Raw genomic sequence first — 60,948 nt, 5'->3', positions numbered from 1 at the left:
TAATTTAATTATCAAATAATTCGAATATAAATAATTAAATAAGAAAATTACTGTGATTTCTGGAAGGAAACTGATGATTGATTCAGATAGAAGATTTCGAGGGCTTCGTTTTGATATGCTGCACGCCCGAATCGGAGTTCGATAACACCTTCGTTCGTGTGTTTGATTCTCAGAACAGTTTATGAATATAAGATTTTTCTCTGTAAAATTATATAATTATCTGTCTGCAAATGATTTTTATACGAAATAAAATACGGTAAAAGGCTATTTATAATTACGGAAAATTAGTATCCTGTTGGATCATTCCGGATATAAAATGGTACGTTTATTTATAAAAGCTGATCCAAACGGTATCGGTTTTCGGGATAATTATCCACATCAGTACAATTTGTACTGCGGTCTTGGTCTCAGCGCCTGGTTACACGTATTACGAAGTGATAATTGGAATAGTTTAATAAAAAGCTCCCGTTTATCGAAAATACGGGTTTTATTGATTTTTTTTGAAACGAATATTGTATCGAAAATGTTGCGCCGGGACCCACGCAGGACAAACCGTACGCCGGATCGAAAAAGTCGAAACATGGAATATGCTCGGAATATTACAATTAGGTTAGGAAGGAATTTTCGGAAGAGTTTCGGGTTCCAAAAATGTAACAACGACTGACGTCGGTTGGTTCCCGTTTTATAAAAATAGATTTTTAAATTCCCGAAAAAAGATTTTATAAATTTCATATGATCCGTATAAATCCATAAATCAACATAAAAATAATTAGGAAGATATGACAATTATCCATATTTTATTTTGGACATATAAAAATTAAAATACTCAAATAATATCACATCTAAACACCCAAACATCAATTCCACTTATCAGATAATTCACCAAAAATTCAGATAAAATCACATAAATAATTCCAAATAATAATAATAATAATATTTGAAAATATGGGATATTACAATCTACCCCCTTATAAGGATTCCGTCCTCGGAATCAGCAGAAGAAAGCACTAAGGGTTTTCTAACCAACTTTCCATCACACCGCCTTACTTTGACTTGACCAGGATACTCAACTTAACTTAATTGGCATACCTTCGAATATTTGGAATGATAAAATCATAGAAAAGAAAAGAATTTCATATCATAACAGGATAGAATCTGAATTGGAGAAAAAGTATTGTTGAAATGAAATAATAACTGAGAGATCAATATGATCAAACGAACTTGGTATTGCGTGTCCAAATTAAGACACTACTAAAGGTTGTTAACCTTCATGTATTCACAACACACACAAGTGATGGCGTCCCATCCAACTCCTATCACACAGACAGGTATACCTTGTGTCCCCTATAGTTAGGGTTGTTCATCTCAGTCAACATGAAAGAATATAAAAGGAATCCAAAATCAAATGAATAAAACTGAAAAGATTTCAAAGATGATAATTCTGAAGGAAATGAAATCCAGAGAACAAAATTCTGGCACGAAATGAATAAAATGGTGTTAGGGAATATATCCTCTAACAGATACCTCTTTTGAGAGAGGTCAAAAGAAATTATAGAAAGCGAAGGTATTGCCAAAGTCTTAATACTTATCTTCTATCTGAACTCTTCTGTTGACTTGCCCTCTGATTCTAGACGCTCCTTAACGTTCCAAAGATATCGATAATCTCCATCATCGTCGAATTGTAGTAGCCTCAGAAGATTCCACCATAGAAGTTTGCAGCTTCCCGGAGTTCCATTCAGCTCAAAACAACCATCTCGAACGAATGCGCCTATCTTAACTTACTCGTTGGCACTATATCCGATAGTCCAACAAGAACTCGATATAAGCTCAAACGTCCTCACATAGCTATACACACTCCTACACACTCTCGTTTCTAGTTTACTATAACCTCAGCTCTGATACCAACCTGTAACGGCCCTAAATCCGGGGTTAGAGGATTTGGTCGTCACTATGAAACCTCGATCTAAATCAACCTGTTTAATCAAGAATTAAATGCCAGCGGAAGATATTTATCATTTATGACCCCAAACTAATCCAAGATCTTTTAAGGTTACAGTTCTAGAAACAAGATATCCAAATTCCATAAATAATTTTTTCACTTTCTTTTAAAACTCTTTTCAATAAATTCCAACTCACAATTAAACCCACTAGTATAACTTCGAAATGAAGTATACTAGGCCCAAATAAAATACACAACTATAATATAATATAATATAATATAAACAACTTTACACAATAAAACTTACACTAGCCCGTAAACCCTGGATCAACCATCTTCCAAAAGCTTTTTCTTTGCTTCCTCGAATTACGCAGCTAAACAGCGCAAGCTAATCCTCACTGGAGGTTAAATTTAAAAACAGGCAAGTATGAGCGGAAGAAATGCTCAGCAAGATCATTATAGTAAATATAGGATCGTTTGATATAAAACCGACATCTGCATCAGCGCAGAACATTTAAAAATCATAATTGCTGAATCATAAAATTCTAGTGGAGGAGCCTCAGAATTGATTCCTTAATTGTATTCAAGACCATTTTGATATTCTTGAGCGACATGCTTCAGCAATACTTTGAATCTTGATGAGAATAAAACTCGTAAAAACAGTGTTTACGGAAATATCGTAAACCACAATAACATGAAACAATGATCATGGAATGAATCATAAACTTTACCCAAAACTCAACTCTTGAGATTAATACTTATTTTGTTGTCATATCAAATTAGATATCAATACGAACTTTGATGCTCACAACATTCCATATTGAAGTCAACATCAATCATCTATACTAATACCACCTTTAATATTAACAACAACGTAAGTATCAGCATAAATCATAAACTGAATCAAAGCCACAATTCACTTTTATCCAAAACAGAATCAGTACTTTTAATCCAAAACAGAATCGGTTGATAAATCATTTATTCTATGAATATCAAAACAATTAAGAATTTTAGATATCTATTTAGATTGGAACCAATTATGCACTATGCTGTTCCTGATGATCAGTCACGAAACAACACCGGTATCCCGCAGCCATACCGTAAATATAGGTACTACCCGTATCCCGCAGCCATACGGTACCTATAGGGCGCCAAGAAAAGGCATAACAAGCCTTGTAAGATATTACACTTCCGTATTACACTTCTGTATAATAACTCACGCTGGACCGGTGCCTCGGCCTCTTACGCAACCAGTAACCATCCAATCTTAAAACATTTTATTGAAAAAGGGGTCATAATATTCGACACCCGAAATAATTTTATTCCCCCAATTCTTGGGTAGGAATATTCGCAACCAAATCACTTTTCTCAAAATCCAAAACATTTATAAATCCGATAATTGGATAAGTAAAATCACTTAGTTATTCTAATCATAGAATAGCAGAAGAATACTTGCATAAACAGAATCATTTAATTCAGCGAGATGTAAAACATTTATCTATTACGAACTGAATAGGGAAAGCAATACTTGCATGATAAGATTTAAAATAAATATCACTTGAACAATATGTGATGATAGGAATACTTGCATAAAATGATTCGAAATAAACATCACTTGAACGATAAGTGAAGTCAGGGGTACTTGCCTTTGGGTTTTAGCAGTTAGTCACACTCGCAAACACGCATATATTATGACATTCTGTCTTAAAGTATCACCGTCTTTCTTTTCAACACTTCACCGATATGCTGCTCCTGCGATTGCTAGAAGCCAGATACCAAATACCATTCCATCTCATTCTTTATCCAACGTCTTGTCCCGCTCAACTCGAGAGATCCGCATCTATAATTAAAATATAGAACTTTAATCGTCTAAATGATAACCACTCGACGAACTACGCGTCAAAAGCCTATCGTCTACCCATACGATAACCCGCACATAAAAGAAACAGTCCAACACAAGATTCTTATGACCCTCACATAAATATAACAGACAAACATAGGACTCTTAATCCACACACACCTAATTCACATAACACATAAGCACATAACTCATATATCACATAATTCATATCACATAAGACTCGGTTCGTCAAAAGGTTCGACTCGATACGTTTAAAACTGAAATCGGGTCAAAATATGATTTATCGATCAATAATCGACTTGGAATGATTCGTAAAACAAACGACCTTTCAAAACAAAAGGATTTGGGTCTCGAAAGTATTTTTAATGAAAGCGGAATATTTTTCTAAGTCTGTACGCGTTCGTTTCGTATTAAACGGACGAACGGTTGATTTATTATGAATTTTTGAATATTTTTCAGAATTAAAACAATCTCCGAATCATTTAATAATAAAATAATAGGGTTCAAACATCCTAAAATAATTTTATAAGAATTATCGAACTTGGAAAATAATTTAAAATAATATTTTAAAACTCAAAACTATTTTTCAGAAATTTTTAAATCAAAAATAAATAATTAAATCTAATTAAATAATCAATTAAAATTAAATAATAACTAATTAAATTAATTAATTAATTAAATTTTAAATTAATTGATTAATTAAATAATTAATTATCAACTAAAATTATTTAATTAAATAATTTGGATTTATTTTTGAATTAAAATAAAATTTCAGAATTAAAATAATGATTTTTAAAATAAAATAAAAAATGAATTTTGGAATAAACATAAAAGAAAACAGTAAGAACATGTTTGTGGAACAGGGGAAAGATTGTTTAGATTAAACGATGGGGAAGGATGGCGGACAGACGAAGAACGTGACCGGAAAACGTGATGAACACCGCCAGAAATCTGGAAAATTGCAAAATCCGGCCGGCGGACTCCGTTTCCGGTAGCACGTCCGACAGCCATTAAAACAAACCAAAACACACGTTTTTGAGTACCAATCAACTCTAAATCTGCCCAGGAACTCAATTCGCAATATACTCATAATAATCAGTCACTAAAACGCAAAAACCGATCAAAACTCAATCATCCTCGAGCATTATCCGGCCAAAAACCGGCGAACTTCGAACTTACTGAAACCTCAACCAAAAACATCGACTTATATCTTAAATTAAAGCTCCTGCCATCTATAATTAATACTCATGATCAAAATCAATCAGGCTATCACGATAAATTCACAAATCGAAAAAAATAAAAACTCAAAAACCACGAACTCGGTTTAACACTACCGGAACTAAAACGATTCAAATAAGTGCATAAATCGATCCCCCTAATCATGGAAAAGCTGTTAACATCATTAAAAACATTCAAAACAATCCATAAATCAAACCCCCAATTCGACTTATAAACCCTAGAAATTCAAATTTAAAAATTACCAATTGTTAGATGATTTTGATAAGGGATTATGAAAGAACAGATCAAGGGCTTCGTTTTGGTTACTAGAACATCGAAATCTGAAGTCGGCATCACCTTCAAATTCGAGTTTGATTCACAGAACTCTTCAAGAACACCAAGAACACATATTCAAATAATTTCCAGAAAATTCAAACCTTAATTTCTATATGATATTGAACTCTATTTTCGAAGTATAATATATGAAATCGACCAGAAAAACATACTCTACAACATGGAAGCATCAAATCACATCAACAACATCAAGAACAAAAATTCGTAATTTAATTATCAAATAATTCGAATATAAATAATTAAATAAGAAAATTACTGTGATTTCTGGAAGGAAACTGATGATTGATTCAGATAGAAAATTTCGAGGGCTTCGTTTTGATATGCTGCACGCCCGAATCGGAGTTCGATAACACCTTCGTTCGTGTGTTTGATTCTCAGAACAGTTTATGAATATAAGATTTTTCTCTGTAAAATAATATAATTATCTGTCTGCAAATGATTTTTATACGAAATAAAATACGGTAAAAGGCTATTTATAATTACGGAAAATTAGTATCCTGTTGGATCATTCCGGATATAAAATGGTACGTTTATTTATAAAAACTGATCCAAACGGTATCGGTTTTCGGGATAATTATCCATATCAGTACAATTGGTACTGCGGTCTTGGTCTCAGCGCCTGATTACACGTATTACGAAGTGATAATTGGAATAGTTTAATAAAAAGCTCCCGTTTATCGAAAATACGGGTTTTATTGATTTTTTTTGAAACGAATATTGTATCGAAAATGTTGCGCCGGGACCCGCGCAGGACAAACCGTACGCCGGATCGAAAAAGTCGAAACATGGAATATGCTCGGAATATTACAATTAGGTTAGGAAGGAATTTTCGGAAGAGTTTCGGGTTCCAAAAACGTAACAACGACTGACGTCGGTTGGTTCCCGTTTTATAAAAATAGATTTTTAAATTCCCGAAAAAAGATTTTATAAATTTCATATGATCCGTATAAATCCATAAATCAACATAAAAATAATTAGGAAGATATGACAATTATCCATATTTTATTTTGGACATATAAAAATTAAAATACTCAAATAATATCACATCTAAACACCCAAACATCAATTCCACTTATCAGATAATTCACCAAAAATTCAGATAAAATCACATAAATAATTCCAAATAATAATAATAATAATATTTGAAAATATGGGATATTACAAACACTCTCCTCCACATTATTAACATTCACTTTGTATAGGAAAATCATCTAAAAAATGATTAACATATGATGAATAAAATTGTCTGGAGGCAGTAGAAAAAAAATAAACTCAAATTTCTATACATATGTAGTTAGTAAAATTGTGTAAAGCAAATACTTAATTAATACCTTCAAAAAATCAGTTGTAGTTTTCTCACTAAGTTCTTTTAGCGTGATAGTATGAATAGTATGATAAATTGACCCTTCGAATTGAGTTGATGATGATATAGCTTTTCTCAAAGGAACACAACCTTCTTTACGGAGTCTAATTCGAGAAATGAAGTACATGTAATAATTTTGGTATTGAGAATAAATACATACAAAAGAGCCATAATTACTCAAGTGTGAACCTTTGTCTCATCTCAAAACGACATCATGGTCCAGGTTTATATAAATTTTGGAAGCATGTGTAGTGCTAATCTAAACAGAGGCTGCAACCAAGAAAATTTGAAAATTAATCTTCATTGCTGCAATATTTTTGATAATTTTATTAATAAAGAGGTTAGTTAATTATAAATTAACTAACTATGAAAATTTTTAAGTTTGGTAATGGTAAATATGACAATCACTCGCTCTTCTTTTGAAATCTCTTTATAACGTGCATCAATTGCAATTGCAAGATTACCCTACACGGTAACTTTGGAGGAATGCCTAGAATAAAATAATAGATGAAGTAATAGTAAACATACAATATGGAAAGTAATATTAAATATATGTACACAAACAATAATCAGAAAGAACCAAGAAAATTAATACCTTCCATCAGTAATCTGAAAATGGACAATGTCCCTTTGACCAAACTTAATATAAATCTTGGAAAGCTCCTCAAAACTCTCTAATACTCCCATAACATCTACAATCAATCTTGACGTTAGACACTTTGCGTGAAAAAAATTACTTGAAAATTTTAAAAAAGGATTGTGTCCTCAAAACCTGTTGCAAATTCTGGAAATTCTGTACCACCATTTGCTTGTGCAACAATAAATAATTCACTCAGATCCACAAATTCAAATTTGTGGGTAGATATCATAACATCATCATCAACAATATCTACAGTTGTCGTATGTGAGAAATTAATTATTAACCTAGATGAAACATGTTTTAGTGTTCCAAGAGCTTTATTGGTGTAAAAATTAGAAAACACGTATATGCCACCCTCTACTATCTTATCATAATGCATTTTTCCAGTAATCTGGATATATCTAAGCATGTACATGACAATCCTACATAAACAAACAATGGTGAAAAAGTGGTTAAACATAGCAAACATTTTATAAACAGATTGATATTTAAATTTAATTATTATAAGTAAAAAAATATAGATTTTACACTATCATCCAACAGAATGAGGTTATATCTCTTGATGACATCGATTGCGGTTGAAGAGTTTGGAACCGAAGGCCACATTCGAGTTACTCTTGCTTTAATTTTTCAGGTGGTTCTAGAGAGGTCGAGAGAATATAGTTGATCAAACATTGTTGCTAAAAATCTGGAAAATAGTATATTCAGTGAATTTGTTCGAATCAATTCAACTTTTAACTACATGATAGATACATAAGAAACCATGAGAAAATAGAAAATCAGAAATAGTTGAGTATTATTACGTTTGTGTAGTGGTTGTTAACTGTTAGTAGGAAGACGTGATTTTGTGTGAAAGGATGAACATGATTTATATATGTGATTGAGACATAATTAGTGGGAGGAATTGATGTATGTATAGAAAAATCAGCACTTAATAATTGTTTCCATGATTCAAATAATAAATTAGTGATTTTCTAATCATAAAAGAATCAATTATAGCATGAATTATGGACATGTATGATATTATTTGGATTATTGATTTTGTAAATCATAAAAAGAATCAATTAGAACTATATCTATATTTTTCCAGGGTGTAATTTGCTAATAAACAATCTATATGACTATTTACTCTTATTAAGGAGAGGAAAATAGAGAAGGACATTTTAAGTAAATTGTAAAAGCTAGTGCTAGTAAATATTAAGAATATATTGAAAATTCAGTATGATACATACTATAGATTGTATGTATGATGTGGTGTGCAACAAATTGTGCGATGAAAAATTATGTTTATAAAGAAGAATCAAAGAAGAATTGGCAGAATCATGTAGCTCTACAATCAAGGAAATTGAAATACATTTGATGATAACTGTGATGATAATTGTGATCAGACATTCCTTTTATTCTTTGCAGAATAACTGTGATTGCTGTCATATTGGTAGTTACCATGTTGAATTAATTCAAATATGTTGGATAGTGAATATGGAGTATCCGGAACCCATAGATAGTGAATACGGAGTATCCGCTAAATATAGTATTGTTTGTATTGATAAATTGAAATCAGATAAATCCATGGGTTGTAACTTGGTTGGATTATTAAAATGGATCATGTATTTGAATTTTGTATGACCAAAAAGGGTAAACAAATGATTAAGCAGAGGAAAATAGAGAAGGACATTTTAAGTAAATTGTAAAAGGTAGTGTTAGTAAACATTAAGAATATATTGATACAAAATTCTTAAAATGATACAATTCGACCACGTGAAAAATCAATTATAAAAAATTTATATGTAGGACGAGTATGCATATGCGATTTAGGTATCATTAATTAAGGGTAATTTTTTTCTTTAAATTAAAATTCGTTATTTTTTTACATTCTATTCTATCAAAGATTCCTCCACCGGAAACTATATACTACTAGACCACTATTATTATTAATAGAAAAAATAAAATAAAATAAAATGGGCGATTAGACGGGTCGAATAAAAAGCAGTTGGATAAAATTAGGTGTTGAAATACCTAGAAATGTTAGTGGAATAATTGATAAATCGGAGCAGATGGATCAATTCAATTTCAGTCAATCAATTGAAGACCCGACTCAATCTTTACCTGAATTTAATCCACGCCCAATCTCCACTCGATTTCATCCTGATTCAAGGTTTCCCCCAATTCATCTTTCATCTTTCAAATCTATGTGTGTGTAATTGTATATGCTTAACTATATCTGAAGTTATGAACTTTATTGTTGTTTTGAGCTGGCTTTATATTTTTGTGTTTCTTTTTGATATTATTATAGTTGTCTATGCATGATAATTGGGTTTTTAGGGCCTTTTAGCTTATACGTATTCATTGTGAGCTCATTTGTTGTAGTAATTGTTAAGAAAATGTTTCCTGATAGTGTGTTTTGATTTATATTTGGTACTTGAATTGAAAGGTATGAGAAGCTAATTAACAAAAAAAAAACTAGAAGCAGCTGGATGCTTGTAAGAGTATTGAAGGGTTCCTGTTCTTTTAGATTAATTAGTTTATTGTTAGTTCTACGTGATTCTGAATGTGACTTATAATAGCGTGACAAGCAGTTAGGCAGGGCACAAGAAGTAGGAGAACAAATGACTCTTAGTGAATTTCTCTCAAGTAGATAAGTACTTTACTTGAGAATGAGTGAGTGCGATATGTCGTACTCGTAGCTGTAATTTGATTTTCCCCATTGACCAAAAGAGCACATGTGTGTGATCAAGTTGTACATAGAGCCATAGCAATTATATTGGTAAACTGCATTCTTTTTTATCTAACGCCCTTTAGTTAAATGGAAATTGTACGAGTTACTCTATTAAAAGTTTTAGCCTAAATTTTTACAAGTGATGTATATATGATCACAGGGTAGAAGCAGAACCCAGTGAATGCAATGTTGCAAGAAAAGTTCAGAAGGCCGATCGCGAGAAATTGAGGAGGGATCGTCTTAATGAGCAGTTCACTGAGTTGGGAAATACACTTGGTAAAATTACTATATATATAAAGGTTTATTTGTCTAAGAAATAGAAGGGGCCTAGCCAATACTGTAAGTAAGTATAGCTCTGTACTTGAGGAGCAAATGAGAGTGCAAATTTTGACTTTATTATCTCAGTACTACTATCTGCAATTACAACTCTTTAAATTTGCTCATATGACTTCCAAATGAAGGGAATTTTTTTAAAGGTTTTGTAATTATATCTTCTATTAGTTATCTGATATAGTTATGAACTGGCGATATTACTAATAGACATTATTTAGATCCCGTTACAGTTATAATACGGTCTTCTTTAGCCTTATGTATTGCAGTTTTCTAATATCTTTGAACTCTGTGGAATACTTGAAGTTATTCGGAAAAATTCGTTCTTACAAATAAGATGTTTAAATATTTACTCGAAGTTATTTTGGCCGTTCTTATAAAAAAGATGTTCTCTTCTCCTTTTGGACTCGTGGAATATTGAGTGATGACGTAAAATTGTAGTGCAGATCCTGATAGGCCTAAGAATGACAAAGCATCCATTCTTGGTGATACGATTCAAGTTCTGAGAGATTTGACTACACAAGTTGACAAATTAAAAGCAGAGTATGCTACGTTAACTGAGGAATCCCGTGAGGTGAATGATTTATTTTAGTAGATTCAACATATTATTAGTAAAACCGGTTCAAACCATTTTTGATGGTTTTTCTGTTTCAGTTAACTCAAGAGAAGAATGATCTTAAAGAAGAGAAGGCATCCTTAAAATCTGACATCGATAACTTAAATCTACAGTATCAGCAAAGAATCAGGGCTATGTATCCATGGGGCGGCATGGATCCTTCAGTTGTTATGCACCCTCCTTCTTACCCCTACCCAGTCCCAATGCCAATGGCTCCTGGTCCGATTCCTATGCACCCGTCTATACAGCCGTACCATTACTTTGGAAATCAAAACCACCCTGCACTGGTTCCTAACCCTTGTTCAACTTTCATACCATACTTAGCTCCTAATACAGTCTTAGAACAACAATCTCGTACTATAAATCCCGTAGTACAAGCAACTAGCAGGTCCCGTGTTTCAAGCAAGCAAGATTCCAGACAGAGATCTTCAGATCACGGGGAAAGCAAGGCTGTTGAAGATTCTTATGATGTTGCAACAGAGCTTGAGCTAAAGACACCTGGGTCTACTGCTGATCAGGTCAGTGATGATAAGCTCGTTTGTCGAATTGTTTAAACGGCGTTAAAAGCTTTTGAAGGACTATGACATTAGTAGAACTATCATCACTTGATTGCAGGATTCTTCATCAAGGCAGCAGAAGCCTAAGAAATCTGCGAGGAAGGACAGAACCCTATCAGAGGGGAATTCTTCTAGCAGGTGTTCATCATCTCATTCTGTGCTGGTGAGCTCATCAGATAGCGTCTTTGGTGCTGGCATAGGAGCTGATAATACAGAGAAGGAACAACAAAAATAGAGCATCATATTCTAACTCGGTATCTATAATTTTATATGCATATGCTGTTCTTTTAGTGTGTAATATCTTGTGAATACATTTGTTATGTTAGCAGCACATCTTTCTTCTTAGTTGAAGCAGTGAGAATTTGTTAGCATATTACAGGTGCTACTACTACTTAAAAATGGCGGCCATGTGCCAGGTTCCCGCGAAGAACCTTCTTGCAAATGAATCTATAGTACATCATCACCTTCATCTACATGCTGGACGTGCTGTGCATCTTGATCAGGCTGCGCCTTAGTTTACTGGTTGTAAGAAATAGGGTAATTGTAAAATCCCTATGTATATGACACTACTTAATGTCACTATGAGTAATCTACTATAAATAATTGATTGATTACGCCGTTGTTTAGTTAAGATGCAATGTAATATTTCTTTTTAAATCTTTCGATCCTCTTCTCAGTTGTTCTGTATAGCACACCACCTTACTCCTCGGACATGGCCTGAGAAAACTGGCCCTATATATATTACCGTCACCATCAAAAAAAATATCTTGCTCAAACTCAGGCCATGTCTGTGGACTTGTGGATACTGTACAAGGGTCAGTGTGATACACAAGATAAGTATACCCTTATCTAATTGTTATGGATACCAGGTCATCCTTTGGATTGTGAACATTGTTGTTTTGTAGGAAAAGGATAAAATGGGAAGGCCTCTATATCAACTGTATTAGGCTATCAGCCATTAAGCCTTGTGAGTTGTGACTTCACTAATCCAACCTTGTCAGCTGTTTTTTGCTTAAAAATAACTTGGGCCTGAATAGACATTTCACCATAAACAAACTGAACATTTGATTTTCAATCACTGATTATAGTATGATGAGGGAAGGTGGGGTGATGGTGAAGTCTCAACTCTCAACCAATACTTGAATATCCCACACTCTTTTGTAAATGCAAGTATATTAGTGGTCATGTTGATCATCCTATCCTTGTGGAACACATCTTGTGAACTTAATAAATCACTTGCAACAACCACAACTGTGAAATGGGCAGGTAATGGTCCTATGACCCATATAAACTTTTAAGAAAATGGGCAAAATCCCCCTCATCCTTCACTCTCGCGTGTAGCAAGATATTTTCTTTTGTGTTCTATAAATTTATCGAGAAAATTAGTTCGTGCTCAATCAAAGAACATGACTCGATTATCATTTCACTAAATTAAACATGAAGTCATTCGATTAAAATCCGAGTTCAAACCTGACTTGATTTAACAAAATAAAAAAATCGAGTTTGAACAAGATATTTTATCGAGCTTGACTCGATTCAATAAAAATTATTTAAAACTCGATTCGACTCGGCTTATTTGTCCATCGTAAGTAAAATTAAAGGGTAATACGTTAGCCAACTGCAGTAGTTCGATGCATCCAAGATATCCACAAAATACAAACGCCACATATTCTTCTGCTTTTTCAGTCTTATTTGTACTTTTATTATTCTCATCCCACTCCAAACTTTTTACAGACAACAGAGAAGAAGACTTGAAGACTAGTACTAATAACAACAGCATCAATGGCATTTGTGTCTACATCTTCTGCTCTCACTGGTCCCATTTCACCACCACCTTCTCTCTCCCCTCCATCAAAACTCAACTCTCTTTCTCTCTCTACAACCCAGTCTTTTTTTCACAATGTTAACTCTCATCTCAATCGCCTCTCCTCTTCTTCTACTCCCTCTAGAGGTGTTGTAGCTATGGCTGGCTCTGGAAAGGTAAGCACATATTGGGTTTTGTGTTAATTTTAGTTTTCTTGATGAAATGTTTAATGTGCTTGTGTGTTTCTTTAGTTTTCGTGATGAATATTAATGGGGTTGTGCTAGAATTTTTGTTTTCTTGATGAATTTTAAAGGGTTTGGTTGTTGGACTGATTCACTATTTAAAAATATGAGTGATTGGATCATTGGACATCCTCAAGTTTAACTATTTCAACTAATGTAAACATATATATTATATGCCCTTGATTAACTTTGTTCTTCGTCCTCAACTATAGCTTAGATTGTGTTCTTTACAACATTTATAAGTCGAAAGTCGAAACAATATGTTTTCACTGCCCAAATTTAGTAAGGGTCAATGTTACCGAAATGTTTAAACTTTATGCAACTTATCTCAGTCAAATTTTAAACTAAACGAAAGCCTTGATTCCACAACCGATTTATAACTAATGGATATGAGAACATGACTGTTCTTTATTTTTGATGAAGAAAAATGGGATTCTAGCAAATGAAACATGGAAAATATTCTGAATATGGCTGTGTTATGATTTGGTGAGTTACACCAAATTAATTTGAGCATTTTACCGTAACTCAGATACCAAATCTTAATACTTTTCATGCTTTTTATTCCAGGGTTTAGTTTTTTAATCGACTTTTAAACAAGTCAATCTATTCAGGGGTGTTATTCAGATCTTTATAGCTTTCTAACCAGTTGTAGAATTAGGGCTTTTATTTTGTTTAAGATTGTTGACCTGAAAGATTGAAGCTTTCGATGATATTGATGTGAATGTGGATTGTGTTAGTGAGTAAAAGATTGTTGTTGTCAGTACAAAGCGAATTGTAGTTGGAGCTGGAGCTCGGCTGGTGGTACGAAATTAATTAGGTCATTTTGTGATTACTTTATCTACAATCTGCAATTACATATGTACAAATGCAATATATTATATTTACCAGTTTTAAACTAAATTATTGGTTTTATTGTGCTTTAATGTTACTGCTCTAGCAGATAAATATTAGCACAAAAGATTCTATGGTTCTGCCACTATAAAATTTGGTAAATTTAAAGCAAGCAAATGATACAGCTCAAATTCTGCAATGAACTTCTACTTGTTAAAACTTGGTAATAATAAATCCCGTACCAGGACATGCACTTGTACAATGAACTTCTATTTGGGTGTTCCATATTATCTTCCCAATTTATAGGATCCTTTCTGTCTCATACACTTGAGATTAATAGTTGTCGTTATCTCTTTTATTGCAGTTCTTTGTCGGTGGCAATTGGAAGTGTGTAAGTATATCCTTCCACCCCTTCAGTTTAATCAGTATATTTGGTCTATGACTCTATGTGTCTGTTCTCTTGGTCGTCTAATCAATTTGTTTCTTTGATGTTTGATCTAGAATGGGACCAAAGACTCTATCAGCAAGCTTGTCTCAGACTTAAACAGTTCAACGTTGGAAGCTGATGTTGGTGAGCTTTTCCCGTATTTTGATATATTATATTATAAAGTCAATGAGTATATGAATTAATATAAGTATATTATTCGACTTTATAATCCCTGTAATTGACCTTCTCCTCAGAACAATGGTTCTAACTTTATAAAAATTGTGTGGGGAGCACAAATGTATTGGACTTCCAGTTTATGTATTTATAACTTTCAGTCAATTAATGAAATTTGATAGTCACCCTTTCTCTATTACTAGATTGAACCGTCTATAATGAATTGAAGGGTGTACTCGAAATTCAACTGTGTATGGTGTCAGGATCTGCTTTTGTCAGATGGTTATCGTGTGTAAATAAGGCCGTTTACATTGAATCTTATATAGTATTGTAGTATGTCAGTTTAATGTAGGAATCTTTTTTTTCTTATTCACATGGTAGTATTTTTGTTTTATGTAAGTGAGGACATTGTAAGTGGGAGAAGACATGTAAATATAGATTATTAGATTTTGGGCTCGTATCCTACATACAGATTAATTAATTATGTTTGAAGTAGTTAGACTTATATATGTTGAATATAATTACTCCATTTTACGATTCCTAGTTTGTCTAATACTTCATTATTCGAATAATAAATTCATTATTCGAATTCTGCAGATGTTGTAGTATCGCCTCCTTTTGTGTATATTGATCAAGTAAAGAACTCTTTAACTGACAAGATTGACATAGCTGCTCAGAATTCTTGGATTGGAAAAGGTGGAGCATTTACTGGGGAAATCAGGTTTGCTTTCCGACTGAGACTTGATATGCTGTTGTCGCCTTGCATGTCTAAATTACACTACATTCAGAAATTCTCAATGCTTATGCACGAGGCTTCTTGAGTTGGTTCGACTTCCTTCATATGCAACTCTTACTGAATATATTTTTAAAACAGCTAGTGTCTTATTTAAAATATTTTTTAGATCTTTAGTCTTTACTAGAAAATGTCGTGAGCATCTACTTCAGCAATACCTACCTTAACCATAAGAAAGAGCGATATCTACTTCAGTGATAAAACACGTGGTCCGTTTTCCTATATTTGAACAGAGTGTATGTTTATCATTGTAAATCAATGCGTTTAGCATTGTGCTTGTACCACATTCTAGATGCTTCAAAGTTCAAAGCATAACAATGTATTTATTTAGTTATATAGTATGTTTTCTTTTTGTTTTTTTATTGTCATGTACATGTGTTTATATAAGTTGAGTACTTATTCCATGTGTTGATAATTTGAGGTATAGACCAGTGATCATATGATAGTAAGTAGCAACTCCTCGGGTTTCTAGAGCGGGATTCTCGACCATTAAAGGCTTCTTGCTTGATGCTTCTGTTAAGTAGTACTCTATTAGGAACTGTCCCCTGAATCCGGGCAAATTGGCATTTTCTTAAAAGTAACCTTCAAATAATTGTAACTGAGTAAGAGTCTAATACCAATTTTACGTATGTCGATCCTCTGGTCCGGACATATTTTATGCTGTTTGCTTTCTTCTGCGCATGTTGTGAACTTTATTATTGAACTCATCTTCTACACACACACTTTAATAGCTCAAATTTTAAATTGTTGCTTTCTAGCATTGAGCAATTAAAAGATATAGGATGCAAGTGGGTAATACTTGGGCACTCTGAGCGAAGACATGTGATTGGTGAAGATGATCAAGTAAGCATTTGCTAGTACCTTTGGATTTCATTTAAAAGTATGACCTATTTTTGCAATTTCTCAACGACCTAACGTATCTGGCCGTATATTTATAAGATGACTAAGCACTACCTCTTTCAGTTTATAGGAAAGAAGGCTGCATATGCCTTGAGTCAGGATGTTGGTGTGATTGCTTGTATTGGTGAATTGTTACAAGAGAGAGAAGAAGGAAAGACATTTGATGTTTGCTTTAGGCAAATGAAAGCCTTTGCAGGCAAGATTTATTTACTAATGTGTGTTTCTCATTGTTTATATTATAGATAGTTTAAGCTTGGTCTGCTAAAATCACTCACCATTATTTGTACCCAGGAGGCCAGGAGGCTTTACTTTTTATTCAATTTTGTCCAGTTTCTCCCGCTGTATATATGTATAAAATACTCACCGTGTTTTACGTCAATGATGTGCAGATGCTGTTCCTAGTTGGGATAATGTTGTCGTTGCGTATGAACCTGTATGGGCAATTGGAACCGGTAAAGTTGCCTCACCACAGCAAGCTCAGGAAGTACATAAAGTTGTTCGTGATTGGCTCAGTAAGAATGTTTCAGCAGAGGTTGCTTCTAAGACACGAATAATATATGGAGGTGTGTTTTAAAAGTTGTATGTGCTTTTCTTTATAACATTTGAGCTCATAAATGTTCCAAAATCTGAGAAATTCTGTAAATATTATGCCTCTTTCATATTCAAATTAAAATGCTAATTTTTTCCTAGGATCTGTAAATGGGGGAAACTGTGCCGAACTGGCCAAAGAGGAAGATATCGATGGATTTCTTGTAGGTGGTGCTTCGTTGAAGGTACCATTCATTGTCAAATAACTATACAAGTAGTGTGTCATCACTCAGTATTCTTTTGACAAGAATAAAATCCCAATGCTGCATATACTACATATATGTTTGGAAAAGAAAAAACGAAACAGAAAATTTTCTAATATCTCGATCTAGAGATCGCCCTTATTCAAAATCATCACATGTTTCAAATTGCAAGTATGTTATCTTGTACAGTGAATTACCAGTCATGGTATTCACCCTATTTTATATAGAATATTGTCGTACATATTTTGAAATTGGTGCATTAAACATGATGAAAATCGAAATTCAAGTTCCCTATTATGTGGATGTTAACAAATGGAGAATCTATTTTCCATTAGTATGCAAGACTAATCTAACAGTTTTCACTGTGCAGGGCCCTGAATTCGCAACAATTATCAATTCCGTAACATCAAAGCAGGTGGTTGCTTGATCTTTAAGGTGGTTCGACACCAAGGAAATAATTTGGTTAGAAGGCCATCATGCATCAAACTGGCAGAACAAACTAGTTTGATAGGATTTTGATAATTTTTTCCTTCTCCCCTGCCAAATGATAACCTCGTACTGCAATACGAGCGTTCATGAAATAGAATAAATTGAAGTTTAATGTGTAGTTGTGGCTGTTTGTTCACTTCTCCAGAAGAATGAAAATTCTGTGCCAGAAAGATAAATTTCATGTTTGGTGCCAGTTTTTCTGATTATTCTTATGTGTTCTAGCATCATTTTCAGTGGAAGATCAATGTTTTGCCTACTAAACATTTTTGAAATGGAAAACTCTTTTGCAACCCATATGGGAAGAATAGCTGAAGATGCCTTGAGCTTACATTAGCCAACTTTATTATCAGTACATACAAATCATGCTTGAACCCAGATGAACTATGATAACTCATAACCAGATCTTCAGTCCGGTCATGCTCCAACTTCAGTACTCGGCTCCTCAGTATGGGACATTGCATCACTTTTGAAGGAAGCAAAAATGGCTATACCCATTGATACAACATAGATAGCCAGAGCAAAACCAACAATTATACCAAGGCACAACACTGCAACCCTTGATTCGCTACACCCACACGACAGCAATCCGATTCTAACTTGAATTATGTTGACAATCGAGAGAGACAACGAAACTATCCCAGCAACTGATGCGCATGCTGATAATGCCAACATCAACTCTTTCAAATCAAAACTCGGGTTTGTGAAGACATAACCTACCCCGTCGAGGTAAAGATGAAGCTTAAGTACCTTGGCAACAATGCTCGACAACAGGAAGCAAGAAAACGCTATAACTTCATACAAAATCAGCATTTTTGCTTCTCCTGGACCAGCATGACACTCCTCTCTCGAATCAAGGCTTTTTATGCCTGGCGTAGCCATGGATAAGCCCACAAACACCGCTATCGTCAACAGAGAATTTACACCAACAAGATCATCAAGCAACTTCAGATGAACTTCTCGGACATCAATTTTGGTATTCTTCTTAACCATTTTGCCAGATTTTTGAACTTCTTGTAACAAAGCGGTGAATTACTAGCTGAGCTTTAAGTGTAGAATGAAAATGAAGTGAATGAAAAGCAATGTTGTGACCTTGTCTGCGAAATTGCCAAGTTATAAGAAGCTCTGCTGCTTGTACAAGGCTACCAAAAAATTAAAAACACACAACTAATTAACTGTACGATCCTGCAAAGACATTAATAAAAGCCACTGTTTGGCATGACTTAAAGCAACAGGTTAGTAAAAATTTTGTTAGAATTTATTATTTTGAACACTTGTTTGATGCAAGTACCAAGCCGAACCATTTACAACCATTTACAACCGAGCCGAACTTGAACTTCTTAACCGTATGAGCTGTGCTGAACCAATCGAATTCGATTTCTTGTTTGCACTCGAGTTTGTTAAAATAAACTCAAATTAAATCGAACTCGAGCGATTTACGAGCAGTCTTAGGAAACTGAAATTGTTATTTCCAGATCAATTTTTTAATTTTAAGTGCTATTTGTAGTAGTTGATATTAGTAATTTAGTATATGCTAGAAATTGTAAATGCAGAGGAATATGCAACACAAATGCTATGAAAATAATATTTTCCTAATTTAATTTTATAACACCTCAGCTTCAATCACTTGAATGGAGAACCTATGAACTCTATATTTTCTATCAGAAAATGGTCCACTTCAATGGACCCTTAAAAGTGATAGTTAGGTACAGAAGACTTCTCCAATTAATATAAGCCCATCTCTTCAAACAGTGGGCTTATAAGTAGTACTATATGAATATGACCCACCACATTGCTAAGATTAAACTACAATTCAAACCATCTTCATGTTTCCTGGCATAGATTCTTGCAGAATATCAGAGAGTTATTTATATTGACAATCTGAGAATTTTCTTTGTCGGTTTGCAATCTTGAATAATGTAAGACGACCTTAACACCTAAGGTTTTAGATGAACTGAATACTTAATACGCATCGCAAATAACATCTCGTAATTGCCTGAAAGATCAGTCTAAATTAGCTGGAATCCTTAACATAACTTGTTTTGATCTGTCATCATATATTTCATTTTTTTAAATAAAAGCAGGTGAATTCCACTACAAACAAAAGGAGTCACAAAACTTAACCTTCTTAGGTACTAAACTATACAAGTTTACCTAAAATAAAGCAAGTATCAAACAAACCAAGTTTCAAGAAAACTAGACTGATACTGCAACAGCAGAAGCACCAACACGATCATCGCAGCCACGCCCCATGGCGAGCTTCCATCAGACGAAGGATCAGCGTAGTTCCTCCTGCATCTACGCTGATCCCACCCGAAAAAGCTCTCAGGATTGTCAATAGATGATAACCATTTGACAGCAAATACCAGAACTACAGGGGTGGCAATCAGTAACCATCCCATGGTTTCTTCAGCACTTTCAACCATAGACTCATATGAAACAAACCATTGAATACCAAGAAAGATAAATAGCACAGCTAAGATTAAAAGAACTGGATATGGCATAGGATTAAGTGAAAACACTTGTATTGCTTGTGAAGCTCTGCTTCTTTTGTGAGACATGATTGCTTCTGATCTTCTTGATAAGTTGGACAAAGTTTAAAGGAGTTGTTAGGAGTGTTGTGATCTTATAGTAGAAGCATGCTATGAGTGTGTTGGGTGATTATAGACTGTTGGATCACTCCGTCTCAAATTACTAGTCCAGATTACTCTTTTTTTTCGACTAATAATTTAAAACGGAGGGAATAATTTGTTAATATTGAAATGGGGTTTGGTAATTTGGTTAAAGTACAGTTGAAGTTTTCTTGAAATATAAAGAATGTTAAATGTAATGACTAGCAAGCTGTCCTACTAGGCTTGCACATTATTGTGTATCTCAATTGTTTATCTACCTCCATGACCCACAGAAATAACAAGCAAGAAACAAAACTGGGCACACTACAAAGTAGTAATTTGGAGTGACTTCTAAAGTTTGAAAGATGATTATAGGCTTAATTACAACTTGAACCTTCTTAAAAGTATGATGATGTGTTCACATGAATCCTTGAAGATAAAAGTTATACACATCTACCCTTATGTATCGAATGTGTATAGCTTGACCCTTAATCCAACAAACACTCTTAAATCATTAAATGATCGGTCTCGTGTGAGGGTTATCACGGGAAATAAATTAGAAAAATACATATCATGTAATATAGGAGAGAGGTTAATGTGTTGGACGAGAAATATACTTAAGACTTTGGAGAGAAAAAACAATTTTCTACCCCCGTCCAGAAAATATGACATTTCAGAATTCAAAACTTTGGCTGAAGTAAGGGTCATGATGTATACATTTGATACATTAGGGGTTAATGTGTATGACTTTTTTCTTTAAGGGTGTATGTGTATATTAGATCATACTTTGGGTTTAAGTTATAATTAAGCCATGATTATATTAGGTTCACATACTATGTATTATTTTCTCATCACATCAATTATCATATAACTACTTTGTTACAAATGCATTGTGTTAGTTTTCAAATACAAAATATAAACCACACATAAATTTAGAAGCATAACAGTAGTTGATGGACAAGGAGGCTAAAATTACCTAGATTATGGATAGATTTGGCACAAGACTGAAATATATTGAACATGACAAAAACAAATAGTAGCTGGATCGACAACTACCATCTCCTAGCAACAAAGTAGAAGTACTGCATCTTCAAGTAAAGCATTGCAACGCCGACTCTCACTATATCTGTGTAGCAAAAGAGTTCAATGTAGGGCTAAAATATAAAGATGTAGAATTCCTAACAAGAAACCATGTGTATCGACAGACACCGCTAAAGAACAGCACAAAGGAGTTGGCAGCATGCAGCATAATAGGTCCTCCAGATATGCGCAGACAGACAATACTGTGAAACATGGCAGCCAATCTATCCGCTTGAAACAGGGCATGTTTCTTCCCAAGAACTAGGGTCAGCACTTTCATGAGAAATATCGATCCTGAATCAGGAGTGGCCTCAGGCTCAACACTACAAGGATTACTATCTCCGTCCCCCTCATTTCTTTACATTTCTTTTTCACTGCTCGACACGCATGCGTATTGAAACATCGCTCTTAAATGTAAAGAATTTTAATGCAGAAGTATGTTGAACTTGAACATAGCAGAAACCATGTTCTGGACGTGTCCTTTTACAACCATCAAAACGCTTGCTTCCTACTAACAAAGCAAATGGATCGTGTAATTTTTGCTCAGCTGAACAGGGCCGGCCCTGAGAATTGAGGGCCTAACAAACTCAAATAATGAGGTCCTTGTAAATTAAAAAAATAAAGTGCAATTTATTTATAGAAAATTATAAATGCATTAATATCAGAAACAACCACACACTATGCAAATTAATATTATTATCTTACTTAAATATAACATGTATTTGCATTTTTTGATAAAAAATATCAATCAAATTTACATAATCAAGTTTTCAACCAAATCTTTTAAAATAATGCGGGACCTTTATATTTTGGGGGCCTTAGAGCACGGACAATGAAGTTCCACCTCTTTCCTCGGGCCACTCAAAATGGAAAATAAATATAAAGTGGGACTCTCTTTGCACTGCACAGTGTTAAACTGAAATGGGCGGTCTCTGTTTGGTGGAAATGTCCCATTTTGTTTTGTGGAACTGTGCCGTTTGATTACCTTTTTTTACTCTGTATTGACCCACACCACTTGCATACATAGTCTCTTTTCTGTTTTTTTTTATAAATACTCAATTCTCATACCTTATTTATCATCTCCACATTTTTTAAAAATTTTATTTTTCCTAATAAAAGATGAATCCAAATAATTTACAAGACATGTGTTTTAATAACATTATTAAATAGACTCCTTGTAACTTAAGATAAAAATTTGTCTTCTCACTCCAATAACCTCCTCAAATTTAGCTTTATTGATTTTTTAAACTATATTTTGAACATATTTTGAATCCTAGTGCCAACAATACATTAGATTGAATTCAATCTACTGTGTAAATAATGCAACTTAATATTACTGAGGCAATAGATTGAATTCAATCTACTGCGTAAATAATGAAGTAAGAAAAATTATATTGATATAAAATTAAAAAAAAAAGTATATACTAATAAATTTATTATATTAAATATATATTATAATAATAATATAATGGGTGCTACAAATATGGGAAGTGGGATTTTAGCATTATATAAATGGGGGTCACTTTTTTTATAAAACCATTTGAGTGTGAGGTGATAAAAATGTGTAAGTATGAGAAGGGGAAAGTGACCCCGCCGCTGACATGCTCTTAGGCACAAGTTATAGTCAGGCCAGCTGAACGAGCAACACGGCTGATAAAACGGTATGATTTGATATGTATAGCATGAGTTATACTATTACACTACACCTGATCAACCACAATGATATGCTTTCTGATTTTGGTAGCAATATTGGAGTAATCTGCGTCGCTAAACAACAATTTGTAATAGAATTTAAAATGTGACAAGTTCCAAGACAACACAGAGCCAACCATTGTGCTGCACACATCCCCATACACCCCCACCTCGTTTACCACCTAACAACAACCCCCCGTACTCGTACCTATTCAGTCATAATTGCGTTTTTAAAGTTTTGCGGTGTTCTAAAAATTGGTCTGATTATTTTAATTAATTAATATATCATGAATAATTTTGTAACCTAAAAATAGTCTTTTTAAATAAAAAAATTTTTGTTCATTACACTACACAAATTAAAAAAATAATCAAGTATAATGGTTTGATAAAAATATTGAATTAAATTTAATAAATAATTTGAATAACTATATTATTAATAGATAAAATAATGTGGCGAATAAATAAATTAGAGGATGAAATTGGGTGACTCGCATAATAAACATATCGGATTATTATCAAAATTTTGCAGATTTATATTTTTTCGAATTGAATTAGTATCGAATCTAAAATTCAACTTATAACCCGACACAAACCCGATCCGTAACCGGTAATCAACGAAGGTCGGGGGCTGATGCATATCAGAAGATTAGAATAGGTACAAGTACAAGTACATCTGTATGTATTATATATGTGTCGTGTAGGTGTGTTATTAGGCCGAGACCCTCCAGCTGGCTACCATATACATACATACATACAACAACCTCCTCACTCTTCTTGTACAACTTCACAAGCTGGCCGTGATCTCTCTCCTCTCTCTCTTTCTCTCGTACTCATCCATTTTATCTGTCAGCGGCTTCTCTTCTCTTCTCTTTGAGTAAGTATGTATGACTCGCTCTCTTATTATCATTATTCTGCATTTTCTTTTCATTTCTTTTCTGTCATCTGTTAGGTTTTTCATGTTTTTAAGGGTTGTTGCAGGAATTTTAGTTTTAGAGACTATGAAAATCGGAGTTTAGTCAGTTTTGTTAGTGATTTGTGTATGTTTGCAGTAAGGGTTGTAGATGCTTATATGATTGTTTGTCTACTATCTTCTGTTAAATTTCATGATTATTCACATTGTTCTATTCAAGAATCTCTCTCTCTCTCTCTCTCTCTCTCTCTCTCTCTCTCTCTCTCTCTCTCCCTCGCTCTCTCCTTCTCTCTCTCTCTCTCTCTCTCTCTCTCTCTCCCCCTCTCTCTCTCCCCCTCTCTCTCTCCTTCTCTCTCTCTCTCTCTCTCCCTCTCTCTCTCTCTCCTTCTCTCTCTCTCTCCCCCCTTCTCTCTCTCTCTCTCTCGCTCTCTCCCTCTCTCTCTCTCTCTCTCTCCCCTTCTCTCTCTCCCTCTCCCCCTCCCTCCCCCCCCTCTCTCTCTCTCTCCCCCCTTCTCTCTCGCTCTCTCGCTCTCTCTCTCTCTCCCCCTCCCTCTCTCTCTCTCTCCCCCCTCTCTCCCTCTCCCTCTCTGTTTGTGTTATAATTTCAAGATTTAGTAGTACCGATTCTTGCAACATGTTTGATGTGAGATATTAGCACTATTTGGTTACCATTGTGTATGCATGATAATTAGTTTTGTTAGTGCCAAAGTTTTACATAGTGGGCTTCTACTGGTTACATGGCCTCTGTATTTACGATCTTGGAATTATATCATTGTTAGATCAAAGGGTTTGTGTGTGTATGGGACTTTTTTGTTTGTTTTGGATTCAGTTCTAATGCTTGCAACATGTTTGATATTTAGTAGTTCGTACTTTGTTACATTCGTGTATAAATTACATTAAAAGATGTATGATTATTTTTACTCAAATTTTGGATTAATATGTGCAGATTTTGGAGCGTTTGGTTTCTTGTTAATATACTCTGATTTTGCTGATTGAGAATCATCAAATGTCTTCTCATTCAGTTGATGAGAATCCAACCGAGTGTGTAAAAAGTGTAGACGCATCATGCAGTGTGTCTGAGAATGATGCGTATGATTTCTCAAGGCTTCCTGACAGGCCAAGGAATTTAAATATGGACAGGGATAGGCAACGATCATTTGATGAGAGATCGCTTGACTTGCCTTGCTTTTCACCTCCTATGTCATCCAGAGCAGACAACATTTCTAGAATTGACCACTTCGAGAGCTTACCATTTTCTCCTGCACTAAGGTCGGGCTTTGATACTCCTAGGTCACAGTTTGGGCATGAGGGGTATCCGATGATGACAGAGGCTTGGGATGCATTGAGGCGTACAATGGTCTACTTTCGGGGAAAACCAGTTGGGACTATTGCAGCACTGGATAGTTCTGAAGAGAAAGTCAACTATGATCAGGTGATGTGCTCATTCTTTCTCTTTTATCAAGCCCACTAACTTTGTCTTTAACTCTTATGTAATTGCCTTTTTCGATTATATTTGTCAAGTTACAAGTCTTATAATTCTATTTTTTGCATATTGTTTCCTGATATTTAATTTGCTAAATGAAGTAGTGATCAAACTGTTTACTAAGTGTAATTGTACGTAGTTAATCAATGCTTTCTTAAAGTTCCTTCAGTAGATGCAGACCTAAAATTTGTTAATTATATTCCGGCTAATATCACAACTACACAGGCTGATTTAACAATGTAGATCTAAAGAGATTTTGTTCACTCTCCCTTTCCCTACGGACCTACCCCTTGGAATTTTACATCTGTTGCCATTTGTTGTAAATAGATGAATAGATGACTTGTATTATGATTCCCTACCCCCTTTTTTTGTAATACTCTGTTACTCATGTACTTGGTGGAAAGAAGTCTTCAAATTTTTTCTTCATTTTCTTTTTAGGTTTTCGTCAGAGACTTTGTCCCAAGTGCATTAGCATTTTTAATGAATGGGGAGCCTGAGATTGTCAAGAATTTCCTTCTGAAGACTCTTCGCCTCCAGTCATGGGAGAAAAAGATTGATCGTTTCCAGCTTGGGGAGGGTGTAATGCCCGCTAGTTTTAAAGTAATGCATGATCCTGTCAAGAACACTGAGACTTTAATCGCTGATTTTGGTGAGAGTGCAATTGGAAGAGTAGCACCTGTTGATTCTGGATTTTGGTGGATTATATTACTCCGAGCATACACAAAGTCCACAGGAGATACTTCCTTGGCTGATAAGCCTGAGTGCCAGAAGGGTATGCGCTTGATACTAAGTTTATGCCTTTCAGAGGGGTTTGACACATTCCCAACTCTTCTCTGTGCGGATGGATGCTGTATGATTGATAGGAGAATGGTAAGTTTTTAATACTCCTATATGTTGGCCAGCGTAACACTGTATATATGTTTCAGCAACAATCAGTTAGTTCTATAGAAACAACTCAGAGTTTACATTGTATTCCTGCACAGCCACAATCAGTTAATATAATGACAACATATATTTGCATGTTTTTCAGTTGCTACAGACCCTGGGTAATGTATAACTTTTAACTATCTTGCAATCTGCGATTGCATCATTTTATATTGATATAGTAATTTTCTTTGAAGAAATTAGATTCCAGTTCGAGTTTTACTTGCAATGTTATGCTCCTTCCTCCTGGCTCTGCAGTAACACATCAATTAGCTCTTCTTTTTGGAAATGTCTTTACTTGTTTATAATGTTTTTTCTGTGCTTTTAATATGCTTCTGCACATAAAATTGTACATATGTTTCTAATGTTGTTGCAGCATTCTCTGTTCCCATGTTAGGTCCCAGTCAAGACTAATAGAAAATGCCAAAATTTATATTTCTTTGAGTGACATGTAAACAGAAGTTTACATGCATGACTTGAATAAATAAACAATGGAAACTACTTGTTTCAAAACTAACTACCACAAAACCGCCTGACAAAAAAAGTACCACAAAACCACTGATAGCACTTAAAATCCCCACTGCAACCTTTTCGAGGCTCTTCTAATGATTACCCCACCCAGTGTGATATATCTTTTGTAGTTAATATTCATATAAGCTCTACAAGCTAGCTCAATTGGCAGTTTACAACTCAAGATTATAATGCCTATCTTCAGGATATTCTTGATTCTCTACCTTTAATCCTTTACATTATGCATACTGCAGGGTGTATATGGTTACCCAATTGAAATACAGGCACTTTTCTTTCTGGCCTTGAGATGTGCTCTGATTTTACTGAAGCAAGATGCCGAGGGGAAGGAGTTTGTAGAACGAATAGTTAAGCGTCTTCATGCGCTGAGCTATCACATGAGAAATTACTTTTGGTTGGATTTCAAGCAGCTGAACGATATCTATAGGTATAAAACAGAAGAATATTCACATACTGCAGTCAACAAGTTCAATGTGATTCCAGATTCTCTTCCAGAATGGATCTTTGATTTTATGCCAACCCATGGCGGTTACTTCATTGGAAATGTTGGTCCTTCCAAAATGGATTTCCGTTGGTTTTGCTTGGGCAATTGTGTTGCAATTTTAGCTTCCTTGGCAACTCCTGAACAGTCAAACGCAATCATGGATCTCATAGAATCACGCTGGGAGGAGTTGGTTGGAGAAATGCCTTTGAAGGTTTGTTATCCTGCCATAGAAAGTCATGAGTGGAGGATTGTAACAGGATGTGACCCAAAGAATACGAGATGGAGTTATCACAATGGCGGTTCTTGGCCAGGTATATAGTTCTATTGCTAGTATTTATTAGGATTTTAGTTATTCACTTTTTAGAAGGCTTCAATTTGCAAATCATTTTTTTCCTGGATAGGGGCCAGGGAGCTGATTATTTTTGCTCAATACTGGTAATCCGAACTAGAAACCGTGTTGATCACATCTGTTTTTTTTCTGAACTACTGGAATTTATAACCTCTGACCAAAGAATTTAGACTACCATGTGCTTTCATACTACAGTCATAAAAAAAGAATCCGATTCCCTTTGTAGAATAGTAACAGTTGTATATTCTTGAATCCTGATTAATGACATTTGTCAAGTAGTCACATTGCTTTTTATGAACATGCTAGTACCAAAGAAATGCCTTGTCCATGTTCATGTACTCAATTGTTGTGGCTGCAGTGCTTTTATGGCTCCTAACAGCTGCATGTATCAAGACTGGTCGTCCTCATATTGCAAAACGTGCTATTGAACTCATTGAGCTCAGGCTGTGCAGAGACAACTGGCCAGAATATTATGATGGGAAGGTTGGCCGATATATTGGAAAACAAGCACGCAAGCAACAGACCTGGTCCATTGCTGGTTACTTGGTATCAAGGATGATGTTGGAAGATCCTTCTCATTTGGGTATGATAGCTCTAGAGGAAGACAAACAGATGAGGCCACCACTGAGAAGATCTGCTTCATGGACTTTCTGATCTCATGTCTCTCATCCTGCTTCATGGACTTTCTGATCTCATGTCTTTCTCTTCGTAGCAAATTCTTTTTAGCCTCTAGGATTCTTCAAGCAAGGTTTGAGGAGCATGACTCTGGGAAACAAAAGAGTAGGATTCTGGAATATGTAACTTTAGATTTGGGAAGAAAGCCCGCGATGAAATGTTCTTCTATATCATGGCAGAAGAGGATTTTCAATAGTAAAACTTAGATCTTTGTGGTTTGAATTATTTGATTTTGCAGTACTCTGCAGTTTATGACTTGTCTACAAGCATACAAATTTTCCCGTCACCCTCCAGAAATGAATTTTTGCCTGCTTATTTGCTATGTCTTGTGGAAATTTTGAATTAATTGTTAGTTGATGTTTAGTATAACAGATGTAAACTAAATTGTAAGGCCTTGCTCCTGAAGGAATTAAGTGATATCCATTCTTGGTATAAAAATTTTGTAGCGAAACTTTCTTAAATTTACATTAATTACTACTTATAAGTGAAATTATTTTATTTACCCTATACTTGCTTCTCTTTATTTTTTAAACTCGGGACCTAGAAATGACAATATATTAGAATTGGGCTTCAACAACAAGTGATATTTTAAACCTGTCTAATTTATAATTTATAATGAAGTTCAAAGTCACAGACCCATTAGCTAACATCGACCAATGATCTAATATTTAACCTTTTTCCCATCTTAAACCATAAATTATACCAACTACTATTTAAAATAATCAATTTTATTCTATATATCACACTTTCCGTGATCCAGCTAGACTGTATATTGATGATACATGTGGAACTAGGATTTTTTAATTCGCAGACGAAACCAGCCACGAAAAAACTCGAGTTCGGCTCAATAAGGATACAAACTTGTTTTAGGTTAATTTTTTAAACTCTCGAATTCTAATATAAAAATGTGTATGTTAAACTAACGAGTTCGAGCCGAACTATTACCATGACAAGAATTCGACTTAAAAACCGGTCGATTATAACTCGCATGTTAAAACTCGAATTTTTTTACATGTATTTTGATTTTCCATAACATTTCTAATATTTTAAGTTTTACGATAATTGCAAGTACTAAAATTGAATAAACTGGAAACTACCAGAATTAAGGAGGTGAAAAAAAGCAGAAAATAACAAAATAGAAGCACTCACTCCTCGTCCTCTTCTACACAGGGAGGGAGTGTAATTTTCAAAGCCCCCATTTTTACATACATAATCACAAATTTGTGTTGAACCCAGATCAAGATTTTGGAAAATAGAGGCAACCCAGAAGCAATTAAGATGAGGGCACCTAAGAGGCCGATCTATATGATTACAACATGGCTTAAACGACAACCTCCAAAGGTGAAAGCTTTTCTTGCTGTTGTCGCCGGTATGGCTGCTATTGTGTTGCTTAGAGCAATTGTTCATGATCATGACAATCTTTTTGTTGCTGCTGAATCTGTTCATGCTGTCGGTATCTCTCTTCTTATTTATAAACTCATCAAAGAAAAAACTTGTGCTGGTACCTGCTCTTCTCTCTCTCTCTCTCTCTCTCTCCGGGTTGCAACACACACACGCACACACCTCCATTTACTTCAATTAATTGATATATGTGTTTTAGTTTGTTTTGTTAACATGGGGTTTTTAATTGATAAAGAAATGCACTTGAATAAATATTTGTACTTATGAGGTTGATTTTGTTCATTAGGGTCTTTTAGTAGAAAAAATATGCAATTATGCAATTAATCCATAGCACTTGCTGATAAAAATTCAAGGCTCGTTCCGAGACCTTGGTTTTTGTTATCTGGTAGTAAGATCCTGTTACGTGTTCCTACGGAGTAGGATTTGTGGGACTTTGATAAGCTTACAAGAGTTTTTTTGCTAACATTATTTTGTGGGAGATGAAATGGAAGTTACTGTGTAAAAGGAAAACATATTAAAACCTTAAACCCACGACCTATGTTCATATTTACATGATTTTTGTGGATTATGTTACCCATATTTTGAAATGCATTAAATTTTTTATACACATATGAGAGGAAGTTAAGATTTGAATCCATTAACTTTGTCCGTGGAAAGGGGGAGGTTTGCCACTAGGCTATCAACGAATCCTCAAATATATGCTTTAGTCAGTTAATGTATTAAGTAGGATCTTACTCTATCGTGATTCATTGCACATAAAATAACGAAAAACTGAAAGACTGGATCTTGGTTAATAATGTTGGAGAAACTATCTAATGAAAAAGGAAGTTTGAGATAATTGGTGTTTTCAACTCCTTTCTGTTGGGAATATTACCTACATATGATCTCTTCTGGTTGTTTTGAAAAATGGTGAAGTTCTTATACTGATTCTGTTATCTAGTAGACTAGTACGTTGTATTAAATCATTATGTTGGGTATTGATGATTGAACCCTCATGATAAAGATTTTTGCCTTAATTGTCTGGATCAATTTTCTGAATTATTATACTTGTTAGGTAGCATACTACTTGCCCACATAGATTAATCCGCTACTCTAGTATGTTAGTCAATAAACAGAGCATCTCTTATCTGTATTACATTGTCTTGTCACAATAAATAACACTCCTCATATACAAAAAAACTGTGTAATCTGCAAAATAGTGTTCAATTTTTTTTATTTATTAATCTTCCTTGATTATGATCCGCTATCTGTAACTTATCTATGCTTTATATCACTGCAGGACTTTCACTCAAATCCCAGGAATTGACAGCTTTGTTTTTGGCTGTCAGACTGTACTGTAGTTTTGTAATGGAATATGACATTCATACTGTGCTTGATTCAGCAACACTTGCTACAACTCTGTGGGTCATATATATGATTCGCTATAAACTGAGGTCAAGCTATATGGAGGAGAAAGACAACTTCACGATATATCATGTGGTGAGTTCTAATTTAGATGCACGCTTTTTAGACTTATATGACAGGACTAGTGAGCCCCATTGTAATTTTTTTTCTTTCTAAAGTTTCAGGATAATAACTATAGACTTCAGCCGTTCATTTACTAATTTTTTTGTCTAAAAGTAATATTACTGAAGCCTGGAAGGGGTACTGATGGTCAAGCAATGTAGATACCCAAAAATCACAAAGCACTTAGGTAGCAAGAATGCCTGTTTTGCAGGTAAACTTTACTGAAGAACTACAAGTGAAGCATTCGAGAGAATGGTGTAAAATGATCCCAGTGACCTGAAAGAACTGGCCTAAGAATTTGCACGAACACTGCCTTTTCCTATAATATACGAATTCAAATATACTAGAAACCTAAACAAGTAATCTTAACTCTGTTTCCTTAAATATTCTCATTCATATGTTTAACTCCTTTCCGTGCATATTATCCTTCATTTTGAAGACAAACAGGATGTCCCTTCCAAAGTATTGTGGTGCTTTGTTCTCTTAAACAGTTAGACCATATTATTCTGTGTCATTAATCATTATACTCAGAAAAATGCAGACATGCACAAAGCACGATTGCTCACGCCAACACACTTGGTTGCTTCGACTTTCTTTTATTGTTGTGATGTTTATATATCTGAGTAACCCGATTTGTCCCTTGTAGGTCATTCCTTGTGCAGTATTAGCTATTTTAGTTCATCCTTCGACGTCACACAACTTCCTTAACAGAGTATCCTGGGGATTTTGTGTATATTTGGAGTCCGTTTCAGTGCTACCTCAACTGCGGGTCATGCAGAATACTAAGGTAATAAATCAGAATGCTAATGATAAGTTTGTTCCCCTTGGCAACTTCTTGTGTAATTTTCATTTCATTCTGGTTTCAGATTGTTGAACCATTTACAGCTCATTATGTATTTGCTTTGGGGGTTGCAAGGTTCTTGAGCTGTGCTCATTGGGTTCTCCAGGTCTGATTCCAAACTTGTGTATAGATGATATTTGTAGGGTAAGCTAGATAAGTGCTATCTACTTTGAGATGTGGAAAGGTTTTTTTATTGCAGCATTATACACGGCCTATACCTTGCATGCATTTTATAATAATAATTTAAGGCAGCATGAGTTTTCCAGTATAAGCTGACATTTTGTATAACATTAACAGGAGTTGGTCTTTTGTTGAATGATTGATGTATCTTAAGTATGTGGTAGGTTATAGACATATAGCCATTGTAATATTACTGCATTTAGCATCTACGATATCATCTTCACAACTTTAGGTAAATGTCTATGTAAGCCGACTGAAATATATTGTCCCATTGATAGTGTTGACACAACTTCCCTGTAGCTTGGAGTATATAGTTTCCTGTAGTTAGGAGTATATTGTTTCCACTAGCTAAATTTGCTTTAAAATTGCGCTCGTTTACGAGCTATCAAAAGTTTTGAGGATTGAAAATAGATTTTTGTATCTTACAGGTTTTGGACACTCGTGGCCATCTTCTTGTTGCTCTAGGATATGGACTCTGGCCTTCTATGGTTCTTATTGCAGAAGTTGTTCAAACCTTTATACTAGCAGACTTTTGTTACTACTATGTTAAAAGGTGTAAATTTGTTAAGTTTGTATCTCAGACATCGTTTACTACTATGAGTACATTTTGCTGTCGTTAATCCTTTCCCTTTTTAATGCTTTCTCTTCTTCTTGCAGTGTTTTCGGAGGACAACTTGTCTTGCGCCTTCCATCAGGAGTAGTTTAGTTGAGGATGTAAGGTCAGAAAGTTTACTTATATATGGAGTTACCCTCCTTTAGTTAGGCTCTCTTCTGTTCTTCCTAACAGGATCTCTGTCCATTTAGAATCAGTGCATGTTGTAAGGACCGAAAATCTGAAAATGGGAATATGGAATTCAATGGGCGCTTTACAGTACAAGCCCTTCCCAAATCTTAGTTCACTAAATGGAATTTAATGGGATCTATTAAAGCTAATTCGACCAACAAAAGTATAATGTGTCAACACAATGTTCTATAATCTCAAATATGGGAGGAACCATAATATATTTAGATTATTTGACTTGTAATCATGGTTACAGATTTCGGAAATCGGAACTATTCCGTTGAGGTACCGATTTGAGATTTGTTGGGGATCGGTCAAATCGGACTATTATTCTTTACCGATTTTTTAGTGATTTATCGGCGAGAAAAATAGGCCGATTTTTATAACCATGCTTATAACACGTCAATAGAAACTAACATCCACATTCAAGTCAACACTTGATCGTGCTGCCTGAAATTAACCACAAAATGCACAAAACCAATGAACAAAGTTATGTAAGAATTGTTTTAATCAGCCCCCTAATCAACTAATCTACTTCGCCTTTGGCGATTCTTTTTCTTTTCCTTTGTCTGCTGATGCTGGTGGCGCTGGTGCCCCTGCTGCAGCTTGAGTTGAAAGATAATGTATGATCTCGAAAATCCTCGTTTGGCCGTAGTAGAAACCGGTTTGCATAAACTGAATTGCAATGTCTTTACCTTTATACCAAAATTCCATTATCCTTTTGTCGATTTCCTTCTCGTGTTGCATTACAATAGGTCGAAGCATGACACTGTACACGTAATTTGCTCCCTGAAAAACGAAAGACCATGTTTCTTGTAGCGACACTAAGTTTGCTAACAAAAGTAGTAAATTTTTGAAATGAACTCTAAGCTGCTGCATATGTATTAGATTATACTCACTTGTGTTTTGGGATGCCAAAGGTAGATAACAAACGCAAGCTTAGATTCACCATATAAAGGTAACCTTCAAAAGACACACAAAACACCGACACTATTAGATTTGTGATTGCAACAATCTGAAACATTTAAATTTTGCGGTGAATATTCTTACCATGATATAATCACATCCGAAAAGCTCTCAACAACTACTAGAACAGCCACCAAAATCCTGAAAAAATTTTAAGCATCAAGAGTTTGTCTAAGCTAATTCGAAATGTATGTTAAAACTATGTAGCGATATTAATATTTTCGAAGAGCTAGCAATTTAACATAGAAAAATGCTAGAGTCCTCGAAAACGTTCCCAAAACGGTTCTCAAATGATGAGGTGTCATTATATTATTAGTCAATTTTTCTTAAATGAAATGGACTACTGGTGCATCCATATGAGCCGAACGAATAAAAATACACCATGTGTCATTTGAGAATAAATTTTGGGATCCATTTCGAGGTACATTGCATTGCTCTTTAACGTAACGTTACTAACGTACCAATAGCGGCACCAGAACAAGATTTGCTCCTTTTTAATTTCATTTTTCTCCATCTCCTTGTAGCATTGATATGCTGGGTAAACATACCCGAAAGCCATCCTGATGAAGAAGAAGAAACAAATTGCACGCGCTTAAAAATCATACAAAATTTTAAGAAAATTCAAAATAGAAAATGCACGGAACCAGCTGTAACATACAAAAGAACGGTTGAAAGCAAATATCCCAACATGTTTGGAGCGATGCACACAAAACAGTGTTATATCATAACAATATCTGTCAGGAGAATAAAATTCATTAGAAATGAATCGATAAGATTGCGAGAACAGGGATTGAAAAACACGAAAAGAAGAATCGAACGATTTGAAACTGTACCTGCAGGCAATGGAGAAAAAGGAAGAGGATAATGCAGAAATAAGGGGGGGGGGTAGAAGATTTGGTTTTATTTGTGAAATATCTATGAACAACACACATGTATGTGTTGATCTAATTATAGAATGAAGCCTGGTTCATGGACGACCTGTAATTTCTCTTGTAAATGTAATCCATGGATTAATGTCTACTAAATATCGAGCTTGCTTGGCAGGCGGTTGTTTCAGCCGTGTTGTTTCGCAACAAAACAAGATCAGTATTCAGCAGCAGGGCTACAGATTTCCCAGCTCCTCATCATTCCTGATTGTCAACAACAAATGCCTGCCCTGTGAATCATCCTGTTCTTCTTCTCGTCTCTGGCTGCATTTCCACCCAACTCCAGTACTTGTACATGCAACATTCTGATTCCGGTGAACGCTCAGATTTAAATCTTACTAAAAAATCGCTATATTATTATAATTTTAATCAAAACAGATCTATTATTTTTTTTTATCATAGGGAACCTGCAGACGCTATCAGTTGGGTGCGTTCACAGACTCACGCAATACCCTGCTAACTACGTGAACCAAGATAAACCGCATTTAAACGACATGCTCTAGTTCACCAGATATAATCATAAATTCTCCTCTCATGAATTGTGACAAAAATGATAATTATTCAACCCTTGCGGGCCATATCTATTATTTTGAAATGGAGTTAAATAAATAAAATAAAAACAACACAATCTCTCTATTTTTTTTACAAATATTTTCTATGTTCTTTGATGGTATAGCACTATAGCTAGAACAAAAATTTGCCAATAGATTTGTTTGTATTTCCTTAATAAAATATAGTTAAAAAGGGGCAATTGTAGTGAAAAAATTGGGAAGCGTGAAAGAGTGCCACGTAAGCAGTAAACGGATTACAAGCAAGAAGGGGGGGCTATAAAAGGCCTAGAAATAATTGTTCCAACCGCCCAGTCATTTCATTTCAATCTATCCTCACTTCAACACACACCTCTCACTCCCCAAACACACACACAAACACACACTTCATTCTTCTAATGATTTTCTCTGCAAAATCTCAATCTCTCTCTCTTCTCTCATCTTCCACTTCTCTTTCTCCTTTCACTTCTCCTTGCTCTCTCCGCCGCCAGTTTCTCGGTTCCGGCCACTTCTCCCGGCCTCCGGGGAATCTCCGGTACCGGAAGAAATGGAAGAAGCTAGGGTTTCACATTCACTCTCCTAAACTTGTTGTCAGAGCTTCCATAAGTTCGCAATCCATTGTTCTCTTTATCTCTGTTGTCACTGTTTCTGCCATTGCTGCTGCTTATCTTAATTACTGTCAGCGAAACAAGACCAAATCCAAAGAGGTTATATACTTTTATTGAAATTCTATTGTTTGTTGTGTTAATTGTGTAGTTTTATCGGTTAAGTTGATTTTAATTATGTAAAAAACTTAACAATGAATGTGATTGTCGAATTTGATCATGTTATCTAAATTTGGAACCGAGTAGCGGATTTAGTTTGCGGTTTCTAAAATTCGAAAACATGTTCCTATCTTGGAAATATGGAGGTTTGGTTATTGCTACTGCATTGTACTCCCTATGTTTTTATACACACTTCTAAGTCCTTTGACTGCTTAGTTAAAATGATACTCCAATTTTCAATTCGTTTTTTGTAAATTAAAGTTTTAGACTTTAGTTGCATATTTTTATTCAAATTTTATAAATTCTTATTTTTACCAAGCAGTCAAAGGACTTCGAAATTTGTGCAGAAAAGTCAAACGACATATAAATACTAATTTGTACCTTATTGTCTTGTTTAGCATTTACAATTAGTCTTGTTTAGCATTGACAATTATCCATTTTACTGCAACTTCGTGAGTCTCTATTATTGTTAGAAATTTTCAGGATATATATGAGAACATTGTACTAGTTAAAGCATTCAATTTGTCTTAAACATTATTGTACTATTATAACCGGTATGTGCTAAACATAAAATTTGAGGAACTAAAAATGAAGAGAAAAAAAACAAGAAGCAGATATTATCCTCATCTGAATTTGCTGCTTGGTTTCTCGGACAATTGCTTAGTTTCAGTGTTACTTTTTGTAGTAACCGATAAACAGAGCTATTAAAATTTAAAATCAGGCTTCTAATGCTTATTTTAATCCTGTAGATTCCTGGATCTGTAGATCACCAAGTTAATAAATTTGTTGATGAGAACAGAGATAAAGTTATTGAACTGAATCGTATTAGCCACGAAATTGAGGGGAACATTGCGTTACCACAAGTTACAGAAAATTCTTTGATGCATGAAAAGGCTCTCGTTGCTGACTCATCACCTTCTCCTAGTTTTAGTGTTGCTACTTCTAAAATTGTCGAGCTTGTATTGCCAAGCCATTCTGAAACTGCAGTTTTGTCCTCTCTACCTTCTCTGCAAGCCGAATCTTGCGCATACCCAATTCACTTTGACTTTGAAGAGAAAGAAACCCATTCGAAAGGAAATGATCAGACAACTGAATCTGGCTCCGAGTTAGCCATTTTAAAAAGTGTTACTGAACTAAATGGGGCAGTTGTTCTACCCAATCATACTGAGATAAAGGTGGAGGAAGTTGACATGCCGAGTCATGAAATTGAGTCGAGTGCTACAACAGTTGCTTTAAACTGGATAGGTACAGGAGTGGTCGAACTTGATGAACCAAATGATGAAATTATTGAAGAAATGCATGTTGATAAATATGCTGGAAATGACGACGATTCTGTCCGCCGAGAGCTCTACACACTTTACCTGGCTAATCAGTCTGATGTGCCAACAGTGGAAAACTCTGGTACTGTAAAGCCAGTGTCTCATGCTTCCTCTAGCAAAACTAAAACTGTATATCCACCAACCAGGGATTCCATAAATGGAGCCAAAATTTCTACACCGGACGTTCTTCATACTTCAGGTTGTTCGGTAGAAACATATTTGTTGCAGAATATACTTTGAAATATAGTTTCACATCTGATAAACATGTTCACCCTTATATGACTAAAATGATAATGGAAATTGTATAATTTTTGCTGTACTTGTTATCGGTGGTTAATGACTTAATACTTCAGGGATTCATGAAGGAAAGCCTCATCTTGGATTTTCCGCAGAAGTTTCTTTTCGAGAAAGCAAAGGCTCGGGCATAAGACACGAGAAAGAAATGCTGAATCAAAATGGTCATAGAAGTTCATTCACGTCCTCGTACATAAAGGAAAAACACATCAATGAAAGACGTTCTCGTTCTCAAAGATCCACTGCTTACAGGCACCTTCTGAAAGAAGGGAGGTAACTTGCTCTTTTCATGTTTTGTAAACCTTGGATTATTTTAGCCCCAGGCTCCAAACAAAACCTGAAGCAGGTAAAGGTTTCCAAATTAAATGATATATATCTGATATGGTAACTGGTAAATTAGCCCTTCACTGACTGGCGAATATTTCATTTATACTTCCCTCTTTTAGGGTCAACTTGATGATTTTGAAAATCAGTTAATTGAGTTTTGGGTACAGGTTAGTGGAATGCATAGAGTTGCTTGAAGATATGGAAAAACAGAATTTGCTAGATATGGATAAGGTATATTACCAGTTATATAATATGCAATTATTCTGATATCAGTCTCATAGTTGCTGACTGGAGGGGGACATTGGTCTCAGATATATCATGCAGGGTTCTTCCGTAACTGCAGAACACAAAGGGCTGTCAAAGAGGCTTTTCGTTTTACAAAGCTAATTCCTAATCCAACCCTAAGTACATTTAACATGCTTTTGTCTGTTTGTGCAAGTTCTCAAGATCTCGAGGGTATTTTGTCAACATCTCTTTTATTTATTACTACATAATTATGAGCTTCAGTTCTGAGTCATCTGCATTTTGTTTAGGAGCTTTTGAAGTAATGCAACTTGTTCAGGAGGCTGAACTGAAAGCTGACTGCAAACTTTACACTACTCTTATATCAACTTGTGCGAAATGTGGAAAAGTTGATTCAATGTTTAAGGTGTGATCCTCTGCTCTGTATATGCATCGTTGATTCAGTGTTTAAGGTGTGGTCCTCTGCTTATCTGTATATGCGTGTCTCTGTGTAGATATATACGGATAATTATCCATGGTCCTGTTCAATATTTTTAATTATCGAGCCAACGTATTTCACAATTCACATCATTAATCTGCATTATTATTAATCGCAAATGTTAAGGGCTAGTTAAGGAGTTTGACAAACAATCCAGGGATGAATAAAGAATGACTAAATAGCGTGCATTGATTTTAAGTTTAACTAAAACGTAGACCATTTGCCTTCCCATAGCTATATTACTTGTAATAAGTCTATTCGGTGGTTGCATTCTTCTCTCAACCAGGGATGATAGAAGAATAAGTACCGGCGTGCTTCATTTTTAACGTTGGCTAAAATATAGATCGTTTGTTTTTTCAGAAATTATTACTTGCAAGTCAATAAGGTGACAAGTTCTACAAAAACTTTGTGAGAGATCGTGAACAGGAGCCACAAGATACACTAAAGTAGCTTATCACACATTCATTTTGAATGGAAATGGCAGCTCAAGTATTGATAGCACCAAATTGTTGTTTCAGATGTAAACATGTGTCACTGCATGCCTAAAAATTATTATATTAATATAAAAATGCTGATATATATAGCTCATAACATAGTGTTACCACCATCTGAAGAAAGTTTATAGATGGTCAATAGTGGATTCTAGTACTACCTTCTGGGTCCATCTATCTAGGAGCGATTCTTTATCACCTTAGCTCAGCTGCCAACATGTCCTCCTACGGCTGCAAGGCAAACCAATAGACATAAGTTTCAAGGCAAACAAAATCGAACCTTAGGTTGATTGTTTTAGAGAATTTGTATGTATCTATGCTGTATCAAATAAACTTAAAGGAGGAGTATATATAACAAAAACTAGAGTGTCAATGCCTTTAAATAATCGTCAAAGCTAATAATTGAAGGTTGTAGACTTGTAGAGGTTTTCTATAATTACATATGAAGTATGTGATGTATCTTCACTAAAGTCTATCTAAAATTACATACTAAGTATATTAAGTATCTTCACGGAGTGCGTATGTCAAATTTGGAGAGGAAAGTGGCATGCATGATTAGGACATGGCAAGTTAGTGATATTTATAGCAAACACTATATATGAGAATCCTAGCCTTTTGTGCTACTAGCATAACATTCTTACTCAGCAATGAAAATGTCAATTGCTATAACAACTTCATTCTGATGTACCACATGTTAATTTATATGAATTTATTTATAAACTGTATAACAAATTTATACACGCAAATTATGTACACATGCGTGAGCGCTCACAAGTTTTAGGAAAGCAAGTTAGATTTGTATAATAAAATAAAATAAAAATAGAAGAGTGATAACTGTATTTAAACAATTACAATTTACAAACTTTAGTTAAATAATATGTATGCACTTCTTTCCATTAAAAACAATTTGATATAACTAATAACCTTGGAATATTTCATATCTTAGAGGATCAATCACTGACTCCATATCATCTTAATCCGATTCTTGATTCCAATCCCATACCACCTCATGAATGAAATAGGTAAATGACCCTAAATTGCCTTCAAAGTGAGAGGGTGATAACAAGAACATTGAAAATTTGATTCTACTTATTTATTATATACTTGTAAGCATGCCTGAATATTCTCCTTGTTAAGTAACACTGAAAATTTGATTCTACTTATTTATTAAATACTTCTAAGCATGCCTGAATATTCTCCTTGTTAAGTAACCAGTCGCTACGATTGACAATGACAAATACAACCAGTACTAATAACAAATATTCTGATACCATGTTAAGTAACTAGTCGCACTAAAATCTTAAGGTGGTAGAGGAAGTCCCGAATAAAATCTTATACTCTTTAACACTCCTCCATTATAGAGGAGGAAAAATATGTAGTTTTAGGTTGGATAAAGCGGGTAAGTTATGAAAAATAGACCGGGTCCCTTACATACAACGGTAACCGCTTATTACCACTTTGTGTGTGTTAACCGTGTATGGTATGCTTTGTAACAATCGTTTTCCAGGACCTGGCCCTTTATGTAATTAGTATTTACTAAATACATATACACTCCAAAATATAGAGCGAAGTCATGATACTAGATTGAGGTGTTGTAAAGTAGAACACAATTGAAATTCTAAATATGTAAACTGACGACTTTAAAAGTCTAAAGTCATTTTTAGGCAACTTAGGGTGATGCAAATCATCATCTAGTTTTGTTAATAATTTTCTCAAATATGTTATTGTATGCTCACTGACATTTTTGAAGTTGTAGGTTTTCCATGAAATGGTTAATGCTGGAGTGGAACCCAACGTCCATACATATGGTGCACTTATTGACGGCTGTGCTAAAGTTGGGATGGTCGCCAAGGCATTTGGTGCTTATGGCATAATGAGATCTAAAGTATGGTTCTAAAATGATGTATTATTCCTTCTTCTAAGCCTTTATTTGCTTTCATCGTCTCCTTTTATATGCAAGCATCTTATTGTGTCTTGTATCTTTTTATTTTTCCATATCGATTGCTTTTTTGCATGCAGTAGAATGTGAAACCAGACCGAGTTGTATTCAATGCGCTTATCTCAGCATGTGGTCAGTCTGGAGCGGTTGATCGTGCATTTGATGTATTAGCAGAAATGAGGGCCGAGACCATTCCAGTTGACCCTGACCATGTTACTGTTGGTGCTTTAATACAGGCTTGTGCAAATGCTGGTCAGGTAAATGATATTTGATCTGGAAATAGTTGCCTACATGTTGATCAATATACACTTTGAGGAAGCATCTTTGTTATTTCTTACTTTAGTTTTCAGTTATTTATGATCTAATGATTCCTAGGCTGATCGGGCACAAGAGGTGTACAATATGATCAACAAATATAACATAAGAGGCACTCTAGAGCTTTACACTATTGCTGTGAATAGTAGCAGCCTGACTGGTGACTGGGAATTTGCTTGCAATGTTTACAATGACATGAAGGAAAAAGGGGTCATCCCTGATGAGGTACCAGTTTATTGTTTCTTTCTCCATGTTGACAGTCCGACGGGTTCTTATTCTGTTCAGAAGCCTTCTGGGTACGAATGGTCTATTACCTAAAGGTTACTGTTATCTGAATGGTCAGATGGCTGGACTTAATAATACAATCAATTTCTTCATGCTTTAGTTGTAAAATTAATGGTTGTAACTGAACACCTACGTATGTCATGGCATTTAATATGATCATTAATTTATCAACAATTTACTGAATGTAGTGAATGTCTCTAATATAGGATGATTCGTATGGTCTCAACACAACACTCAACTTCACAAAGGCCATATGCAATAACTTTAAATGGCGATTTTATTTATTGTTGACTTTTTTGTTTCGGCCTACCTACTAGAACAACATAAAGCTTAATGGATTACTTTTTTTCTTTTTTTGCGCAGATGTTTATCAGTGCAATTATAGATGTTGCAGGACACTCTAATAAACTGGAATCTGCCTTTGAAATCTTACGGAAGGCTAAAAGTGATGGTATGCATGTTGGAATCATATCATATAGCTCGTTGATGGGGGCATGTAGCAATGTATGTGATACCAAACCCATATACAACTTTTTTGTTTTGTCATAATGAAGCTGCTTGCTCTACTCCACTTAACTCCCATAACATTAGTCTCTGACTATCTAGCCTAAAAACTTGAGCCGTCCTTGTAAATCAACTAAAGGTTATCTTTAGCGACTGTGGTTTTAGCAATTAAACTCACAATAGGCTGGCTCTGTAAGTATCATGTCAAGTGAATTCAGAGCATTTAAAGTTGTGTCTATAATTTGCAATGAATTATTGATCATGAAAAAATAAAACTGAGTTGCAAATCTTTTAACTAGACTTTTCTGTTTTGATATCTCATAAGTCCTTTTATTGATGAAACTAGTAAGGAAACCCTAATGTAGTTACCAACATAAATGCAGAATAGAATAGATTACTAAGCATGCTTAATTTCTTTGCTGAACTAGGTATAGTAATTCATTATACTCACTACTCACCTGTAATAATAAGTTGGTCTAAGTGGGTTTCAACCATTTTTTTGAAAATTAACATTATTGTCCGTTCCTTAAAGAGGCATTGGCAGCAGATAATACAATGTAGATATACTCATGCAACATGTCTTAAGAAGCTTTCTATTGTAACTTCCTTCGGTAGAGACCTTCCTCTTGGCTTCGAGTTTTTGTTCTTGTCAGTTGATACATTTTTGAAAGTTGATACAGTACAAGGGGCTTTTAAATATGCAAATACATTTAATCTGAAATAACTCCATTTGGTCACATAATTTGTTTGAAAGAAGAATTGACTTCATTTCGGGTCAAATGTGTAAATTAAATTGATTAGCAAAAAAATAGATGACTTCCTTTTAAGTCAAATCTGTAAAACATTAAATGGTTATGGTTTTTAAGATTACTTTCTATTTTCAGGCAAAAAATTGGCAGATGGCACTGGAGCTCCATGAGGAAATTAAAGACATGAACATAAAACCAACAATCTCAACAATGAATGCCCTAATTACTGCCTTATGTATGTCTAATCTGTGCTCCTTAAATTAGTCTTATGTTTATTCAATCTGATGAACTGAATAGAGGATGCTTCCATTTTGTCAGAAGAGAATGCATCTATTTTTCTCAAACACTCAATGAAGTTTTCTAAGATCTCATTCTTATAAAGTATATTATAATTGCTTTATTAATTGATATAAGATAGCAAAATATATTAAGCATTCACAGAGCCAATTACACTGCAGGTGATGGTGATCAACTGCAGAAGGCAGTCGAAGTTCTATCTGATGTGAAGAAAGTCGGATTATATCCAAACACAATTACATACTCCATTTTACTAGTGGCATGTGAAAAGTAAGTTTATTCATCCAAAATGTTATAATTTTAAAAATAATACAGACTTACATGATTTTTGCTTAGTAGTTGGTACGGTTATATAATTATAGTAAGCTAGATATACTAAGTGATTAAAGCAATTATATTCGAATATTTAATTTATTACATCAATTTCACATATAATTCTTAACAGTTCGACTCTAAATTGTCGTAGCAGGGCTATTTTCTGTGTGGAATTTAGAGTTTCATTTAGGTTTATTATGTGAGTGGTGCTCTTAATCTCATCAATTTGTATTATAATTGTAGAAATGATGACCTAGAAGTTGGGCTCACGCTCCTTTCTCAAGCAAAGAATGATGGCATAGCCCCAAATCTTGTTATGTGCAGGTGTTTAATAGGTAAGATATTGGTTCACTACAAATATTATTCCTGACAGACACACACACTTATATTTACTTTAATGAATATATGAGTAATATCATATGGCTTAGAATACTTTGACTCTATTATACTATGCACATCTGTGCTTTCTTGTAGAATTCCGTAAGGAGGTCAATTTTTGAATGTAGTATATTTGATACTTCTTTTACCTTGTTTCTTTCCACCAAAACTATGCACTAGTTACTTTATTTATGCTTTAGAGAATCACATCAAGATTGAATTGTAGATGAGGAAAACACGTTTCATTGTGAAGTTTGATTTTTGTTTACATTTTGGTGATGGCCGTGATAATTCAAGGTGATAAATTCGAGTTATTCATTTCTTCTTTATCTTTTGGTAACTTCAAACTGAAGGTTGGAATTATTCACCATCTCTCATTTTACTCGCCTAGTCACCTGATACAAGCATACAGCCATATGTTTATACATCTTATTGCCCTTAATTTGTGATTTGACTTGAACAAAATTGCTAACTTAAAGGTCAGAATATTCCTGAAATATTTGCCATAATTCTATTTATTACCAATATTTTCTCGATTTAGCTAATACAGTTATCTCCATTTTTGTTTAATGTTTCTCAAGTATAGGGTGATATGGATTTTATTCTTTTGTCTTTGTAAGAGAGTCGCGGAGGATTTTATTGTCCAAATTCAATTTGCTTCCCCACATTTATTTTTTGGCACCGCAACAGTAGGAATAGACACCTTTGCTTACTGGTAGAACCGGTTTAAAAGCTAGTTTTTATGCTCAATTGTTTTTAGCTTGATCCTATGTAGTGCTGGTAATAATCCATTTAGGAATTAACACTTTTTAGCGTAATATGCTGTTTGCTGTAATTTCTTCAACCACATCCTTTTATCTTCTATCTAGAAACTCTGTTACGATATGGGTGATCATAATCTATGCTGCTTTCTTACTTTTTACTCCTTAATCAGTCTTCTCTGTTTGTCTTGCCTGAAGCTTTATGCTTGCGTCGATTTGAGAAATCCTGCACACTTGGTGAGGATGTCTTGTCTTTGAATTCTGGAAGGCCACAGATCAACAGTAAATGGTACGCATCTATTTCCCTCTACTTCAAGATGCTTTTTAAGATGTGTATTTAGATTGAAGGATACTAACAGATTAAAGCAGAAATATGAAACGGACCTGAATATTTCAGTTAAAGAAATCACCCTTGAGATGTGACTGTACTTTGAATGATATAAGCTTAAGTCATTTGTGTGGTATGGTTAATAAGATCAATTTGTGGAAGATCTCTTGTTTTATTTCGCTTACGTCAAAGTGTTAATCAGCGTAATACTTTTGGAAAATTCATTAAAATAGTCCAAGAAGGTTTAAAAACTCTCACCAATATGGTTTATTTACACACACATATATACTGTGTAGGTGATGAGAATACAATAAGAAAGTGTATACCCTGTAAATGTCTTCAAGTTTAATTAGTCAATTCGTCATGCTTAGCCCCTATGAAAAATTTTATCTAGCAGTAGGCTGGGGGTAGGCTTCGGCTGGGCCACACAGGCCTCTGCTAGGCAGACTCTAGCTGAATCGATCCAGCCTTTTGGTTCAGATTTATTGTAGGTATGTTCTAGCGTATAGCCCTAGCCTTATAGTTAGGGTTGCTTTAAGGGTATGCTGCTTTTTTCATGTGATATAGACACAGTTCCTTTCATGATTCAGCGAAAGCTGTAAGATTTCACCAATTTCATGATATATGTGGTGACATCATACATCTAATATTAAGTAACCTTTTAGAGCATAACAAAGCATTTTGTGAAGCTGTTAATGATTTTAGAAACTATCTGAATTGCTTTTATAGGTTAGTGTAACTGTTAAGGTAGTTAATATAAAAAACTCCTCTATTTTCCATCTTTAGTTTTATATACTTCACCCACTTGCAAAAGTTATGACGAGTTTAACTGAAATAAGAATTAGTAATGAAGTTTTTGATGGGAGCTGTGTTCTTTGTTTGCAGGACATCGATTGTCTTAAGGGTTTACAGAGAAGCAATTATAGCTGGTGTGGTTCCTACAACCGAAGAATTTTCACAGGTTTTGGGGTGCTTGCGGCTTCCTCATGACTCATCTTTGAGAGATAGACTTATTGAAAATCTCGGTGTTATTGATAATGCATCAAATAACTCAAACCTTTGCTCGTTACTTGATGGATTCGGGGAATATGATCCCCGTGCTTTCTCATTACTTGAGGTACAAACGAAAACTCGGTGTATTTGTATTTGTATACAAAATTTCTTACACAAAATAGAGTAAAACAATTCGAGGAAATATCATCAGCGTTTTTATATCATTTCAGGAAGCTGCTTCACTTGGAATTCTCCCTTCCATATCCCTAAAAGATAGTCCAATAGTTGTTGATGTGCGTAACCTACAGATTCATAGTGCAGAGGTGATTATCTTCTAGTGTCACTTCAATACTGCATGTAAAATTAGCAGAGTGATAATTCTTCGCATGCAACAGTAGTTGCTTTCCCGAGTAGTGGCGCTTTTATGAATTACAGTATAAAGGGTTTATTTTAAAAGCAATATACATATTATTGAATTTGTAAATACATGCATACACATTTATGTAAATGTCTATATGCATCTCACATTTTTTATCAGTCAAACTTATAGAAGGTAAATTCCCGTATGCTCTATCTTCCACAATTCATGTCGCCGTACCCTTATCAGCTTGATAGTTGGCTTTTGTGTTTCTAATAATGAGAATAATGTATCTGCGTCAATATCCATTTCACAGCAGTTATACTGCTTTTCTACACGCTGTTTATGACTGACTTTTTTATGATAATTTGTAGGTGTTTCTCCTTACAGTTCTAAAGAGTCTTAAGCATCGTCTTGCTGCTGGTATATTTATTCTTCTTTAATTATTACATACTTGACGATGTTTTATGTTTAGAATGCTACCAAATTGTAACTCTGACAGTATAAATCTGAGAGTGTGTTTTATTACCCTTCACACCTCCGAACTCCCGTAGTTTCCGCCGTTATCCTTATTTTACTTATCCTTCCGGTCTTTTCTTATGCTTCTTGTTTATCTTTCAATTATTTTCTTTTCGAATTAGTAGCTGTATGCTTACCAAAATACAGTAGTAGAGTTTAGGGAACAAAACTTTTCACTACTGTACATTATAGCTGGATATTGTGAAAAAGTGGATCCCATTCACTTGGTAATGAACAACTGTTTTTCTTCTTTTTGGCTCTTCGGTTTTTTCAGGTGTAAAGTTGCCTAATATAATCATATTACTGCCGGTAGACAAAACACAAGTTCAGTCTTCAAAAGGGGACACAATGATTAACCTTGCTGGAAGGTAAGGACATAGCATTTTCATAACTATGCGCACCTATGTCAAGCAAATAGTTTAACAATTTTGATGCATAATCTCGTCCATACCTCTAATTAGTGGTGTATTTTAAGAATCTCAGTGTGAAAAATTATATAAATACAAACTTTTACCCCCTTCTCAATTAGCACGCATATCGAGACTAGTATTTATTAGGATGGTGTACAAGGGAGAGGAGAAGTCCCAAATGTTGTTTTCAAACAGGCAAGTCAAAGTTGAAAATGCATTCACTGGTAATTCTTTTGTTTCTAATATCATTGTCCCGAAACATCTAGAGAGAGAAAAATAAGTAATTATAAAATTTGAGAAAAATGTTAATGTTGCTGACAGATTCTTTGTGCACTGGTCTGGCATAGAGACAGTACAAGTTTCCAGTAGTTGTAAAAGTGTGCCTACCTGTTTGTATATGGTGATGTGGCATAATTACTTTGTTTGTAATTAAGTATTGTAATGTCTCTCAATATTTGAGTGTTCTATCTTGGCCAACAGGACTAGCCGTGCAGTTGCAGCATTATTGAGAAGACTGGCCATATCATACATAGGGAATGAATCATTTGGGAAGATTAGAATTAATGGAGTAGTTGTGAAGAAATGGTTACAGCCAAAACTTACTTCGCCTTTCAGTGGCAAACCATCAAATATGAACTCATCTCAATCTCGCCTTGGTAGAAATATTTCTCTTCAGCAGCGTAACATACGGATTGGTAATCTGTCCCTGGAGTGAGGAGCTCAAGTGATTGTGGAACACCAATGCAGATCAGGAATTTTGTCGCTCCAGTTTCTAGCTGTTGGCTCCTATGAAGAAACTCAGAAATACCACAAAGATTATCAGAATGGAGTTGTCTTGTAAAGTAAGATCGACTTCTAGTCCAAAAAGGAGCAAAATATCGAGTTGCCACTGTATCATTTTTGTTCATAAGTGTATAAAGTATGAGGAAATTTTTCTTGTTATGCGTTTAGCATTGTAACGGGTAGCCCGAGGTTTACGGAATAAGTTATCGAAATAATGATTTTTGCCGAAACGGATGTATAAGGAATACTAGGTGTAAGAGGCATATGTACTGTAGTATTTTGTAAGTTGAGAGCACTAGTAGACGTGCAGGTTTACAATGGGTAGGGTATGAGAAATGTAAAAATACTTTAATTACCTCTAACATATACACAATAATATATTGATATTTAATTACAATTTTCTGTACAATGCACACTGTTTTTCTCTGAAAACTATTGTTTCTGAAGCTATTTTGGTGCATCTGCATTGTAATCTTTCCTTGACAAGTTGGAATAATCATTCCAGCAGTAGAGGCAATATCGTTCCTTCCTCTGTTGTTTACGGAATCTGTCAGTACAGAAAAGCTAAGGCTGTTCGAAAGGTCATGGCAATAGCATGTGTAACTTCATTTGCCTTTTATCTGAATTCTTATTTCTCTTTTGCTCATGCTGTACTTGACTACATAATAGTACCAAAACTGGTTGGATCGTAGACCTAACGAACTAGGCAAGTTGCTTTATCTGCAGGATTCCTGATGCTTTCAGTTGGGAGGTGAGTTTGATGAAATCTTCTTCCTTGCATGAAATTGTGAGACCACCCATAGGATGGCCAAACTCAAACTCTTCTGCACTCCTTTCAAGTAGTTTTTGGAACTTGGGATGATTCGGATGGGACACTGGAACCAAAAAACGTCGCTTCTGAACATCTCCAATATACACCGGTAAGAAACCTTTTGGAACATTTGCTGTTGTTGCTTTACGTACTCTGTTTTGTGCAAGCGAGCTCTCTCTAAAAACATGCTTGGCTTGAATGATCATAGACTAAATACGAACACCCATGGTTTGTGCACAAAGTATTAGGATTTCAGCTGATTTAATATTCAGAACGCGTGCTAAAGAAATTGAGATTATGATGTAGAGCTAAAGGAAAGTCTTTATATAGGATAGATTGTTAGGCTCTGCCTAACTGCTCTACATAAATTCTGTGGTGATTGCTGGCCCTGCTGGGTGTGGAAAATGAGCATAATTATGGTTCTTCATTACCCAGGGTCACACACCACACCCCTAGTTGTAGGTACAATTGTAAGGATGCAGTTTTATGAAGTTGGCCCAGAATTTGCAAAATTGAACTGATACATGCCTAACAACATTACGTAGGCAATTATTTTAGGGACAGAAATAATTAGATATCAGTTTCTTTTTTGATGGATAGGGGAAGTTCTCTTTGAGCTAAGAAATATGATGTAAATAATGCCCAGAATTGTTATGTTATGCATGATGAAGCTCAACCGTCGGATGGATAAGTATACTGAGCTTGACATGTACGTCGTACAAAAGGCCTTATTTTTATTACTTTTTTTTGCCGTGTCTCGTATACAGGACACTTTGATAATTGACGAATGACGAATCCCTGTGTCCCGTATCCCGTGTCGCCGTATCAGTGTCGGTGCTTCCTAGACGAGTAGAAGTGACAAAATTCCCCGACTTTGACAGTAGATTACCAAACTTTAAACACATACTGGGATAATTAGGAAACTGTTAAACAGTAGATTAATAAACGTTTTACAGTATTTACACAGTTGTTGAACTAACTAAATAAAGGAACCCAAACATCCTCTCTGTGAATCTTGATGTTCTTGACTTTTACTAAGTTGCCAAACTATTTAACTGAAATGTGAGATTTCAAAATGCATCTTCGCTGCATTGATTTGTTAGATCACCTGCCGGATAAATCATCAACACTATATTCTTCCTCCGCTGGCATGAAGGATGACGACTGACGAGGCACGATAATATTACGACAAACAACCTGTTCTGAATATTTTCACCTACATAAGCTGTTACTAGTGCCCTTTAGGAACATAAACACACACCTATTGTTTCCATTTAAAGAGATTCAGAATTCTTATGCTCTTAAAGATATTGCAGTACTCATCACAAAAACGGTAAAAGCCTAGTCGTAGCAAACTAGCATTTCTTTTGCTCTATCTGTACAAATCCTTAGGATTCCTGGCATTTAAGGTGGGAGGTGACATCTATGAAATCCTCTTCCTTGCATGGAATCGTAAGACCGCCCATGGGATGGCTGAAATCAAACTCTTCTGCACTTCTTTCGAGTAACTTCTGAAATTTTGGATGATTCAGGTACGATACTGGAACTATAAAGCGCCTCCTCTGAACATCTCCAACATACACTGGTATGAATCCTTTCGGAACATCTGTTTTTGTTGCTTTACTTAGCTGTTTCGCTTTAAGAACTTGCTTCGCTTGTCCTATCACTGCATGAATACGAACACCCATCCTTTAGAAACTTTGGTCTGTATGTTTCACAAACTTTGGTATGGATGTTAGAGAACACTTGAGAAATTTAAGTACGGTAAGTTTGGAACTCTTATATAGGGAAGATATTTTTGGCCCGCCTAACAGTTTCAATCAGATTGTGTGGTGTCTGGTGAACTTCAAAAGTACGCACGGATTGAGTCCTCTTATGGTTCTTACCCATCACAATTCACATTGTTTTTCTTGTGGGGCTGAAAAATGCCCGTTCACTCTGAAACACTGCCATTTCTGCACGTTTTCTTCAAGTCGTCGTCAAACAAAACACTTGAGGTTGTCATGGCTGCCTTGCGAAGAACTAGATAACCGAAATTGTCAACCACAAAACAACAGGATAGAACACCATAATTGCTCTTCCTGTACGTACAAATCAAAGGATTAGCTGACAGCTGACAATAAGTTAATAGAAGTACGCAAATTTAAACACGTATATCGTCCTTAGGACAATGTTTTGGGACATAGTAATCTGAAGTTGAGATTAGGTGGATGGTGGTTATAGCAGCACACATGTGGATGAATCATCATCCCTTAAGATGGAAATCTGTGGCTAATGAAGAGTTAGAATTTTCCAGTATCCTAATAGTTACAAACTTCTTCACATGGATTCGTTAATTTATCTAAACAGTCAGTTTTGCACGAATCAGCTTTCAAGTCTTCAACTTGTAATGTGCAGTCTTGTTCCGTAAAAGCACCTTGTTCTGTTGTCAGGGAAAAACGAAGAGAAAGAACAACAGATAAACACGAAAAAATGTAGAATTCAATGTCATATGTAGCTATGCAGAAGTGTTGTTCTAATTTCAGGAGCCTGAATTCTATAATAGAATCCTTGCTTGTTAGTTCCTGGACCCTTGTAATCAGGGCCCTTACTAGTAAGGGTCACGGGGACACGTGTCCCCCCTAAAACAAAATTTTACCTTTTTTTACCATTAAATTTTTTGAAAATATATGAAAGTGCCCCCGAAAATTCAAAAATATAAGGGGGTATTCACAAAATATGGTCGGTGTCTCCCGGAATATAATTCTTGGATCCGCCCCGCTTGTAATTACTCTTCTTCCATATATGTGATGCATTGGATTATGGACCTACAAGCTCCTTCATTCATTGGGAAGTTTGGTTTTATTTCACTTGCCTGAATATAAAACATACCAACACCGACAGAACATCCAACACCCTAATAGATTGTTTGTCCGAACTTTATAATTTGCAACTTCATGACTTTACAAGAGATGTTATAGGGTGCAATTGGACTTTGGAGAAGCAAACATCTTCATAATAATTCACACGTATTTCACAAGGTAAACATTCATTGATCTAGAATATATAGCACAAGTGTGGAAAAGCATCAGCTCTGCTAAAAGCATGTACTAGCAAAAATACAAGACAGAGTGTAACACCCCATTTAAACGACTAGAGGTTATAAAAGCTAAATCTTATAATTTATTAATGTAAGCAAAAACAAGGTGATAGGGATAAATAAATTATGATAGTATAATTAAATACTGCAAGGTATGGGCTGCTAGGCCCAATAAATAGATATATGATACTCAATCCAGAAAGGCTAAGCCTGATGGACCAGATCAGGCCTGATGGAATAAAAAAGGCCCAAAAGCCCTGATTATTAATTAATTTCGTAATTAATTAATAAGGGAGAAATCAGATGTTGAAAAGAGTCCCGATAAGGATATAAATCCTTAGAGATTAGCCCCAAGGGGACCTAAAAGGATAAGGAATCAGCTTCCTACTTCCTAGGACTCCTAAGTCTATCCTAATTCAGAGGCTTATCCATCAAGTCTCCTATACCAAGTCCAATTCAAGGACCACCAACATCTATATAAGGGATCTCACCCCACAAATCAGAACTACGTTTTTGACTTGATCCTTGGCAATCAGCAAGGTACGTAGGCATCTTGTTAAGGCAGAATTGAGTCACGAAACACAAGAGCAGTCAAATCGAGCCTTAGAGCTCACGTTCCTTAGTATTAAACACAGCAATTATATATATTAGTTTTAATCCATAACATTTGGCGCCGTCTGTGGGAAGGCACAACAACAACCATGGCGAGAACACGGAGAACAACTAGTACTCTGGAGGAAGGAACACCATCAGAGATAACCCAGGTGATTTCATCAACCGTGGAGGTTCCTCCACATTCAACTTATGCATCTACTCAGGGGGAGACCCAGATAGGGGCAACTCAATCTCAACCACAAAGGACGACTCCCCCGACTATTCAAGGTACGAATCCTCAAGTTCAACAAGTACATATACCTGTGAATTCTCGACCCGTCGGGTATGAATATTCAACTATTGTTACCACTAACCCCCCTTATGGGATGCCCCTTTACCCCGAGGTTGGAGGAAGCGGATATGCTGGGCGAAACATAGCACGAGGGCAGTCGCCCCCCTATATACGAGGTTTGGATCCTATCCCTGAGGATCGGGAATTTTCTGGTCCTTACACTGAGAGAGACTCCGAATCTTCGGACGATGAAGTGGCCCCGAGAAGGAGGCGTCCTGGAAAAGAGCCGATGGCCGATGGAAGGCAACGCCCCCAAAGCACCCCAGGGGCGAATCCCCAAGAAGTGCAGGAAAGGATCAGGGCTCATGAGGCTGAAATCCAAAGGCTGAGGCGTGATTTGGAAGCTCACCAGGCCACCAAAAGCCAGATGCCTCCTAGGGGGAGAAACCCTCCTCCTATCATAGACCTGGATGGTCCGGTACGAAGAAGGGCTGTTGTCCCAAGAACTGATCCAAGCAATCTTCTTCCCCTTGGAGATCCTGATGATCCAACTCCACCCTTCATAGAAGAGATAATGAATGCCCATATCTCGAGAAAATTTAAGATGCCCACTATCAAAGCCTATGATGGCACGGGAGACCCCGCTAATCATGTTAGGACATTCTCTAATGCACTGCTGCTGCAACCCGTGAATGACGCTATAAAGTGTCGGGCCTTCCCTCAAACCCTGTCAGGTATGGCTCAAAGATGGTATAGTCGCTTGCCTCCAAACTCAATTGGGTCGTTCAGGGAGTTAAGTCAGGCTTTTATTAAGCAATTCATCAGTGGGAGAGTCCATGAGAAAAGTTCAGCATCTCTCATGAGTATTGTGCAGGGAGCAAAGGAATCTTTGAGAGACTACCTGAATCGTTTTACAAAGGAGGCTTTAAAAGTCCCAGACCTTGATGATAAGGTAGCCATGATAGCACTGCAGCAAGGAACTAGGGATGAGTTTTTTAAGATGTCCTTGGCCAAACGTCCCCCTGAAAATATGTTGCAGCTCCAGGAGAGGGCAGGGAAGTATATCAAGGTTGAAGAAAGCATGAGGAAGACCGTAGTAAGTAATGAGCCCACGGGAGGCAAGAAGCGAAAAACAGATCTGGAATATATCGCTAAGGACAAGTATCCTAGAACCGAACAAAATCCTGAATCAACCCCCAAGAAGGGAGGACCTGGGCAGAAGTTCACTGAATACGCTAAGCTGAATGCTCCTAGAAGTCAGATTTTGATGGAAATTGAGAAAGACAGAGATATTCGCTGGCCTAAGCCCTTGAAGGCTGATCCAGCCAAACTAGATAAGGGCAAGTATTGCAGATTCCATAAAGATGTTGGCCATGACACCGATGAGTGTAGGCAATTGAAAGACGAAATTGAGTTTTTGATTCGAAAAGGAAGGTTGAATAAATATACTGGAGAAGGAGGGGACAGAAATAATAATGGAAGGAAGAACTTTGAAGATCGTAGGAGGGACCAAGACGATCAGGGGCGAAACCCCCAGCCTAGAGGACCAGTTATAAACACCATTTATGGAGGGCCGAGACCTCGAGGGCCTGTGATAAACACGATCTTTGGAGGTCCAACTGCTGCTGGATTGTCCAAAAATTCCAGAAAGGCATATACTAGAGAGGTTATGCATATTGTTGGAGAAGCCCCGAAGAGGGCCAGGACAGAAGTAATATTGGCTTTTGATGATTCCGACCTAGAGGGTGTGAAGTTTCCCCATGACGACCCGCTGGTCATAACACCAATAATAGGAAATAGCCCGGTTAAGAGGGTCCTTGTTGATAATGGTGCTTCTGTGGATATCTTGCTCCATGACGCCTTTCTGAGGATGGGGTATAACGATTCCCAGTTAACACCAACCGACATGCCGATATATGGATTTGCTGGAGTAGAATGTCCTGTAGAAGGGATAATCAAGTTACCAACCACCATAGGTACGGAGCCAAGGCAAGCAACGCAGATGCTGGATTTCGTGGTGGTAAAGGCTAGTTCAACTTATAATGCTATCATGGGGAGAACAGGGATACATGCCTTCAAGGCAGTCCCCTCTTCATACCATTCAGTTATGAAGTTTCCCACCCGAGACGGGATTGGAGAAGAGAGAGGAGATCAAAAAATGGCTAAAAGCTGTTATGTGGCCTCTTTGAGGGCAGATGGAGTTGGGGGGCAAGTTCTTCCTATTGAAGATATGGATGTTCGAGAAAATGATGAGAATAGAGGAAGACCAGCAGAAGAATTGGTTTCGGTTCCTTTAGACCCCGAAAATCCTGAGAGGACGACTTTCATTGGAGCCACATTAGAGGATCCCCTTAGAGGGAAGTTAGTGAAATTTTTGCAAGAAAATAGTGATGTGTTTGCATGGTCAGCAGCTGATATGCCAGGCATAGACCCGGAGTTAATTACTCACAAGCTAAACGTGGATCCAAACAGGAAGACAGTGAAACAAAAGAAAAGAAATTTTGCCCCGGAAAGACAAGAGGCTATAAAACAGGAAGTAGAAAAGCTCTTAGAGGCTGGTTTCATTGAGGAGATTCAATTTCCAGAGTGGTTAGCAAATCCTGTAATGGTGAAGAAGGCTAATGGAAAGTGGAGGATGTGTATAGACTTCACTGATCTGAATGATGCATGCCCCAAAGACTGTTTTCCGCTGCCTAGAATTGATACTTTGATTGATGCCACCGCTGGACATGAGATGCTGAGTTTCATGGATGGGTTTAGCGGATACAACCAGATCAAAATGCATAAGGATGACATTCCAAAGGTATCATTTATCACTGACTTTGGTGTTTATTGTTATCTTGTTATGGCGTTTGGTCTCAAAAATGCAGGAGCAACCTATCAAAGGTTGGTAAACAAAATTTTTAAGGATCTTATTGGTAAGACTATGGAAGTCTATGTTGATGACATGTTAGTCAAGAGTCTAGTAAAGACTGATCACATAACCCATTTGAGGGAAGCTTTTGAGGTCCTGAGGTACCACAAGATGATGTTGAATCCTACGAAGTGTGCTTTCGGAGTAGGATCTGGAAAATTCTTGGGATTGATGGTCTCAAAAAGGGGAATTGAGGCTAACCCCGATAAAATCAAGGCGATCCTGGACATGGAACCACCAAAAACCATCAAGGATGTTCAGAAGCTCACAGGAAGGGTCGCTGCGCTAGGACGATTCATCTCCAAGTCAGGAGACAAGTGCTTGTCATTCTTCAAGTCATTAAAGAACATTAAAGACTTTATATGGAGTGAGGAAAATCAGAAGGCATTTGAAGAGTTAAAGAAGTATATGAGCCAGACCCCGTTGTTGGCTAAGCCAGTTCTGAGCGAAGTTTTATTCTTGTACTTGGCTGTTTCAGAAAGCGCTTTGAGCGCGGTTTTGGTTAAGGAAGAACTGAAAGTCCAGAAACCCGTATACTATGTCAGCAAAATTTTGCATGGAGCTGAGTTGAATTATTCGACTATTGAGAAATTCGCTTTAGCCTTGGTGATGGCTTCAAGAAAGCTGCGTCCTTATTTTCAAGCTCACCAAATTGAAGTGCTAACAAATCAGCCACTGAGAAATATCATTCACAGTCCCAAGGCAAGTGGGAGACTGATTAAGTGGGCAATAGAGTTGGGAGAGTTCGATCTCAAGTATAAGCCACGTACGGCCATAAAAGCCCAGGCACTAGCTGACTTCGTGGTGGAATGTACCATACCCAACCAAGAAGTCGGGGGGCAGGAAGATACCATACCTCAAGACAAGAGAGTCGACAATGGGGACAGGGAGAAGAATGACAAGGAGAAAGAATATTGGGTTCTCTATTTTGATGGAGCATCAAAAACAAATTCCAGTGGAGCAGGGTTGGTTTTGCAAAGCCCTGATGGGTTCTTAATTGAGTATGCTATGAAGTTAGATTTTCCAACCACAAACAATGAGGCAGAGTATGAAGCCCTGATAGCTGGCCTTGGTCTAGCTGGGACACTTAGAGTCAAAAACTTAAAGGTCCGTGGAGACTCGAAGCTGATCATATCCCAGGTAAAGGGAGAATTTGAGGCAAGGGATGATACGATGGCTAAGTATGTCCGCCTAGTAAGGGCTGTGATGACCCAATTTAATGAATGCCATGTTGAACACATTCCAAGGGAAGAAAACGTTAAGGCGGATGCGTTGTCAAAGTTCGCTTCGTCTGAGATTGAAGAAAGTTCAGGAAGTGTGTACTTCCGTGTTTTGAAGACACGGAGCATAGATGTTAAGCTAGTGGCTCCCATAGGCTTGGGGACGTCATGGATTGATCCCATCAAGGCTCACATTCAGACCGGTTGGTTGCCAAGTGATGCAACTGAAGCACGGAAGTTAACTGTTCGGGCACTAAGATACTCTTTGATAGATGGGATTCTGTATAAGAGATCTTTCGTGGTTCCTTACTTGAGGTGTCTCAGGCCCGATGAGGCACGCTTGGCTCTTGAGGAAGTGCATGAAGGCATTTGCGGGCAGCACTTGGGGGGCAGGGCCTTGGCTCATAAGTTAACCCGTTTAGGCTTTTATTGGCCAGAAATGATGGCTGATGCCAAAGAATATGTGAAGAAGTGTGACCGCTGTCAAAAGCATGCACCAGTTGTTAGACAACCCCCCGAGATGCTGACCTCTATCAACTCACCTATTCCCTTTGCCATGTGGGGGATGGATATTCTAGGGCCTTTTCCTATGGCCACGGCACAAAGGAAATTTCTGATTGTAGCCATTGATTATTTCACCAAGTGGATCGAAGCCAAACCTTTGGCCAAAATCACAACTAAGCAGGTTACACAATTCCTGTGGGAAAACATTATGTGCCGATTTGGAATTCCCCGTATCCTCGTCACTGACAATGGAACGCAATTCAATAATGAGGAATTCAAGAGGTATTGTGAGGAAAGTGAAATTGAGTTACGATTCACCTCTGTGGCTCACCCGCAAGCCAATGGGCAAGCGGAGGTAGCAAATCGGATAATCCTGGATGGATTAAAGAAGAGGATCGAGAAGTCAAGAAATAATTGGGTGGACGAGATACTTCCCATATTATGGGCCTATAGGACTACCTGTAGAGTCACGACAGGAGCAACTCCCTTCTTGTTGGCATATGGGGCAGAAGCAGTAGTTCCCGTGGAGATATCACATTCCTCTCCAAGGATTCAGGCTTTCAACGCAGAGGAAAATGAGGAAGGTCAGAGGTTAGCCCTGGATTTGATCGATGAAGTGCGAGATAAAGCACATGCAAAGATAGTAGAATATCAGAAAAAGGCTTCATTCTACTACAACCTAAGGGTTAAAGAAAGGTTTTTTAAACAAGGCAATCTAGTCTTAAGGAAGATAGAAGCATCTGGTGTAGGACAAAAAGGGAAGCTTGCCCCGAATTGGGAAGGGCCGTACAGAGTCAAGAGTGTACAGGGTAGAGGAACCTACAAGCTAGAGACTATGGATGGATTTGAAGTCCCGATAACTTGGCATGCACAAAACTTAAAGGTTTACTATGTATAGGGCAGCCGGATACGATTCTTACTTGTCAGGATGGCGAGTAGGTTGAAAAGCACCTTGAAGCTTTGCTTGCTTAGGTTTTATAAGTTTTAGTTTTATCACGAAGTTTATTATTACCTGTGTAAGGGACGAATCCCAGACAATTTTACGAAATTCATGAGTTCTTCAAATTATGTTTGTGCCCTAACAAATAAAAATCAAGTGCATGAATGCAAGCATATAAGGTGATAAATGAGATAGATCGGATAGATATTACAAAAGTTCGATAAATAAAAGTCTCAGGAAAAAAAAAACAACAACAAGCCACGCAGGGCTGAAAAAGGCTCTAAGGAGCTGAAGTACCCTCGGCATCCATATCATCGTCGTCCCCGCTCTCGCTGGATGTCTCTGTCGTCTCGGAGGAGGAGGAAGAGCCATCGTCCTCAGCAGGTCTGGAAGAAGACTCGGGAGGAGGAAGGAGCGGATCCTGAGGAACATGATCTGAGATGACTACTCGGGTACGAAACCTCTGTAGCAAAGCCTCGTCATCAGGGCAGATGTAGTCCGCCGGGTTAATATCAGGACAAGCCTCGTTCACGGTCCCAAGGGCCGTGTCCCAACCAGTCCTAAAAAACCCGGGAAAAACTGAATCATCCCTAATCCTCATGGATTGGGCAAACTCCTCCGAGTCTAGATAGTTGTCTATAGCCTTATCCTTATCCGCCCGAAGTACCACCAGCTCGGCGTTAGACTCTCCGAGTTCTTCCTCCTTGCGCTTGAGCTTCTTCTCCAGGGTAGCATACTTCTTCTGCTGCCTCCTGAGGGCATTATCGGCCTTATCAGAAGCCCGCTTCCATGATTCGGCTTGCCTCACAGCGCCTTGAAAGTAGGCGTTAGACTGAAACAAAATAATTAACAAAGTATAAGGCAAGAAAATGCTACAAGAACGAGAAATAAGTTAAAAAAAAAGAGAAGGCATACCGAAGCCAGAGATTGGGCTCCCATGAGCTTAATCCTCTCAAGGTCAGGGGTGGCCACCACATCAGTAAAGTCCTTTGGAGTCACGCTATGGTAGGACCAATCCCAAGCATGCTTCGTGGAACCAACCACGGTATCCCCTCGGCGGAATCCCCAGAGAGGCTGAAAGGCGCCTGTAGCAGCAGCAGCAGGGGCAGCAGCAGTGATAGGAGCATTATGACCCTCAGCTCCTTCAGTTGAGGCCTCCCCCATAGGCTCCTTGTGCTTTCTCAAGAAGATAGGCTCTGTCGCCTTTCCTCGGGTGTCTAGGCCTGCTAACCGAGCTTTCTTCATCCTAGCTGTTTCCTCGACCAAGGGGACATTGTCCTCGTTAATCTCCTTAGCAGCTGAAACAAAGCAAAAGACAAAATAAGTGATGTTAATAATGCGTGAAATAAAGAAAAATTGAGAAGGGAAGAGAAATACCCTGTTGAGAAACAGAGGATAGTCCCACATGAATCAGGGAAAACTCTTCTAAAAGAGTCCAGCTGGTGGTGGTGCCATCATCCTGAGTGAGCCCATTGTAAATGATAGTTTCTTCAGGAGTTAAGTGAATGGATTTGAGGCTACCATCACTGACCTTCCCGAAGGAAGATCGAAAGAGCGTGCCCCAGTCGCCATTCTCCCAACGTAACCCAACGAAACTATTCCTCCAATTTGGATTATTATCAGGAATAGAGGCGCTGTTAAAGATATGTTTGCTTTTGGGCCTTTGTTTGACATAAACCCAGCCACAAATATTGGAAGAACTATTGTAACATTGAAAGACTTTCCTAAAAACGGCTACAGAAAGAGGAAAGCCCTCCCTAAGACAACAAACCATAAAACATAGAATATTCCTCCAGGCGTTTGGAGGAAGCTAACA

At 36.2% G+C, this 60,948-nt stretch overlaps 9 protein-coding genes across 12 annotated transcripts; 5 read left to right on the top strand and 4 right to left on the bottom strand.

Moving 5' to 3' along the window:
• The first annotated feature begins 9,322 nt into the window (after positions 1-9,322).
• Positions 9,323-12,263, top strand: LOC141702267 (transcription factor bHLH121). 2 transcript variants are annotated; one of them, XM_074505964.1, is made up of 6 exons: positions 9,323-9,530; positions 10,252-10,367; positions 10,868-10,995; positions 11,076-11,555; positions 11,653-11,848; positions 11,974-12,263. In XM_074505964.1, exons 1-5 carry the CDS (start codon positions 9,430-9,432, stop codon positions 11,827-11,829), a joined length of 1,002 nt encoding a protein of 333 aa, XP_074362065.1. In that variant the 5' UTR covers positions 9,323-9,429; the 3' UTR covers positions 11,830-11,848; positions 11,974-12,263. The 2 variants fall into 2 exon arrangements, with proteins under 2 accessions (XP_074362065.1, XP_074362066.1); XM_074505965.1 differs by having other exon boundaries at positions 11,964-12,263.
• Positions 12,264-13,247: 984 nt separating this feature from the next.
• Positions 13,248-18,251, top strand: LOC141702251 (triosephosphate isomerase, chloroplastic). Its single transcript, XM_074505940.1, has 9 exons — positions 13,248-13,574; positions 14,836-14,862; positions 14,973-15,042; positions 15,670-15,793; positions 16,624-16,708; positions 16,829-16,961; positions 17,155-17,328; positions 17,456-17,538; positions 17,927-18,251. Exons 1-9 carry the CDS (start codon positions 13,377-13,379, stop codon positions 17,981-17,983), a joined length of 951 nt encoding a protein of 316 aa, XP_074362041.1. The 5' UTR covers positions 13,248-13,376; the 3' UTR covers positions 17,984-18,251.
• A 208-nt stretch (positions 18,252-18,459) lies between these two features.
• Positions 18,460-19,035, bottom strand: LOC141702265 (uncharacterized). The gene has a single exon (XM_074505962.1). The coding sequence runs from the start codon at positions 19,033-19,035 to the stop codon at positions 18,460-18,462; it is 576 nt and encodes a 191-aa protein (XP_074362063.1).
• A 1,178-nt stretch (positions 19,036-20,213) lies between these two features.
• On the bottom strand, positions 20,214-20,603 carry LOC141702264 (uncharacterized). Its single transcript, XM_074505961.1, has one exon. The coding sequence runs from the start codon at positions 20,601-20,603 to the stop codon at positions 20,214-20,216; it is 390 nt and encodes a 129-aa protein (XP_074362062.1).
• Positions 20,604-24,113: 3,510 nt separating this feature from the next.
• On the top strand, positions 24,114-29,063 carry LOC141702274 (putative alkaline/neutral invertase B). Of its 3 annotated transcripts, none has more exons than XM_074505975.1 (5): positions 24,114-24,300; positions 25,283-25,768; positions 26,258-26,689; positions 27,508-28,066; positions 28,463-29,063. In XM_074505975.1, the coding sequence occupies exons 2-5, from the start codon at positions 25,343-25,345 to the stop codon at positions 28,756-28,758; spliced, it is 1,713 nt and encodes a 570-aa protein (XP_074362076.1). In that variant the 5' UTR covers positions 24,114-24,300; positions 25,283-25,342; the 3' UTR covers positions 28,759-29,063. The 3 variants fall into 3 exon arrangements, with proteins under 3 accessions (XP_074362076.1, XP_074362075.1, XP_074362077.1); XM_074505974.1 differs by having other exon boundaries at positions 24,114-24,304; XM_074505976.1 differs by having other exon boundaries at positions 24,114-24,308.
• Positions 29,064-29,882: 819 nt separating this feature from the next.
• LOC141702272 (uncharacterized) lies at positions 29,883-33,596 on the top strand. Its single transcript, XM_074505972.1, has 6 exons — positions 29,883-30,280; positions 31,460-31,659; positions 32,333-32,473; positions 32,553-32,633; positions 33,136-33,260; positions 33,365-33,596. The coding sequence occupies exons 1-6, from the start codon at positions 30,058-30,060 to the stop codon at positions 33,411-33,413; spliced, it is 819 nt and encodes a 272-aa protein (XP_074362073.1). The 5' UTR covers positions 29,883-30,057; the 3' UTR covers positions 33,414-33,596.
• Positions 33,597-33,709: 113 nt separating this feature from the next.
• LOC141702273 (putative HVA22-like protein g) lies at positions 33,710-35,353 on the bottom strand. The gene is made up of 6 exons (XM_074505973.1): positions 35,288-35,353; positions 35,113-35,188; positions 34,916-35,014; positions 34,539-34,595; positions 34,388-34,451; positions 33,710-34,277 (listed from the first exon to the last, which is right to left on the bottom strand). The coding sequence occupies exons 2-6, from the start codon at positions 35,142-35,144 to the stop codon at positions 34,020-34,022; spliced, it is 510 nt and encodes a 169-aa protein (XP_074362074.1). The 5' UTR covers positions 35,145-35,188; positions 35,288-35,353; the 3' UTR covers positions 33,710-34,019.
• An 875-nt stretch (positions 35,354-36,228) lies between these two features.
• LOC141702270 (pentatricopeptide repeat-containing protein MRL1, chloroplastic) lies at positions 36,229-49,175 on the top strand. The gene is made up of 19 exons (XM_074505967.1): positions 36,229-36,635; positions 37,442-38,210; positions 38,365-38,578; positions 38,800-38,863; positions 38,944-39,088; positions 39,166-39,281; positions 41,601-41,729; positions 41,867-42,040; positions 42,159-42,323; positions 42,747-42,887; positions 43,772-43,871; positions 44,095-44,203; positions 44,492-44,583; positions 45,586-45,676; positions 46,601-46,832; positions 46,939-47,031; positions 47,441-47,489; positions 47,860-47,953; positions 48,476-49,175. Exons 1-19 carry the CDS (start codon positions 36,327-36,329, stop codon positions 48,708-48,710), a joined length of 3,321 nt encoding a protein of 1,106 aa, XP_074362068.1. The 5' UTR covers positions 36,229-36,326; the 3' UTR covers positions 48,711-49,175.
• Positions 49,176-49,480: 305 nt separating this feature from the next.
• LOC141702253 (uncharacterized) lies at positions 49,481-51,277 on the bottom strand. Its single transcript, XM_074505942.1, has 3 exons — positions 51,011-51,277; positions 50,355-50,512; positions 49,481-49,766 (listed from the first exon to the last, which is right to left on the bottom strand). The coding sequence occupies exons 1-3, from the start codon at positions 51,275-51,277 to the stop codon at positions 49,481-49,483; spliced, it is 711 nt and encodes a 236-aa protein (XP_074362043.1).
• Positions 51,278-60,948: the final 9,671 nt, after the last annotated feature.

Source organism: Apium graveolens, unplaced genomic scaffold (assembly GCF_009905375.1).
Source record: "Apium graveolens cultivar Ventura unplaced genomic scaffold, ASM990537v1 ctg4827, whole genome shotgun sequence".
Classification (NCBI taxonomy): Eukaryota; Viridiplantae; Streptophyta; class Magnoliopsida; order Apiales; family Apiaceae; genus Apium; species Apium graveolens.
This window is presented reverse-complemented; position numbering and strand designations above follow the sequence as displayed.

Bases quoted from the DNA above. Each gene is read 5' to 3' on its own strand.
- LOC141702264 (XM_074505961.1), bottom strand. From the start codon at position 20,603: ATGTCTCACAAAAGAAGCAGAGCTTCACAAGCAATACAAGTGTTTTCA.
- LOC141702267 (XM_074505964.1), top strand. From the start codon at position 9,430: ATGGATCAATTCAATTTCAGTCAATCAATTGAAGACCCGACTCAATCT. The intron at 9,531-10,251 runs GTTTCCCCCAAT...ATATGATCACAG, and splicing joins CGATTTCATCCTGATTCAAG to GGTAGAAGCAGAACCCAGTG. The intron at 10,368-10,867 runs GTAAAATTACTA...ATTGTAGTGCAG, and splicing joins TGAGTTGGGAAATACACTTG to ATCCTGATAGGCCTAAGAAT.
- LOC141702272 (XM_074505972.1), top strand. From the start codon at position 30,058: ATGAGGGCACCTAAGAGGCCGATCTATATGATTACAACATGGCTTAAA. The intron at 32,474-32,552 runs GTAATAAATCAG...TTCTGGTTTCAG, and splicing joins GGGTCATGCAGAATACTAAG to ATTGTTGAACCATTTACAGC. The intron at 32,634-33,135 runs GTCTGATTCCAA...TGTATCTTACAG, and splicing joins GTGCTCATTGGGTTCTCCAG to GTTTTGGACACTCGTGGCCA.
- LOC141702270 (XM_074505967.1), top strand. From the start codon at position 36,327: ATGATTTTCTCTGCAAAATCTCAATCTCTCTCTCTTCTCTCATCTTCC. The intron at 38,211-38,364 runs GTTGTTCGGTAG...TTAATACTTCAG, and splicing joins GGACGTTCTTCATACTTCAG to GGATTCATGAAGGAAAGCCT. The intron at 47,954-48,475 runs GTAAGGACATAG...CTTGGCCAACAG, and splicing joins ATGATTAACCTTGCTGGAAG to GACTAGCCGTGCAGTTGCAG.
- LOC141702251 (XM_074505940.1), top strand. From the start codon at position 13,377: ATGGCATTTGTGTCTACATCTTCTGCTCTCACTGGTCCCATTTCACCA. The intron at 13,575-14,835 runs GTAAGCACATAT...CTTTTATTGCAG, and splicing joins CTATGGCTGGCTCTGGAAAG to TTCTTTGTCGGTGGCAATTG. The intron at 14,863-14,972 runs GTAAGTATATCC...TGTTTGATCTAG, and splicing joins TCGGTGGCAATTGGAAGTGT to AATGGGACCAAAGACTCTAT.
- LOC141702265 (XM_074505962.1), bottom strand. From the start codon at position 19,035: ATGGTTAAGAAGAATACCAAAATTGATGTCCGAGAAGTTCATCTGAAG.
- LOC141702274 (XM_074505975.1), top strand. From the start codon at position 25,343: ATGTCTTCTCATTCAGTTGATGAGAATCCAACCGAGTGTGTAAAAAGT. The intron at 25,769-26,257 runs GTGATGTGCTCA...TTTTCTTTTTAG, and splicing joins AGAAAGTCAACTATGATCAG to GTTTTCGTCAGAGACTTTGT. The intron at 26,690-27,507 runs GTAAGTTTTTAA...TGCATACTGCAG, and splicing joins GTATGATTGATAGGAGAATG to GGTGTATATGGTTACCCAAT.
- LOC141702273 (XM_074505973.1), bottom strand. From the start codon at position 35,144: ATGTTGGGATATTTGCTTTCAACCGTTCTTTT. The intron at 34,596-34,915 runs GTACGTTAGTAA...AAATTTTTTCAG, and splicing joins TTGTTCTGGTGCCGCTATTG to GATTTTGGTGGCTGTTCTAG. The intron at 34,278-34,387 runs GTGAGTATAATC...TTCGTTTTTCAG, and splicing joins TTTGGCATCCCAAAACACAA to GGAGCAAATTACGTGTACAG.
- LOC141702253 (XM_074505942.1), bottom strand. From the start codon at position 51,277: ATGGGTGTTCGTATTCATGCAGTGATAGGACAAGCGAAGCAAGTTCTT. The intron at 50,513-51,010 runs GTCACCTCCCAC...ACTGTTTAACAG, and splicing joins AGGAAGAGGATTTCATAGAT to TTTCCTAATTATCCCAGTAT. The intron at 49,767-50,354 runs GTATACGAGACA...GCATGTTTTTAG, and splicing joins GTCAATTATCAAAGTGTCCT to AGAGAGCTCGCTTGCACAAA.